Below are 72,089 nucleotides of genomic sequence, written 5' to 3' on the forward strand. Positions count from 1 at the left end.
TTATAGATTTTCTGTCCGACTTGATCATCCAAAACGGGGCCAGAGAGATGTTGGCATATAGTAGCTGTGTCGGCCCATGGAAGGCTGTATCCTGCTGTATCCTGGGACTGATCCGGCCCCCTTCTGGCCCGCTGGAAACCCCAGGAGCCTGAGTGGCAGCTGAGCTCGGTCAGGACATTGTTTCCTGAAGGAAATACGGCCGTGCCAAAATTCTTGAGATGCTCCAGTTGCATTTATATCATCCGCTATGGAATATGGAATGCGAGACTGTTATACAAGACAGCTTTATAATGTCGGTTGTAAACGCAGGGTGTGATATAAGTGTACATATATAGTGTATATACTGTACACATATATAATTTGTTGTCTTTTTCTTTTTTTTAATTATTATTATTATTTTTTATGAGGAAATGAGGCATGGTTGAGGCTCTAGGAATAGCTATCCTTCTCTGAGCTGAATAAACTGGCAATCAACCTAAATCAAAGGCTAGAATCATAAAAGCTTCACTTCTCACTTAATTTTATTTATTTTAATTTTTCCACTTGAACTGAAAGTTTATTTGGTCCCTAATGCACAGACAGTAGGCCGGAGCTTTGTAGCCCCAAGGTGGATGAAAACCCTTTGTAGTGTTTCAAAAAGTGTTTTTTGTAGTGTTTTTCAGTTTAATTGCTGCCTTCTTGTAGAAAAAAAAAAAAAAGGTTTTCAACAACATGTGAGTGAATATACTGAAGCACAGACCTATTAGGATTTATTGTCTTTCAGCCGTTTACCTTGCTTTTTTGGGTTCACATCCACACCGCTGGGCTTCATCCAATACGATTTCATAGGTTGTTATCCTGTTTAGTTCACACTTGCAGATGAAGGACGGAAACTTCTCATTTTTTTCTTTTACGAGCCCCTAAAATGACTCAGTAAAACCTGTTATTATTTTTCGCATTCTTTGCCTGTACATAAACTCCTCTCACTCCAGCTGCCTGTTTCCAGAGGTGAATTGGCTTTGGCTTTGTGGAGTGTGCACTTTTACTGAGATTTGTAAATAATAAAGTGTTCTTTTACAGGCTAAGTGGGTTCGGCGTGCCAAAAGCTCTCTCAGTGCGCTCCTGAATGGCCTCATTCCCCTCTCCCCTTTAGTTTCTTTGAAGATCAGAGTGTAGAGTGAGTCTGTTATTAGTATGTCTAAAAAAAGTACCTTACGCAGCTAACCTTCGTGGTGTGTGTGCGTGTGTTTGTGTGCGTGCGTGTGTGCGTGCGTGTATGCGCGCGCGCGTGTGTGTGCAAGTGTGCAAGTGTGCCATCGCTTCCAGAAATCAGAGAAATCCTTTCAAGTAGGAGGGGAAAATGCGATTTTACAAGGGGAGGAGAGAGAAACCCTCCTCCCCCGCCCACATTCTCATCCTCCCAAGGGGAAAAGATATAAAAGAAGACACTGTACTACAGGGAGTCTGGGGTAAAATTCCCCTGTGTTTTCTGTGACATTTACATACATGAACCACACATGCTCATACACAATCTCAGTTACTATCATATAGCTGAAAGCAAACGGACTACTGGATCAAGATTGGCCCAGTTTTGCAGCTCAGTCACCTCAGCAGTGGTCAAAGTAGCCAGTCAGCCAGGCACTAATGTGTATCTTAGAGCACAAAGGGGCCAAAGGAGGGCCTCGCTCCTGGATGAGCTTTAATTTACCAAAGATTTATTGGCCCAACACGGAAACCAAAACGAAGGAATCCAGCCTCCACCTACTCCCACTGTTTCCTTACGGCTGGCTCACGTCTAAAGACTTTCTGACTTTTGCTGTGAAAACCAGTGGCTCAGAACTAACTTGCGTCCGATCTTGGTGCTCCTGGTTAGCATGGGATGTCAGTGTCATGAGGGGCGGGGCAGGAAGAGCTTACATGTGGGAATATCTTGGGGATTCTGGGAGAGAGGTGTGGTGCGTTTGAGAGAAATGTGGAAAAAAATTGTAAATGTTGAAATTCCACTCAGGGCCTCCTTCAGACTCCACTGGGCTGGCCATTGTAAATGGGGACTTGATGATATATGTGCTCTGGCCAGGGCCATTGTGTGAGGCCTGCTGCATCAACGCCTGTTGGCCCCATGGCAGGGAAAATTGACTGTCACTTCTGATTCGAGTGATGAAGATGTTTCCCCCCTGTGTGAGCTCAGCAGGCCTTCGTGCTGCGCTTGCTGACCTCTTCCATCTTTCCATCAGGTTTCTTTCTCTCAAACAGCGAAATTCCCTCTCTTCATGAAAGAGTGCAGGCCGAGTACCGTGTGGCTAGAGTTATATTTCAACGTAATGGTAAAAATGAATGCTTTGTGGTCATGTCAGATGTATGTAGAGGTTCAGAGGTTGAATCAAGACTTGTGGCATATGCTTGCAGTTTTGGGAAATCTGAGTTCGACCTTAAGGGCGAACGTTTAATTTCATCAGGTTAACACGACTGTGGCTTTCTGACCCTGACCTGTTGTCGTGCAGTAACGTGCAACAACACACATGCACACTCAGAAGTGACTGACCCGTCTGACTTCCCACGCTTTCCGTTCAGCACGAGCTGTGGCACATGCAGGCATGCGTGCATTCTCACTAGCCTGCTCCAGTTTAACCCTTTGACTCTCCACCTGCCTCCCATCCCGCCGCACCCACTGAGGCTTCACGCACGCACCCTCGCAACAACCTGCTTCACATATTCAGCACTCCAGGCATACTTGACCCTCTGTGTAGCCATTATCCCAGGTCAGGCTGAGGAACCACACACACACACACACACACACACACACACACCAGACCTGGCCCCCGTAACGTGGCCTGGGACAACACTCTCTGTTTGTTATAAAGGCTAACCTCAAAGTAACCTGCTAAATAACAAATAACCTTGAAGGTTAAATGCTGTCAGGATGTGATAAATTTTAAAAAGCAGTTTTCCTTGACTCTGTCAGTCTGTTATCAGTTTTTGTTATCAGTTTTGTGAGTAGGACAACTTAACCTTTAGATGCCAAAGAACAGGTGAAATACGCCAAAATACTGTGGACTATTTTGTCTGTTTTGTTAATATTGTACATACTACACATTCCTACCTATTCATGTCAGTCTGGCCACATATTTAAGATTTTTTTTTTTATATTTATTTATTTTATACCAGCTAATATAGCCATCAAAGATGTTCCAACTCTCAGGAGATTTTTTTGGGCAACACTTTCTAATAACTATCATTAATGAATACTGAACTGACGTTAGTTAAATTAAATTACTCAATTAAATTACTAACATTCATTAAACTTTGTAATAGTTGATTTGTATTTATAAATGATTTGTAAAGTGTATGCAAACATTACATGAATAGATGGACCAGATATTTGTAACTCTTTGGTAATGAGTAATATTTGGTTCATAGACAGTCTGTAAACATTATTTTGATGACTATTATAAAGTTGCAACTGATTATAATACCTTGATAAATGGTTAATAAATAACCTTCTGCACTTTGTAAACCATCTATAAACATTATTTGGATGGCTGTTATAAAGTTGCAACTACTGCTTATAATAATTATTTAATAAATATAACTGCAAGACGTGATTCCAGGGTTTAGGTCGACACAGGCCATTAGAAGTTGAAAGCTTAATTACAAATATCCAACTTCATCAAGGCCATCCAAATAAGGTTTAAAGACACAGTACACAGCATTTATTAACTATTTATCAAGTATTATTAACAGCTGTAGCAACTTTATAATAGTCATCCAAATTGCACATATAGATGGTCTACAAACAAATTATTATCCAAAAACAAAGTGTTATAAAATCTGGTCTATTTATCCATGTAATGTTTGTAGATGTTGTCTTAAAGGTTTACAAATAATTCAGCATTCATTAACTAACACTTAATATGGTATATAAAGTGGTATATACAATCTGTTGAGAAGTAGTTTACAATGTAATAAGTAAACATTATAAATTATTATTTAATTGTTTGTTAACTGTAAAAAGCTATAATCTGAAGTTTATATATCAATCAGTTATGGTTATTATAAAGATTTAGGCACTTTTGTTATGATTTTCTTGAAGGGCTTTGTTGAAACAGGCTGATTGGGTGCGATGGCATTAGAGCTTAATTTGGGTGCAGAGATGTCCTCATGTGTTCATGCTCAGGATGTAAACAAGTAAACTTTGGGTGGCGTTCTTCTATTTACAAGTGGCCATGTGGCTACAATCATACGAGGGATGCCAGTTAGTTCTCATGGTGGTGTATCACACATGTTGTTTAGAATGGTGTGCTCTGCGGTTTGTCTGACCAAACCACATGTTATGTCTCAACAAACCTTCCTGAGACCAGCCGAAGAGAAAAAAAAAACACAAGTTCAAAGGATAAATGAGGGTCTTTGCTCTTTTTTTTCCTCTTGAAACAAAACAGATCTGACTCCGCTTGTTTGCTTTTGAATACGGGAAAAGCCAAAAGTCCAATGTTGTGCAACGTTTCATTGACAAGAAATGATGCCTCTCTGAAAAGAAGCTTTCAAAATGCACCGCTCCACTGACATATTGTGAAGCGCCTTTTTACAGACGCTGCGTCCTTTGATATAAAACATTCATGTAAAAGGTTTTGCGGTTCAATCTGGGTCAGAATCAGCACTGTAGCCCTGATCAACACTTTTAGTAAGGTCAAACATGTGAAAGCCCTTAGTGGGCTACCTGGAGGTCCCCACATGGAGAATTTAGTCATGATTTTTTTTTTTTTTTTTTTTTTATGTTTGTCTGTCTGAAACTGCTAAATCGTCCTGCAGTTCTCATGGTAACAACATCCCATTTATGTTAAAAGTAGATGTGGCAATTTCCCACCTCTTGAAAAGCTATTGGGTATAGAATGTTTTAAGCCCTATTTAAGGGAAATTACTAAGCATTACTATTTTTGCAGGCGCAACAATAATTAACACGAAGAGAGGGATATTTTAGAGGGCATTTTCTTAGAACTTGCTACACTAAGTTGTTGCTCTCATTGGTTTTATTGCAAGCCTGAGCATTGAAACCATTGGCTACATATGAATGGACAGTTTAAGCAATTTTAGGGACACCTGCTTCAGCTCACCTTTCACACTCATTAGAATAAGAAAGAAAAATAGCAATTGTAGTCTAATTTAGGATTATAGTCATTCTAGTGCTGTGGATAATCTCAAAAGCCAACCAGTTAGAGTAGGTAACCCAGGATGAATGTAACCCTTGACAAATCAGCGCCACGTAATCAAATCTGTGACTAAGGGTAGAATTGGCATGGAGAGTGGTGGGTGGTGACCGGGGGGAGAGGATGAGTGTGAGGGTATATGCAGCTCCTCTTAAAAAAAAAAAAAAAACTGGCATACAAGGAGCTGTGCTCACAGTTCATACGCCGTAGATGACGTACGCATTCAATGATCAAACTTGTCTTCAGTGTTTTTTTTGTTTTTTTGTTTTTTTTTTTATTGTTAATTCATGCAGTGCATGTGCAGTGCTGTAAATTTGCTAAGCAGGGGAGTCACTCCCAGTAATGTGAACAACTTACTTGCTTTGAAATACCGTGCCAAGTGAGCCTCGGGTCTTTTGTTGTACTGCCAATAAAATAAATAAGATTAGGTGTGTAGTAAATGTTTGGGATACACAGAAAGGGAGAGCCTTAGCACAGTCAAAAATAATGCTTCATAAATCCACGTTGCAAGAGAGGCTATGTAGAAAGCAACGATGGAGAATAGACCTAAAAAGCTAATCATCAAAGTGGAAGAGTAGAGAGGTCTTTATGTTTCTGAAGACCAACTTTATGACACTGTTTCTGTAAAGATAACATAAAGATAAGGCTTTAGATGTTATTACTTCATTTTTTGGAGCACAGTATAGGTATAAGCCTATTTTAACGGGTCGTCTATCCCCCATGTAGTGTATTTTTTCTCAAGGAGGGCTATTGGACTGTGTAGAGATATTCCTCTGATCTGAACGGCCCAGCTGCAACTCGCACGGAAATCCAGCTACGCATCCACTCCACTTCTGTTTTGAATATATTTTCTGCAATGAATTGCTGTCACCGTGTCATGGGCAAATGTCAGAGCAAATCATCTTTATTTATATGGGTAAAATAGTTTATGTTTAATCGAGGATGGTGGAATGTCACTGCAAATTGTTTCGGGCCAATGTAACCCCTTTCCGTGACATTTCCTCTGTGTAGTGGCAGGAGTAGATTTGTAGGCTAGCAACATTTTAGTCAAGAGTTCTTGTTGAGTCTTATTTAGATGAGTCTCTGGAGACCACAAAACTAACGTAAATAAAAAGAATAATCTATAATAACAATCTAATCCTATGTCAGGAAATCTTTACGGTATACCAAAATCAGTGAACAGTTACCATTGCAGTGGCTCTCAACCTGTGGGTCGGGACCCATCAGTGGGCTTGAGGTCAGTTTTGAGGGGCCTTGAGATAGTTGATGGGATAAGAGAACATTTATTCCCACTGCTTAAATTTACTATCATGTTTTGTGAAATACTGAGGGCAGAACTGCTGCATGATGCAGGCTAAAGGTTACAATGCTTCAGCACCTGCAGCTGAGTGTCAATATTCAAAGATACATAAAGTTGCCAAAGTCTGATCCTGGTGTCTTCATTGCTCAGAATTCATCGTTGCAGTTAGAAGTGAATCTCTCAGCTGGATTAGCAGGCCTGCAGAACACGAGGTGTGGGCGTTCTCCCTCTGCCTTGGCACATTCTCAAATATAGTGATACCCTGTCTTCTCAAGGGTGAAAGACGCCAATAAATAGGAGCTTAGATAAAAGAATGCTGAAGCTGAAGAACAGAGACGTCGATCACTCACTCACTGCATTCGGGCTATTTTCCCCACATTTAACGGGGTCTTACAGAGTGTATAGGATGCATTGGAATGCAAAAAGGAGTGAAAGGAAGCCTCTTCCTCGCGGCAGGGGTCCCCAAAAGGATACGGGTATAAACTAAAGTGGAGGGTAAACCCCCAAGTCCATCTCCATCACATATGCACAGACATGCACACACACACACACACACACACACATGCAAAACACATTGAGAAACACACTTACTTTTTTCTCTCTTGCTCTCTCTCACACATATAAACACATACATTGACCTCTCGCTCTTTCTTTCTCTATCTTGTCCCCCCCTCCTCTTCCACACACACACACACACACACACACACATACACACACACACACAATCTCTCTTACACGCAAACACACACAAACACCCCCACACCAATTGAAACAGCTCCCCTACACCAAGGTTGAGGAGAGAATGGGGGGTGGAATTAAAAATGCTGACTGAAAGAGAGAGGAGGAATGGGGGGAAGAAACAACAACAATACAAACTGGGAAAGGAAGTGAAGCTGAAAGAAAGCCATGCGTTTAAAAGGAGAGAGAACAAGGTTAGGGGATGGGAAGAGCATGGAGGATAAGAAAAGGCGGCACAAAGAGGGAAGCTGGAAATAGAATTTTTTAATATTCTTTTTTAATGAAAACAATTTGACTCTCTTGTGTGCATGCGTCAGAAGGGCAATTGTGTGCACGAACACAGTGGAAGATGCCATTGACTGCAGGAGATATTTTTTTGTATCTTTGCTCTTGTTCTATTGCATAATTTTCACTATGACTGTAATGAATGATTTGTCTTTTTCCCATCTCCTCCTACTACATTGTGTCATATTTGCAACTACATGCTGCCCGTGTTGTCCACACATACAAGCTCAAAAAGACGTCTTTTCCTGAAATGATGTATAGTCCAGGATCCAGTCAGCCAATGTGTTATTTTGTAAACCAAAGACCGTTACCGATTGTCATCGACTCCATCTGTTTTTCCTATGATTTATTTAATTTCTGCCATCAGTCATTGTGTAATGGATATTGCATTATGGACAAAGTTTTTTTTTTTTTTTTTCTTCACTTAAGTGCAACTTGCTTATGTCCGCACCATTCTATTTGTCTTGTGTGAATGATGTGCTAGTGAGGGAGGCTTGCCCATGGGCCAGGGCGCTTTGTGAGGCCTTGTGAAAGGCTCCCTGAAAGGAGCCGCCAGTTCGTGCCCGGCGGATTGAGGGGAGTGAGTTTAGGGGGTCAGCACGGTCACCCAGGGGATAAATACCCCCCATTGTCTGTTGTAAGGAGATGCTCTCAGTAGGGAGTCTATAAAGCCCCAGTGGCAACACTAACACCCAGAGCTCTGGGGCTCCCCAGGGGAACACCCCAAGACCCCCAGCCGGGGACAGGCTCACAGTCTGGGACGGAGAGAAACAGCTGAGGGGCCCCCACATGGTGCCGTGGTCTGGTTGGGTTCATCATCAGAGTTTGTGACAGGAAGTGGACTGGGTTTACCATATCGTATACTGCTTGACCGATTCTTTCGGTATCACCCGCACACAGCAGATTTGCTCTCCTCCCAGAAACATGCAACAACAGAGACGGGTCAACACATAGGCCCCTGAGATTGTAACAGTTTGGGAGCCCCATAGAAAACCCCCTGAACACCCCCAAAACACAAGACGGGACAGAATAAGCCCTTTGTTCACGGCGAATTGGCACAAGCTTCTTTTTCCTTTACCATGCTGATGGGTGGGAGTGGAAACAAGACGTGCATGTGTGCAGATTTGTGCACATGTGCTGTAGTGCGTGTTCATGTGTATACACACCGACACATGCATGTATATATAATATGTATGTGTGTGTGTGCAGGAAGGGGGGTGGTTGTCTCTAGGGGTCTTTGAGCTTTGTGGAATGTCTCTGCTCTCCCCTTCTCAGAGGCATGAGATGGGCAAACATGAAATCAAAGTGGAAAAGCCCCACAAAGGGGTGGCAGGAGGACGACTAGGGTCCAGGGGAGGGTAGGAGGGGGTGGCTTGTCCCCGTACCCCAGCCCCCAGAAAGCACCAGGCCCCACATTCTCATGAAAAGAGCCCTTATGAGGACCTGGCTGTTCCGCCTGCCTCGGATTAAGACCCCAAACCCACAGGCTACCAGCACGGTATATCTATCTTCTATTTTATCACTTACTCACACAGCACGAGGGGGCCACAGCCCCATGGTTAGACAGGTATTTTCCCTGTGGTTATTGTTTTTCTCATGCACACATGATGTATTCATCATAGTTTGGTACATGCACCTATTAGCTTATTCATACAGAAACAGCAGCAGCCATAACAGCATCAAATCAAATCAGCTGCAAATCAGGCATGCAAAAAGTTAAACTTATTTGCAATAGCCATATTTGCACAAGCTTTTACTCTACAAGTGAGCATTTTTTCACACCAAAGGCAATTCCTACGTAATTGACATGTCTGCTCCGCTAACGAAATCATTGCAAATCCGACGTGCGGGGAGAGAGCATCTGAAAGGGACCATGTGCTGGGTATCATAGCAATTACACTGTAAAATGTGTTATCACCTCACTGAAAAGGCTTTCGTGGTTTCGGCCTGCGGGGCATTGTTCTTTAGTCTGCTGTACTGTACTGAATTATAAGTGTTTCAATGTCATCTTCATTTACCATGGCACTGAATAATAAACACTACAGTATCCATTCATTTACCTCGTTGTCAGCTTCTTAAGGACCCTTCTGCCTCATCACTTGCACAATACACCAGACTCCCCATTACCCGAACCTCTCTGTCTCTCTCTCTCTCTCTCTGTCACACACACACACACACACACACACACACGGTCCCAATCCCCAAACGTCTCAGAATAAAGGGATGTCATGCTCCAAATAGGATCTCCCGTTCTTCCAGAGGTAATGATGTATAGCTCATAATGGGAGCAGCTAGCTGAGTGGCTGTATTTGGGGAGATTGATGCCATAGGTAATAGGACAGTTATGAGCTAGGGAGAGAGAGAGTTAGAGAGAGAGAGAGAGAGAGAGAGAGAGAGAGAGAGAGAGAGAGAGAAATGCTAATTTTGAGAAAAGAAAGTTAACAAGGAGCCAAAAAAAATCACCCCAGGTCGGGCATTTTTCCATATTTTTTTCGGAGAAAACAGTGTGTGAGGCTGTGGGTGTGTACTCACCCTCGTGCTCATTTGCATCCACATGTATGTGCATCTGTGTTCCCGTGTGCGTACATGGTGTGTGTGTGTGTGCACTCGTGTTTATGTTTATGTGTGTTGGGGCATGGGGGAGGATGTAAAGAAAAAGGCGCTGTAGCTTTGTGCCTCTCTGTGTCAGCGGCGCTGGCACCCTCATCTCAAAGGGCATCCACTGGGGATTGGGAGGTGCAAGGCGAGGTGCATGTCTGCTCCCTAAATCTTTCGTCCCGTAACTGCTATGAAATAATCCCCCCGGCAGGTCGGCGGCGGCAGGGAGGGGGGGTGCAACCAAAGCTCCCTTTGTTCAACACAGCCTTTACCACATCAACCTTCTGACACCCTCTGTGTTAACATCTGTGTATATGTGTGTGTGTGTGTCAGCGTGTCTCTGTCTGTGTCTCTAATGTGTGTGTGTGAGAGAGAGAGAGCGACAGAGAGAAAGAGGGAGAAAGGGAGAGACAGAAGGTATGAGAGTGACGAAGTTCCTGTAAGCTTTTCTACCTGTTCTGAAAGTGTAAGCCCACAGTCTAATCCATGTTTATGTTGCAGGGAGTGTAAATGGAGCTGCTACATTTTGATCACTGAATGATTCAACGTGAAGGGAAAAGGTATGGAACATATCATTTGCTCTTCTGCTGACATGTCCCATTCAGAAATCTGGCACATGAACATACTGCACATGCCCCATAAGAGAGAAATGCTGTCATGTGTTATGCAATATAGTCATTAATGACCCAAACATATACCCCGTCTAGATATAATCATGTATGTGTGGCCCATATATGTTTACTAATAGTAAACATATATGGGCCACATATATATATACATTATCACTGCTATTTGCTTTAGCAATATAAGCCCTGCCTTGTCATGCCAATAAAGCTATTTAAATTGAAATTGAAATTGTTTAACATATGTGTAACTTATATATGTGCATATATGAAAGCAATATATTGCACTTATTCAATGTTTATGTACCAACACCTGCTCGACATACATACATGACAACCTGAAAACAGTCCTGGATTGGTTCTGCAGGATTTTCCAATCACTGTCTTGTGGAGGTCAAACAGAAGAACAGCAGCTGCACAGGCAGCATGTAAAAACACACTGTTCAGTCGTGTTGTGTGCAGGTTCATGAAGCCCACAAGAAACCAGAGCACAGCTGGCAGTGCCAACAGCACCCTGCTACCTCTGGCTCTGGCTGCGTTTCCCTTATGTGCAGTCTATTAGGTCACCAACATGAGGTCACCTCTGTTTACTGTTCCCCTCTAACCAGCCAGCTCAGCTCACACAAGGTGTGTGTGTGCGTGCGTGCGTGTACATCTAAGTGCATGTGTTTATGTGGACGCGTGCATGTCTGTGTGCCAATTAGTGTCCCGCTCCAGACTGATTACCTGTTTATCCTGCTGCAGGCAAAAGAGTTGGTGCTGCCCTTAGAAGAAATTACCTGGGTGTGTATGTGTCAGTATGTGTGTGTGCGTAAGTGTTTGTGCAGTGTGTGTGTGTGTGTGTGTGTTTATCCTTCTAGGCCTGTGATGTCACTGCTGTCTGGAGACAGCCTGATTAATGTCTGAATGTTTTCCAGCTCTTTATTTACCCGTGTGCCTCCACTCTGAGCACACACACTCACTGGGGACAGAGAGAGAGAAAGAAAGAGAGAGACAGACAGAGAGAGAGAGAGAGAGGGTGAAAGATGATGAGTTACACTGACAAAATAAACAAAGGGAAGAGAGGGATGTATGAAGAAATACAACAAGTGAGAGAAAAGCCAAAAAGTGAGACGGATTAAAGGACAAATACAGAGAAAAAGAATCTCAAAAGAAAGTAGGAGGCCATGGAAAAACTCTTTGCTTTTATTAAGACAGACACTGCAATCATCCTGACTTCCTCGGACTTGATGACCAATCTTGTGTCCAAAGTATCATTAATGCTCGGCCTGTCCGGTGCTGTTAGCCAGAGAATAGAAAGACGCCGGGAGGGCCGTGGCTTGTAATGGGACCGTCTGACTCATGTGTAATAAGGGGAGCCTTGTGTTGACGGGACTGGCGAGCAATTATTAATGGACTCCTCAGACCGCACTCAACATCTCTGGCACCAAAAAGCCCTGGTACGCCTCTCCATCTATTCCCGCTCTCTCATTCACACCCTCACAATCCTTTTCCTCCACATCCCTCTGTTTCTCCCCGCTCTTATCCTCGCTCTCTCTCCGTCTTGCTGCCTTCCCTCTCCTCTCTTTTCCCCTCCTTCCCCTCTGCTCCAAAGATTAATTCCTAGCCTGCTCCAGAGAGCGGTTCATTATGGAGATTGCTTAACCCTCCTATTCTGTTCATTTTGGGCTAACACTCATGGGGTTCCCGGTCACATGTGACCGGTAACATTGTATTTGATTATAAATCCACTATGATACATATTATCACCTAATGTTGTGTTAGATCTTTTTATCAACTTCTGCTCTTGTGAAAATGACAAGTTTTGAACTTCTATTTGCTATGTATGTGCTGTAGGCCTAATTTACCTGAGATCATACCATTCGTTTTTTAGGGAAAAAAACATTATATAGATATTATTTTGACTATAACAAATACTCAGATGAAACATATTGTAGTATTTATCACAGAGTACTTCATTTCAATGTTTTCCAAGGACACTGTTTTGAAACCATTTCAATTTTCTAAATAGTGGCAAAAAAATAGCATCTTTTGTGTTCCCGTCAGCATTGACCACTATGATTTAGTTAGTCATCCTCATGACATTTTCACATGGAAGGTGACCTGTAAAGCCTCTGCCTCCTGTAAAGCCTCTGCCTCCTGTAAAGCCTGTACTGGCTCCTCCCCTGCTGGTCACTGTTAGGTCAAAGATGTCATCCAGAGCCTCACAGTATTTATCCTATAGCGCCACCTGACAGGTGTTGGCAGTTCCCGTGGTAGGTTCCCGTGAGGGTTGCCATGGAAGCCAAAAAGGGGCAAAGTTGTGAGTATCTGTGTGTGGCTGTGTCCATGTGTGTGTGTGTGTCTGTGTGTGTGTGTGTGTGTGTGTGTGTGCCTGCGCAAAGACACCTACATGTTGGGGTGTGGGAAAGAAGTGTGAGAGATACTTTCCCCTGGGTGTTGCCATGGAAGCCAGAAAGGGGTATAAGGTGTGTGTGTGTGTGTGTGTGTGTGTGTGTGTGTGTGTATGTGTGTGTGTGCCTGCTCAAAGACACCTACATGTTGGGGTGTGGGAAAGAAGTGTGAGAGATACTTTCCCCTGGGTGTTGCCATGGAAGCCAGAAAGGGGTATAAGGTGTGTGTGTGTGTGTGTGTGTGTGTGTGTGTGTGTGTGTGTGTGTGTGTGTGTGTGTGTGTGTGTGTGTGTGTGTGCCTGCTCAAAGACACCTACATGTTGGGGTGTGGGAAAGAAGTGTGAGAGATACTTTCCCCTGGGGGTTGCCATGGAAGCCAGAAAGGGGTATAAGGTGTGTGTGCGTGTGTGTGTGTGTGTGTGTGTGTGTTCACACACATCTGTGTCTGCTCAAAGACACCTGCATGTTGGGGTGTGGGAAAGGAGTGTGGGAATGTGTTAAACTCTATTTTATACACTAATTGTAGTCTTACCCATTCATTTCTAATGACCGGTCATTTGTGACCGGGAACACGGTGGGTGTTTCCAAGTTAAATAAAACATTCAAAAATTAATAAAAATTCTCCAAATTTATTTATGTGTTCAGATGGCATGTGTGAACAAAGTCATGGAACCTCAAGACAAACAGATGAAATTAACTGCATTTTTCAGAGAGAAAACTTGTCCTCCGGTCAGATTTGACCGCGAACACGACAGGAGGGTTAAGGATCTTAGGGCTCTCGACGGTGGAGCGGATGAGATAGTCGTGCTTAAGGTCTCGTTGTGGTGGCTCGGGAGGAACAAGGGATTGGAGGAGGTGCGACTGCGGGAGGGGAGGAATGGGGGGGCGCCGAGGAGTTTTGTTCAACAACAGAGACTTCTATGACTAAGTGAACATGCTGTCAAGGCAGCAGGGAGGGTGCGGGGGGTTTGTATTTGTTCTGTGATTAGCTAGGAGCCGGCTCTCCACTCCTCTAGTGTAGTCTGTAGTTAATTAGCAGAGCTATTATCAAGCCTTGCTCGTCCTCGCACATCCTCATACATGAACAGACAGAATCGCTAATCTAACCGCACTCTGACACAGTCTGGGGATCAAATATGTTAGATTTGCTAGATATCTCTGTGAAATGATTGCTCCCACCCAACACACCAAATAAGCATACTGCAGATGACAGCATTGATGGTGGAGTGCTGCTGCCTAGTGAGAGCTGTGGCTTGTATCCCATCGAGACATTTGATCTCTCTCCACACACGTATGTGCTTGAATGGATCTAAAGCAGGGTTAGGAATAGAAACATTATTATTATTATTATTATAACAAAAGCTATTCTCTCACTCTCTCCTCTCTGTCTCCGTCACTGTCTTTCTCTGCCTCTCTCTTTGCCGGTGTCTCGCTCTATCCCTCTCTCCCTCTCCTTCTTTCTTTTTCGCCTGCCATATTAGCAACTGTCCTGATTGTGTCTCCTTGGACTTAGACATCACAGCCACACCAAATCTCCTGGAAGCAAGAGCGAGGGGGGAAGAATTCGGCTTAGTTGAGAAACGGCATGGATAGCGGGCCCCTGCAGAATGCCCCCCCTCCTTCTGTCTCTTGCTCTCTCTCTCTCTCTCCCTCTCTCTCTCTCTCCCTCAGTAACTTTTCATTCCGTGCCGTGGAAGATTTACTGTAATCTGGCAGATCAAAGGCAAACAGCGCAATCCTATTCCCCTAATCCAGTTTGATGGCGACTTTTGCACATGTAATAACATTGGCAAAAAGAGAGATCGCTTTTAAGCCAGATTTTTTTCTCCCCCTCTGTTGTCACAGTAATAATCATATTTATGGGTTAAAGCCAGAGATATTTTACTCTCTGATTATATGTTATAATAATAATCATATCAACATTGCTATTTTTTCGTAGTTACTTATTTGCTCGTCCTCACAGTGAGGATGCTGGTGATGGTATCTTGTCTCTGTTTTCATTTGATTCCAAGTCATTAACAACATTTCTGTTCACACTGCATTTCTCTTTGAGTAATCTCTAACTGATAATGTGTTCTTCAAGCTGTGCATCTTTGGAGATTGTTATCAATTGCTCTCCATTGCCAGTTACTGAATGGATTAGCCACCCTTTACCGTCAAAACATCTGAATAGGCTCCAAATAGGGCCCGGGGACCCTCAGGGTTCCTCAACAGGGTTTGAGGGGGCCCACAGAAAACATGAGGGATAGTTGAATTTAACACATTTGATTCACTGGAGGTTACCGCCGCGACAACCTGCATGACTGACTATTATGATCATGATATTCATTCAGTTGTAGGGGAGAGTGGGGTAAGTAGTGCCAATTTTTACTTAAAGTGCCTTTAAAGCGAGGGGATTACAGTAATGCCTCCAACTAAAATATGCACATATAGTTTAGGATGTTGTGCATCCCTGGGAACAATCACTTTGGATCTTATATAAACTGTTTGAGAAATACAGCTTTCGAAAAAAAAAAAAGTGGTTTTGTGGCACAACTTGCCCCTGGTGCGGGGTAAATTGTGCCATTAGAGAGAATACACTAGGGTAAATTGTGCCATTGATAATTTAAGTAAAACAGATCATTTTAATCTCACAAATGATAATGCTATATAAAAGCAAAGCAAATTCAATACAAAATTATTTATTTAACATTTATTTATTATTTTAACAAGATCACAGGCCACTTTTCTATAACGAGGCTTAGCGCCACATGAACACATAACCAGAAAAAAATAAAAATTCCAAAATGAGCACCTGCAAATCATCTTCATCTGAATCTGAATAGTTTTAGTGATCAAAGGTAAAAGACAATGTACAGTAACAATAAAATACAATAAAGTAATATATAGTATATAATCACAAGTTGTGCCACTGGCACAACTTACCCCAGGCCCACCATTTTGAAAAAAAAAAAAAAAATGCATCCCCCAGCTGTTTTGAGCTAACATCATGCTAACTGTATAGACTCAGGTTGCAGCTTACTAAAGTACTAAAACCTGTGTGAACTGTTTTCAAAGTTTTCTATAATTGTTCAAACACAGCAATCAAAAAACCTTGATCATAGAAATTTCACTTTGGAGGGCAAAAAAATGTTTTTTGAACTGAAATGTGCTTACCTCTCAAGCCATGTGTCTCCCTTCTTTGCAGGATGAGTGAAATGGATGGCTCTTCAAAAATATGTGGTCACATGATCAACTTCTTCTATGGTTTTGTAGATAACAGGGGTGGCACTACTTGCCCCTTGGCACAAATTACCCCACTCTCCCCTATCCCACTACAGGAGAGAGCATTTCTAAATTAATGTTTAACAACAAATATTTGCACAATCATACACACTCTGGATGTGGATCAGTCTGGAAAACCTTGATGACAATGATTAAGCCTAAATTCAACCACAGCAGTTCACTGAAGAGGGACAGTTCTCATACAGTATCTGACAGCTCAGTCAGATATTAACTGCCCTCACAGAAATGAGTGTTTTTATTCTGCTAAATGGGAAACAATTAGCATCTGCATCCCTCCAAGGCATTTCTGAGTCCCCTCCCCCAAATACTTGGTCCTTTGCTCTCCAAAATCTCTAGCAGGGGCAGATGGCAGGAGGAATCAGGGAAAGAGTTGCCTCATTAATCCTTACCTACAGTTTCTGCCACACTAAGGTCAACAGTGAGGAAATGATTACCTAGAATATCTCTTATTGCACTACCCCTCTCTCTGTTTATTTCATTTGGTGATGTTTTTTACTCTCTTTTATTCTAAAAATATCTTAAACATGTAGGGCTTGGTGATAAAGTGTATGGCGGTATTACGGTAAAAGGAAATAATTTCCTGAACTTATTAGACTTTGTTACTTGGCTACATTGCTAATGACTGTTTTTCAAAAATCTCATGTGTGTAAAAACCACAACAAAGCCCCATAGTTATCCATATAATATCCCATGTTCATCATATCATATTTATCGTATTGATACTGAGGTATTCAGTGAAAATATTATATTTAATCAATATCATTCAGTGCTGTAAACATGTCATCTCCCCAGCTTTGTTTAATAATCTAAACATGCTCTTGCTTTCAGAAATTGTTTACTTCTGTATCCTTCACACACACATTAATATATGCATAGTGCAGCTTAGATCTGTTCTGCCTATCCCTCTCACACTCTCACTTACCTCAAGCTTGTATCTGCTTATCCGCACACGCACACACACACACACACACACACACAGCTCTTCTCCTTTAACCAGGCTACGGCAGCCCTGCAGCAGTGATCTCCTCTGGGATGAAGCACATCACTATGTATGTATGTGGTGATCTACTATTCACAGTATGACAAACAAAGCTACAAATCTTCAAAACTTCAATTCTTGACATCTGTTTCTTGTGCCCACGATGCTCCGTTGTTTACATTCAGCGCTACAACTGGGGCATATCTCAACAGCAAACACCACATTGGTGCTTTGCCAAACCCTCCGCGGGAGCTCTCCCCCTCCATACTTCTTGAAAAGGGTTAAATCTACCAGCATATTTATTTGTCTCAAAAATTTGCAAGCACTTGCAGAAAACTTCAAGGGTATAATTTGTTCATTGTGCCTTCTCATCTCGGTGGATAATTTTGCAGAGTAATCATCGTCTCTGAAAAAGAAAAAAAAAATCCTTATTCTCACACAGAAATGAAAAGCAGGCCAATTGCACATGCCGGATTAATGTGGAAAACTGTGGTTGCTCTGCCACAAATTCAAAACGTTTTCTCATCTCTATTTCTCCATCTTCTCTGTTTTTTTTTTTTTTTCATCCAATCAAAATGTGGAAGGATCTGTCACTAAACTCCATACCGCTGGAATAATACACTGTCTGTATGTTCAGTCTTTAATCCTTTGTCATGTGCTGCTGGAGTTGGTCACTGACTGAAGCTTGGGGACTTTCTGCTGTCAAGTGAAGAAACCTGTGGAGTAGATAGCCCCTAGTGGTGACTTGGGTAATTACATTCTTCAAAAGTTTACCCAACCCCATTACTTTCCTTTTATCTTGTCTCTGAGTATCCTTTTTTTCCCCCATAAAATAGCATTTAGATAAGATATTGAAAGTGCAGTGCAAGTAAAATTTTAATATTTAAGAAAAGAAAATCTCTGTCAAAATGGCCCAGAATCAATATATGATATCAATGAATAAGGAAATTAACTGCAGCCCCTCTGCTGTTTGATGTCAGAGAAATATGGATGGAGAGTGACAATGCAGTTTTTGATTTAAAAAAGTGAGGTAAGAAGAATGAAAGAATGAATCTTTCACAGACTTAAAATCAACACCTTGTGTGATTCTGCTCCCACAGATTTAGGTTAAATGCCAGATGTATTCAAATGATGTCTCATTAAAGTGAAATGAAAGTCTTGAGTCATTTTATATGTAGATTTCTGGAAAAAAAAGAATTGACACACGTTTGTGTTCAATTGTTTGAATGCCACATGTTTGATATGTAAAAAGAATGCGGTTTGCACATATGTCACACATACAGATATTCAAATTGCACTTGTACCTGTCCATCTGAAGGATTGCTGCATATAAAGTTATCATCTGTTAGAAATAAGAGGTGTGCTTGTGCTGAGCCAATACAAACCAGAGCAAAGCCTGTTACAGTACCAACATAACAGCTTTCGGCCCTCTGGCACAAACCTCCATAAAACAGCAGTCTTCTCGGTCAGTCTCTCACTCTGTAATCAGGGTTATCACATCAACCCAACAGCGCTCAGCGAAAAGTACATGCTTGCTAACATATCCAATTTATTGTTTTATATTTCCGTTTTGTTTTGATGCCATTTCACAGTTTAATTAGCTTTTCCTCCTTCGGTTTATTTTCTTTGGCGTGATGTGGGGATTTGGTCTCTTTAAATGGCTGCCAAGTGGAAAAAAATATGAAAGCAGATTTGACGGCCTGTGAGCAGTTGCCAGCTCTTATCACAGTTTGGGTGGAGAGATGGAGAGATGGATTAACTGATATATAGATGGGTGGACTGATGGTTGGCTGGTGTAAGACGTGTGTGTGTGTGTGGGTGGAGATGATTATTGGGCATGTTTGGGTAAAATCGGGGCGTGTATGTGGCAATGGGGCGGAAGCAGGGACATGTGGGCGCTGGTGCACGTTTTTGTGTGCGCCTGGGCGTAAGTGTGCGTGTCTGTATGTTGCAGAGGTCCTGTCAGTGGACAGGAAAGATTAATGGGCTGCTGCTGCATGAGGGGGCCACCGACTGAGCCCCACTGCCTCAACTGGAGCATAGCAAGCCTCACCTCTTCCTTTTCCTTTCTTCCTCTTTTCCTCCTCTCTTCCTTACGCCTCCCTCCCCACTGAAGGCTTGTTTTCACACCTGCTCACAGCTCTCAAAACCAAAGAAGTGACGCTCCTCTTTTTTTTTTTTTTTTTTGCAAGCCGTGCATCTGCGGCGTGGTAAAAACGGGGCGGCACCACGGAGAATCAGACCTTAATGGGGGTGGAAGAAAGGGAGCTTGGAGGCGCAGTGGAGCAAAATGTTCAAATGTTTATGTTTGACATGACAAATAAAGATGTGAGGTAATCGATGATTGATGAGTCGCCTTGTACACCCAACACGCTGACCATCACGGTGTCACTATTGAATATTTTCGGGTGGGAGAGCCCCAGGGAGTTCGTCCAAAAAGGCTCGAAGGGAGGCGCGGCAGTGTTGATGAAGGGTTTTAATGCCTTCCTCTCAAGAGCGAGCCAGCACGGAGCTCCAGGTGTCCAGCAGCCAGAAGGCCAATGGAGTCGATGTTTTGGGTGAGTGTGGATGCTCTGGTGGTGCCGGGCCATTGTGTTTTCAGTATCTTTTACTCATCTAATGGCAATGTGTGGCAGGTGCCGCATGTGCCAGAGGAGGGGACAGTGGCCATGGGTGGCCTGAGCGGCTGTCAGCTCTGGGCAGACGCACTGGCACGGCACCAGAGGTGACAACGTGCGCGTCTGGGCGTCTGTGCGCCCACCAAACTCATGTGATTAATGACCGTTTGATTGCACGTAGACAGGCATGGCAGGGTGTGACGAATGAACACTGTAGACCTGCATCCTTTCTCTCAGCACCGCGCACACATATACAGGGTTCTGGAAAAGCGGTCGCGGCAGAGAGACACCTGTCCTTTCTCTTCTCAACGTGGCGGCTCTGACGATTTATCAGCTGTTTGGAATCATTTATATACAGTCTAATCAGGAAGCGATTGAAGCAGCAGTTGACACTCAAGGCTTCAGCCTAATGAGGGCCAGCACACTGAGTCACCTTATGGACCCTGTGAACCAGGATTCATTAGGCAGATGTTAACAAATAGTGAGAGGAAAGAAAATGGATCTCATCTCTTACAGTACATGAAGGCTGTTGTCCCTATTGCTTTCCTTACAGGCTACTTGTGTGTGTATGAGTGTGTGTGTGTGTGTGTAACTTCATACATTTCCCACTCCATTTCTTTGCATTCATCCATACGACTGGATGTGTCCTCTCTCTAGTCCAAAGTGTTGAGGCCTGGCTTTGTGAGCTGCGCTGATAAGAACACACAGCACAGTCCTGCACTCACACATACAGCTCCCCTCCTTTCTGTCCACTTTGTAAAGTCCCCCCTCTTGAATCAGCTTCTACATGACTGCTATTATTGGTAGTGTAAAACTCAGCCTATGCAAATGGTTTCCGACAGGGCAAATGAAAGTCATCAAAAGCAGATCCCCTCTCTCCCTCTCTCTCGCGCTCTCTTTCTCTCTCCGTCTCTCTCTTCAGCCTATAAAAGGAGAGGGATTTAAAATTCTGAGAAGATGTTGAATGGAAAACTCAAAGGAAAAACAGCAGCAGATGATAGCGAAAGAGGATTGGTGGAAGTGTCATTCATTTTAATTTGCACTCTGCAATTCGAGACAATTTTTGGAGTCTCATAAAAGACTCAAATTCACATTCAGTGAACTTTAAAGAGTTTCTATGAGCCAAACCAGGTTACGTGTTTTGTATGCTGTATTATTAACTCCCAATATGCAGAAGTAACTTCTTTTTTTTAGGACATTTTGTTTTCAGTGCTCCACTGGCAAAAGATACAACCTTGTGCTAATGATTATGTACATGATGTCACCGTGAAATTTCACACATAATGTAACTTGAGGCGGCCCAAAGGTCACTAACACAACACATGCTCTCCTCCTCTTTGGATACGGTGTCGATGTTGAGTACACATTCACACATATAGAAAATGAGCTCATGGATTTGAGCTCCGCTGGCACACTGTACATGCCATTCCTATCCTCTGATAGCGGGAGTCTTATTTGAGGGAGGGCTACTCATAATCACCATGCTCCTCTGACCGCTTGTTATCCGCCCCAACTCCTTTCATTGACAAGCACAATCCCACCTGGGCCCTGCCAATCCTGAAGCATGAGACGGAGAGAGCGAGCCGTTTGGGCAGAAGTGCTGGACGGCTTTAAAAATGATAGACTGGAAGGGGAGGGAACAACGACGATGGACGTTTGAGTTAATGGCTGGCAAGAGGGAGGGAAGGAAATGAGGCTGAGGATTTAATTTGGAGATACATGCGTCATGTGGCTATTCCTGAGCAGTGTCAGAGCACCGCTGGCTGGACCTCTCTTATCTCCAGTGCCGTGTACTCACCAGTGATAATGGCTTCTCATTAAGACTGAGCCCTAGCTCTGGGGAGAGCTTGGATAACTTACCAGCTACAGTCGCCACATCACAGAGAACTATCCTTTGTCACACAGTGGGAGGGGGTGGAAGTGGAAATTAAAGGATAGGTTAGGTATGTTTCAGCCGAGGGTGTATTAAAATGTGGATACCCATCATTTATAACCATACATAGCAAAACCTCACCACTAGAGAAGCTTTCCACTCTGCTGTAGCTTCCGCTTAGCCGTCAACACAGTCACAAACATAACTAACTGCATTAGAAAATATTATAGGCCAAAACATCCAGCACAGTCAAAGACATCAGGATTTTGTCCACCTAAACAATGCTGCAAAGAGTGCTTTATAATACATTGTGTTGTAATACATTTCTGCTGCAGCTGATGCTGTGTTCACGGTGCCATGTTTAGGAAAACAGAATGCTCACAATAATGAGAACTGAATTTCCCTCCACATGGAATATCGCAGGCGATTTCTCCTGAGCTGACACCGTGAATGCCATGCTGTCAAAATTTAAAAGGCGGCAATTCTGAGGTCCACGTTCCCATGAATGCAGCATTAGCTGACTAACAGGATGGATACGAGGTAATGTATTATTGTACAAGCTCAAACGTGTTTAAACTACCACGTATTTGCAGTGGATTTCAAAATACATTTGATTGTGCTGTGAGTTTCCCATTTTCAAAAAGGACGTTCATAATGGTATTTTACACTTGCAAGAAGCTGCAGCAGAGTGGTGAGTCTGGAATCACTAAAATGAATGCTGAGGTTGAGTTATGTACAGTTGGAAATGATGGTTATCAACATTTTAACACAGCCTGGGTTAAAAAAAAAAAAAAGAATCCAAACCTATACTATAATGAAGGCGTGTTTACATAAACAGTATAGATAGATAGATAGACAGACAGATGCCTAAAAAAGCCGGCAAAAGTGCGTGAGCACACATGGGCAAACCAGCAAAACACACACAAACACTCACGCACACATGCACGTACAGTTTAAGCGGACGCCTGAGTGTCTAGTAGAGAGCAGCCAATAACAGCTGTGTGTCCAGTCAGGTCCCTGGCCAACACCAGTCCACTCCAAGTGCCAGCAGAGAGACAGACAGTGCCCCCTGCTTAGCCTCTTAATCTGGCCTAATGCCTGCACTGAAACCCAACCTCCCATGTACAGTGATGGACAGACAGCCAATTCCCATCCTATCCTGTCCCCTGTTCTTCCCCCAGCTGGCAAGACCTTCCCACCTTACTGACAGTTTACACATTTCATCCATGTCAAATACCATAATACCCACCATAGCCCATTGGCAGCTTTGTCAATATGCCCACTTGCTCGACTGCAGGGACCTGTTGCCATGCCCATAATACTGGCATGGACAGTGACACATACACACTGAAACACACACACACACACACACAAAGCAGCACAGAAGGACCTAGTGCTTTCCAACAAATCTCTATGCATGCATAGTTTTCTCTGGCTCTGATTACTGTGCGCCTGGTGATGACTGAAATATTCATTGATAGAAGATTTACTACACAGTGTTTTCAGCACCATGTAAATCACAACGCAGCTATAGTACAATGAAAGGAAATGTAAGTTCAATAGCAGTGTGTTATTAAATGCATAGGTTATTTATCATAATGCAGATGTGTTCAACAGATGGCGTCGGTGCTAAACAGATGCATGTGTGTATCGAGCTGATGTGTGTATGTGGACCTCAGTACATGTGCTGTGAAAGCTTGCACAGTCCTTCAGTGGGAAAGGTTATCTCCTGGTCAGCAGTTATCAATTTCAGAAATGTGAGCTCGGCGGATCAGAGTTCTGCGAGGCAGAAATGCACCTGTCCTGCACAGCGAGGAACATCAGGCTGAGTAAAGGGCATATTCAAGCGTGCACGCAAAAAAACAAACACACACACACACACTGACTCCCACTTTCCCACCGCACTCTCATGCATTTTCAAATATGCACACTCACAACGAAAACACCCTTATCTGTAACACTTATCACAATGCACACAATCATAAGCTCACACACAAACACAAACATGCATATATACACACACACTTACACAAACAGCAACACACACAGATACCATTATAGTGAGCCAGCAGAGATAAGCCCCCCCCCCCTCCTCCCCGTTATTTCAACACAGGTTGTTGTTGTCTTCCTGAGTGTCCAGGCCTTCCTCCCCACCGCCAAGCTGTCCCACTGAGATAAGCCAGCTGGCATTTTCATCATACCGGCCATACTGATTGGACCATTATCATAAGAAAGAGGCTGAGAATCCAAGAGGCCTTCCCCCTGGACGCTGATTCATGTTCAAAGTTGGGATTAACAATCTCACCCCTCAAATCCCCTCAAACAAGGCAGGGCTGAGCTCGCGGATGAAACAAGCATTCAACAGATAACCGAGGCTCCTGTATGGATGTATGGATTGATGTATGGACGGATGTATGGATGGAGAGAAAATGGAGGAGAGTGAATGAGGAGGGAAATGGTTGCCTGGGGCTGTGGAGATATGTAGACAAGTCATCACTTATTTTGTGTTTCCTCTCTCTCTCTCTCTCTCTCTCTCTCTCTCTCTCTTTCCCCCTCTCTCTCTATCCTCGACCTCATCACAAAGCTTCAGAGATGCTTAGCGCTGCTGCCTTCCCACCATGTGCCACTCCAGTAAAACTGCAGTGTTAACAGTTTTATGGTGAGACGAACCTTAACATTCTCTGCCGGTGTTTATTATAGACTCCCCTGTCTGTGCCTCTCTGTGAGATTACAGCCGCGAACAACCACCAGGCTGCAGGTCACACACTAACCAGGGAAGTGTTTGCACTGGTATTCCTACTTATCTTCAACAACAATGGCTCCAAAACAGAAAGAGATTGTAAGCATGTAAGAGTGAGAATAAAAACTTTATGACAAATTAATAAAAACATCCAAAATGACCCATGATCATGTTGCTCAGTTACCTGCTTAACATGATAATCCTGCTTGGTGTAATATCCCCCCTGAGAGCACTGTGTTATCTGAGCTATTTCCCTCTGATACACGTCGATACAGACACTCTTTGCAAGTCAAAATACTGTCTGCAGCCTATAGCTGTATGAGAGAAGTGATGAGAGAAGACCGTATCGCGACTCTTTGAAAAAGGAGGAGCCGGACTGATGAAAAACAAAAAAAAAAAAAAAAGAAAACTCTCATCTTTTTGTCTTGTCCCTTTGTTGTGTCTTCGCTTTGTGGCATCTAAAATGTCATCTGCCTCTACAAATGTCTGAGCATTTGAAAAACAAGAGCCCCCGCCACACACACGCGAAAAAAAAACTGCAAGTAAAAAAAGCTTACAGCAGACTTATCTCTGCAAGAAAGAATAGCTTGCCTGAAGAACATGTCCTTCTTGATCTGTTGTGAGGCTTATACATATATATATATACAGCTCCATTTATTATAGAAGAAGTGGTTTGGTCTGAAATGCAAATTGGAGGGATCCAAGCAAATGCCATCAACATTTTCTTGTCAGGAGAACAGGGAAATAGGCCTGAAGATGACTCGGTCTCTAACAGTCAGTACTTGCCTGCCTCTTCTGCACTGACATAAAAAGACCCTGTGATATCAAATGAGCGCAAATCTGGCCCCTCCCCAGGTAGCTAAGTGACAGATTATTCAAATCCCAGCTCATAACTCACACACGTGGAGGTAGAAATCTAAGAGCCTTGTAATTACATTCTCACCAGGGGAGCTTCACCTCATCAGCCCACGTTTTCTCCCCACCGACGTCAGCTTCGAGGTTCAAAGCGAGACGATTCTCAGACCGGGTTAATAAATGGACCAGGGACTGTGAATGGTACAGCCAAATGACATTTCACTTGCCTTGTAACACGCGGAGTCATTCTAATTAAGTTCGATTGGTTACAAAGTACAAAGAGATAACTCCTTGATTTCATCGAGCTGCACTTCATACACCCTCATTCTCAAGAAGCGGCATCTGTGCATCAATTTAGTCGTGTGTTGTTTTAATAGACAAGCTGATGTTCTTATCTAAGTTGCCTTACAATGAATACAGCCGTAGAATAGATCAAGTTCCAGTTATTAACAGTTATTAACAGGGAAAGCAAGGGTCAAAGCCACAATGGCCATTTCAATACGTACGAGTTAACAAGACCAGCCACCATTCCCATGTGGTTTGTTTTCTCCCTGAATCATCTACCTACCTGTCAAATGCACTAAGAGAAATCAGGCACAAATTCACATTATTGATTCCAGGATTATTAACACATAATCAACACTATAATCACCCTTTTAACAGCTTTTTGCTGCTCCAGCATTCTCCTGCGCTCCCAACCCTGTTTTACTAAATGAGAAAATCCTTATATTATTCAGAGAAAAATGCTAATTAATTACATCAACGAATGCAACCGGCTTGCAGCATGGCTGTAATTAAAGCAGGAGAAGGGAAATATGATTAACATTCAGTTGATGAAAATGGCTATGATTATTCCCACTGATGTTGAGTTCATTAAAAACCATGTAATCCAAAGGGGATATCAATATGGGGTGATATTGCAAATGCAAATGAAATTAGGGAATCTGCTCACTTGTAACTGAACACATAAAAAAAGTATTGTGAATAAGGCTTATACTTAGTAAACACGATGTAATTTACAGAATTAACATTTGCAGATTGCTTCATAGTGACAATTTATGAAGAATAATAATCGACTTCATAAATGTAAAGACATTAAATGTGAGGGAATTCTTCTTGTCCATGCATTCAAGGCTACATATATTTTACATATACAGTCAAGAACTACACGTAAATGCTCTCTTTCTCTCTCTCTCTCTCTCTCTCTCTCTCTCTCTCTCTCTCTCTGTTTATCTCCCTGGTTCTTGTTCTCTGCCTCTCCCTGTCTGTCTCTGTGCCTCTGACTTTGTCTTGTTCTGTCTCTCTCTGTCTCTGTTTGTTTTTCAGACACACAGAAAGTCCCACACACATGCACTAGCGGTGTTTTCCTTTAAATCAAGCCAGATGAGTGTAGTTGTGGCTATAGCGTACAGCAGCTGTTCTGAGTTGGAAATTTATCATTTGATTAACTAGAACAAGGCACCCCAACATATGGCAGCAGTGCTTTTTAGTACATCAGTGCACTTAAAAACACATTAAAGCAGAGGAGTAAATAAGAAACACCCGGGTTTATTGTTTCACTTTGTTCAACAATCAGCATGGAGGTTTAATCCTCTTGTGCTCTTTTTTTCATGGGATGCAGTTTTGTTGAATGAGAAGAAAAGGGATTTCACCTGATCCATATTAATGTGTAATGGTTTACGGGTGAAGCTTATCTTTTAATGTTTGCCTCCCCCCTCCTTTCGCTAAGTTAAATGCCACAATCACATTAAGCAGCTCTGCAAGCCTCTACATGACGTTTGCAGTGCAGTTGCTCATAAGAGAGTATCCAGCGTGCGGGGATTAGAGTTAACTGTAGGCTTAACCCATACCTGGATCACATTAGACATGGCAAAGCAGCTGCGGATCACATGGCCTGCAAAACAGAATCATTAATACATTGATGTGTTCAAAGAACAGGTGGAATGGTTTTTATTGTGAAAATGGAAATCGTTAAAGCAGCAGTGACATATTGCATGCAGGGAGGATATGATTGTGGTAGAAATGTTGTTGACATGTACAGTCTTCCAAGTTAGCTTGATAATGACAAATTTAAATATAAAACAAAAGGAAAGTGAGGAGACAGAAGGGGGAGGCTCTGTGTATCTAACAGCATTAAATGGGCCCTAAGGAAACAGGTACACTTGAGATTCAACTGAACAAAAAAGATCAAATAAGAAAGTAAATGTTAACATTCTTACTCAGTGATGGATCATCTTGCTGCTGTCCAACCAAAACCTTGTATCTCCATAATATCAACTTTTCGGAAACGGAGGAAAACAGTCTTGTCACCGGGTTGACGACTGCACATTTTTCACCTCATATAAATAGTTTTGTAAACGTTTCATAAGGGCTTGTAGAACATTCTGAACCCATAGAAGAGCATGCCAATACTCAAACTGAAACATGAAAATCGCCAGAATTGGAGATGCAAGGTTTTCACCGGACAACGTTGCTTATTCTACATTTTGTGTCAGTTCATTCAATCAGCCCTCTTCTTTGCATAAATCATCTTTAGGGTGAGTAACACAGGGGCAGCTTACTTAGCACATGAAATGGACATTATTGTGTCCAACATGAGTGAGGATGCACAAACAGGGCGACCTCAACGTGGCTCATACTTCAAAATCATGTATCAAGTATAATAAGAAAAATGCTGTGTGTGATAACTGTAGGCAAAGGTTAACACTATATATTGCCTCAAAATGTTATGAGGCACCATGGCCTTTGGAGCAATACCCATAACATCAGTCAGCAGTGTTGGTCCCGTCAAAGCTGTACACATGTCCACCCTCAGGGCTCTGAGATCCTAGCCACATCTACTGATCCTCCTCTGTCTTGGCTTATGCGTAATCAAAGCCTTGCTGCTGATGTGAGCAACAGTGTCCAATCATTTTTATGATCTTCTCCTTTAAACATCCATTGTGCATTCACTCCATTGCCGCTTGGTAAAATCAAAGTCCTCCCCCTCTCTTTTTAAATGGCGCCGTCACCACCTGGTCTCCATTCACTTATTGATTGCTGCAGGCTATGGTGATCAGCTGGGTCCGGCCTTGTATTTAGCATTTATAATGTCCCTGTGCTTCAAAAGGAGCCCTATGTAAAACACTATCAACCCCCTCCATCCACCCAAAATATCTGCATGATCTCATTCTGGGCCTGGTCAGTATTAACTAGCCATCGTCTATCAGCATTCACAGGAGATCAAGTTAACCCACCAGAGAGAAGGCCAAGAAGGACCTAAGCTTTCTCTATTGGGACTTCTTTCTTCATCATTATGATTATGAATCAGTGCTCAGCCCTTTGCCCTTTTTCCATTTGGGGTCCAGCCCGTTTAGGAGTACCCTTGTTATTCATGCCTTCTCTCTTGACAGTTTGTGGAGCTAAAGTTGCCAATCAGGCTCATGGAACTCTCTGTGGCCCTCATTTTCTTTCCCTCCTCCAGAATCCATCACTCAGGGGACAATGGGACAAAAGGGGGTTGGACCGCTCTGGGGAGTTGGTCTGTTGGGGAGGGTGGTGGAGGTGTATAGGGCAGGGAGTTACGGTGGAACTACCCCATTCTCCAAGCAGAGATGTTAATGGTGGGTTGAATGGCTCTCTGCCCCTTCCTCTGAGTCTGTGGTATAGGTGGAGAGAGGGCTCTCATTGTGGCCTTTGAGTCAAAGTGCACTGAGACAATGGGGATCTCAAAGCTCAGGGCTTACCTCTAAAGGCAAGAAAGGAACCATCAGTGTTTTCATGTGCAATGGAGTGTGTTGGCACTCCAGGTCTGCTCAATGCCCTCTTTGAGTTCTGCTCTGGGACAGAGGGACAAAGAAACACAGAAAGAGAAAGTGAATGTGTGGGAGGAGATGGGGGTTAGGGCACTTATCGATCACTAACCTGTGCACCCGGGATACCAAACACAGCTGAACTCTGACAGTGGATCACACAGCTCTGTCCGCCCCCATTATGGCTCAACAGAAGGGTTAACTCATTTCAGCGTGCTCACGCATTAACTTCATGCCATCATTATCTTTTTGCGAAGACAGCTTTCCTCCACATGGGCTGGCACAAAGGCCCCTTAAACAAGAAGCTTTTTTAGGTTTGACAACAATGAAACTAATGTTGAACAAGAATTGCTCTGAGGTACTTTTCCGTGATTAAAGAATCTCATGGTGCTAGCACCAAAACCGCTCCTCGGTGAACACACATCTGTTTCATTCTGTTTTGGACTAATTGGAACTGGCAATTTTCAGAATTTCCTCTCTATGTGAAGTCAGTTCTTAAACATCTCTGCAATGCTTTGAAACAGTGAATGGCATTAAGGCTTGCCCTCAGAAATAACAATCAGACTCCAGCCTTTGCCGTGCTTAATCAAATCCGCATGGTAATAAATTTTACATTGCAAGGCCCATTACTTCTAATTGGGCCCTAATTTAGCAACTACAAATCATGAGTGACATAGGGTGGTTGGCGTTGGATGGTGACTTTTTGGTAAAGGTGGGTAATTGAGGGTCCCCTAGTCGATGCATCATAGTTCCATCAAAAAAGTATGTGTTTTAGGCCTTTATCCTCTCTTTTGGGGCTACAACTAACATGCCAGCCAAACAACCTCAAATGAAGAACCCCCTTTGTATGGCATGTACCTGCTTGCAGGAGTTTTATTTCCAGTTAATGATGCTCATTTAGGTTTTTTCCTGCCCCGTTAACCGCAGTGCGCTGACGTTCCATGACATTTACTGCCGTGCCCTTTAATTTCTGATAAGTGCAAATTGTTTGTGCCGTTTTATGGCCATGCCAAGTTTCCAATGTTTTGACAGGCTTGTTTGTACAAGTCATGGCAAGGATTGATGGGCCTCTAAAACCATTCAAACAGGCTAAGATTCATAGTAAGGTTCCCTGATGGTAGTCTGTCTGTGGGTTTGAAATAAAGATGACAAGAATGCAGAATACATCATCCATCAACCATGCACCTTGTTTCTCTTTGAAGCATCTACAACTTTGCGTTTCAATTCATGTATTTTCCACTGGCAGTAGATGCATTAAGCTGATGATTATAAAGTCAAGAGTGGCTGCTGCTGCTGAATTGCCAACAATTTCAGGTACAAAGGTGTATTGTGGGCTGCTGAGCAAAGCAAGGAGGGGGCGTTAACAGTCAATGTGGCCCACAGTGTCTGATTTACCACATGTGAAAGCACTTTCCCTCTTAGTTTTAGGAGCAAGGAAGACAGGGAACAAGAGTGAAAAATTGTCAGCAAATGATATTAGCCAAAGAATTAGTCCATTAGTCCCAATCAATCTCCCATTATCCTCTTTCTACTGGCAATTTACTGGGCAAAGGGCTGTGTAGGCCTCAGTGACAGATTATAACTAATGCCATTGTCTTTTTGCTCCTTTTGCCCACCATCCTATCCTCAACCAAAAGAACCCATAGGCTTCACATCACTGGAATTACCAGCAGGTCCAATGGCATAATAGCCCTTTCATCTTTAAATAGGCAAACGGGACAATTGTTTCCCTCCTTACTCAATTGCCTGGCCTAATTGCAAGCCAGGCTTGGTTAGCAATGGAAGTATAGAGCCGAAGAGGAGGGAGGAATTCCTCATGAAGGCAATTCTTTACAGTGAAAATTTCTTTTGTTGTGAATTGAGCCCCCCCTACTTTCTCTTCCCCTCACCCCTGCTGCTCCTCATTCCCAGTGGCAAAGACAATGTGTTTTTACAACAGCTCATTAATGACATAATGACTGATTTGATGGCACTTTGAAAGGAAGTTGGGTCTCATTGTTGGGCCTCTGTCTTCAGTGGAAAGTTGGTTCATTTTGTGGCGTTTCTGAGGATTAGGCCACTCAGAGTTAACGGATCACCTCTTTCATTCTGCTTACTCACATTAGCATTCAAATGTCCCTCGTTGATTTACTGGATTTCTTTCAAGAAATAAACTGTCATTTGCATTTGACTTGAGTTTATACTTCACTATTAGACCAAGAGAGCCATAAGTGTGTGCTCAACACTTTAATATAATATATATTTGATTTTTGCTTTTGTTTAATGATTTACATCTGCTAATGATCGGAAAGTTTAATTTAAAACAATGCACTTTTTTTTCTTTACATTTCAACTGGCCCAACTGGCCTACTACAGTACTTTACTACAGTATTTTTTGACTCGACAGGGAAGACTCCAGATCTAAACAAGATAAGGCGACCTCTCCATGGTGGTTATCAAGGGGTCAGGACTTGTGCTAGTGGGGCACAGCTGGTGCCCACAGCCAGATGAAGGAAGTGAGTTGACAGGACAGGAACCAAACGACCCTGCTCTCCACCTGCCGCCTTTAGAACTCACCCTGGTACCGCGGAGCTCCTGCTGAGCTGCGCTATGGCAACCAAAAAGCTCCCCACTGATTGGCCAAGCTGTTACAAATTAGCACATCGGACAGCTTCATAAATAGAGTCATTAGCATATAAAGAGGTGAGTGGAGGGCACCAACGGGAGATCATCTGGGGTGTCCCCTGTAGTGCCCCTGGTCTTCTGTAATGACCGTCGAGGGCCCCACCGGGGTCCCTGAGCACTGACAACAAGGTGCCCAGACTCTGTCAGTCATTTGTCACTTCTATCTGCAGGCTATGGTGGGTCGCTGGGGAAGATAGACCAGGGTCTAGGAAGGTGTAAATGGCATCTGTGGAGAGGAGAATGGGTTCTGCGGGATCAGCTGGGAGACAGTGCCCCAGGCTAGAGAGAAGGCAAAGAGTGCAACATCAACAACATGAAGACGAGTCAAGTGGTTCAGAGTTGACTTTCGCCCTCACGACCCACCTAAAAGGCAACTCCTTTGCCTTTATCTACCTCTTTCTCTATCCTCCACATGATCATCATCATCATTTCTGTCCTCCTCCTTATCTTCCTCCTCCAGTATCCCTCCTCATCACTGAGCTGCTGCTGTATGTGTGGTCCTATGGTGACAGATGTAAGGCAGCTGACCTCATATGGGACTGCAAAGGTTGGCTTACAGTTTAACCACTGTAACTCAGGGTCCAAAGGTCAACCAGTAGGCAGTCAATGGACGGCAGTGAGATCAATTCTTATCATCAGTCTTAATGAGAGGGAACATCATTAAAAGCTAGTTTCTGTTAATGAGAGGCGCTTCCCAGGGTTCCATTACATTTACAATCTGCTCAGTGGAGAACAAACCAAGGGCTCTTATTGATTCCACTGAGTTGACGAAAATCAGTGCAATCACCAACACCCAATCCTGTCAGTATTGATTCTCTCTCAAGAGAGCAAACATGATAAACGGTGCCTTAACAGGAGAATCACTGTATCAAGCTGATTGAACAGTGGTTTAGTGCATGCTGTCCAAATTACCTCTATTGTGTGCAGTGATATGTGCAGGCAGGTGTTTTCCCAGATCAGCTGTTCCTGAACTGCTTCTGATGTGTTTTACCTTAAAGGAGAGTAGGCATTCCCTGTACTATTTTTGATTTGTTTTGGGGTAACACTTCATTTTAGTGGGCTGCAAATTTCATGGTAAGTAGGTGATAATTAAATTGAAAACCAAAACTTTTAGTTTTACTGAGTCTCCAAACTCATTCTGGATAAATATTTCAAATCCATTAGATCCTAAAAATGAAACCAGGGTTGCCGCTGGTCATGGAATTTCTTGAATATCATGAAATCTTTATATTGTCTCTACAACTTGAATGCAACTTCAGTTCTGTGCAGTTTCGCTGTATTGGACTTCTGCAGGAAAACCATTTAATAAAAAGCTTAAATTTGGTTTGAAATATCATTTGGGATGTTCCAGAGGAATTTGGTAATGCAGTAAAAGTAAAACTTTCATTTTTCAATATATATTTTTTAAAATTTGTAATAAATGTTGGTGTAATTTCAAGGAAATTTCAAATATGTCACTTGCTGATTATCACCTACCTACCGTGAAATTTTCGGCCTACTAAAATGAAGTTTTACCGAGTAAGGCAGATACAGGAGAGTGAATGTTCTGTCAGGATCCAATCTTACGCAAGCCGGGACACATGTAGGGCCACAGGCAGTGTCTCACTCTACACAAATCAGTCCAGCATGCATGGCACTACTTGTATCTCCTGACTGTCTGCTTTCCTGAAGAGGAATGACCACTCCATATTGATTTGATTTCCTCCCTTGTTAGCAGTGATTTGCTGAATGCCCAGACAGGTATACAGCCGATGATATAGTGGCGCCATCATGGACTGCTCTCTGCTGCCGACCCTCTGTGTGTGTGTGTGTGTGTGTGTGTGTGTGTGCATTCTTCCTCCTATATTAATGACATAAGAAAACCACACTTGAATTCTAATTAGGGCAATTTAATTTCATAATATATCATAACCAATATATAAGAAGCCTAATGTGTTTTGAATACTCTTTTTTATCAAACCATCTCACTATTTCTATTCTATATTTCATTTTCACTTTAAAAAAAAAAATGACACAGTGCTTGCTGTCTGATGCAATCTTTCTGTCTCTTTGGATACTAATGACTTCTTTAATTACAAGGCTGCCTGGTGATGCAGCAGCTATTGAACAATAGCCCTCAGTCTCTGCACCACCCATAGTGCAATTAGCTCTGCGTACAACATCCTGGTGTGTCCCGCGGCTTGCACCTGAGACTAACGACTCTGTAATCTGTTATCAATTATCACTTCTTCAGCTATCACTCCTCCACATCCCTGTCTTGTCCTTCATTTCCTCCCCTGCTCCTCACATCGTTGCCAAATTTCCTCATCACTTGATTAACGCCAACTTTTCCTCAGTAACCTCCGCTTTTATCCCTCAAACCATCCTCTCATACTTAAACACTTCCCTCTGTTTTCGCAGGGCCTTGTTTACTTCCTGGACCAGGATCCTTCATCCTGAGTACTGAGTCCATACCCCAGGGCTCCACACAGAAAGCCTTTCAAGTGTCTGAAGTAGTTTGGGGGCACTGAGCCCTCTGTCCGCCTCATCAATGCTCTCCCTCTTGTGTCCCTGGGATGTTATCCCCTTGTTTTCTTTTTGCCGGGCACCACATTCACTACCAAACACTGTATCCATGCTCTTTCAAGGACACTTGTTTTTTATTTGGCCTGGAATGTTTCTCTTGACTCTTTAACCCTTCACCAGAAGCTGTTTGCATATCTAAATACAGAGAGGCTTTTTCAGCTCCTCTGTGTCAGCTGAGGAGAGCAAAAGAAGAAAGGGAGAGTAATGTCAGGAGGAAGAGGAGGATGTTTTTGGAACGGGTGGCTTCAGCGAAGAGTGCGAAATTGTATCTGATCGTTCCCACCTTCGCAGCCACATTGTCTTTGAAATATTCATACTCCCATTTTAAGTTGTATAATAAGCTACAATAGCTAAAGTGACCTCTCCAAATCATGCACACTCGCTTTTCTCTCACCTCTCCTCTAAAATCTGTACACTTTGCCAGTCTTTCCTCCAGTTTCATTTCTTTCTCAAATTGCTCTCTTCCTTCATTCCTCCATTGTAGTAGCCCCCATTATCACCCCTCCTTGCAGTGACCCGTCCAAGTGGAGAAGGAAATTTCCAGATGGTTTAGCACTTGTCAGGGTGACTTCGGTGACCCCAGATGCTGTCCAGATGCAGGTCAACGGCAGGGTGCAGGATGCTGTCCAAGTGACTTACAGCATGCTGTAAAAAGCCACTACGGAAAGAAAGGCGAGAGGGTAAACTCAAAACTCCACTTTGCAAAATAAGCCAAACAGGCATGAAATGGCTCAAAGATTGAATTCCTTATTATTATGTTTAATTTTCTCTTTCCCTCTTGCTTGTGGAAGCCCGTTTTTGATGTCAGTAGTGGGAAAGTTGACACGTTAGTCTGAGGAGTACTGTGTCACCAAAGGTTCTGGTTTTTCTCAGTGGAAAGCATTAAGTGGCAAGTTAAGGTTTCCAAAAGAACCTGTTGAATTATTGCGCCCTGCCAGTATGGGGGAACACTGCAGTGAATATGTATATGTACGTGAATTTATTTCCTTAACACTCCAGTGTGATTTAGGTTTGGTGGTCCTTTACTGTGTGGACTACTCTTGCCAAAGACCATGGACCATTGGCTTTTGAAGTAGAGAGAAATGCCTTTATGCAGGCACTCTGGAGGAGCCCAGTGTCACTTTAATCTATGAGTAAGACACTTGAAGCACAATGTAATCGCTTTTTGTTTGGCCATCCATTTGATATGGCTGCTGAATCTCACACTGAAGCACTCTCAACTGCAGTGAAGTGATCAAATGAAGAACTGAGGGACGGATGCCAAGGGAACAAGTGCAGAAAATAGAAGAAATGAGCAGCGGTGCACCATCTACTTTTTTTTTTTTAAGATGCATTATGTGCTTGTGTTTTTTTCCTAATTAACCAGGGTTGTTTCAATGGTCCCAGAGTGCCTGGTGACTGGACTAATAGAAATAAGGGCTCTTTAATGGACCGAGGGCAGTCTATATTATTTTGCCCTTCAAGCTGGCCCCCGGAACACCCCTCGACCAAGCCACGGCCCATTCTTTAAACAACAGCCATAAAAGCCAATGAACCGTAGGAATATGTTTGCCATATGGCCTTTGATTGTTTGGCGGGGAAATAGAAGGAGAAAGCGAGAAAGCATAAAGGGGCTGAGGTGGTGTGTGTGTGTGTGTGTTGGTGGGAGAGGAGGTGGGGGGGGGTGGAACGTTGTCCTCAAAATTCCCCTGATTCTGCAAGGGGCTACGGCAAGGTCTGTGAGTGGTGGCAGTGTGAACATTATCCAGACGTGTGTGTGTGTGTGTGTGTGTGTATGTGAGTGATTTACAGCGCTGACCTGCAACTGCAACAGTGTTCCTAGTGACGAAGGGGGGTGGTTTTATGTAAGCTGTGAGGGCCAGGCCAGCAGGGGACTAGGCAAACCAGCAGCCCTGTACAATACCATTCAGACTGTTAACTTATAGACACACACTTACAGACACATGCGTACGCTATGTCTATGTCTGGCCAAGGCCCATCAACATGTCTTTTTGATAAATGATCCAATATAAGCACTTAACAGCAAAATTAAATGTGTGAAAATGATAGCTTTAAGACTTGAACTGAGTTCTGTGTGTGAATGTGTTGTTTATGTGTGAGTGTGTTGTTTGAGGAATGGGGGTGTGGATGGCTCAAAGTAATAATCCATGACACTTCAGTTCATGAAATCTTTTACATCTGGTGTTTTCAATACAGTGTCCTGAAGGTTTTTCATGGGAAAAATCCTTTGGCACACAGAAAACGATAGATTTAAAAAAAAAAAAAAAAAAAAAAACAGTGATTGGTTGGATTGAATGTGATTGGGTAATAATAGCAAAATAAATAAAAAAAGGAGAAGTCACCAACGTTACCAAAATAAAAAATGAACAGTGCATGAAGGTGCAGATGAGCTCTTAAATTTTACAAGCTTGTAGCTACATGTGATTTGCAGTGTTTATCTACTGTCTGCATTTTCTCTTTGTTATGTGTGTCCATGTGTCCACAGACAATGCAGTGCAGTTTTTGCTGTGGATAATTGTGGAGTCCAAATTTTCATGCCTGCATGTCCTGTCTTATCTCCCCCCTACTCTCTGTCTCTCCCCGCTCCTTTGTCATGGGACTCCACAGCTTTCGCAGCTATGTGGGCACTTAAGACCATACAGCAAAACACACAGAGGCTCGATGATTACCACAGACATATTATCCATTAGCACCCATGCTATCAGCCCTGGCCCACTATCTCCTGATGGGCCATGGCAGAGGCTCCATTGAGAGCAGATTACAGCATTCGTCTTTGTTCCACTAATCACCCTGTCTCTATGCCATGTAGATGAATGGCGATTGACTTTTTTTTTTTCCTTTTTTCCTTTTTTTTTTTAGGATGCGCAAAAGCTGGGGAAAGTAGCCGACTAATTAGGTTTACTAATCATGGCTTCATTAGCCTTTAGGCCTGCGTCTCAGTTCTTTTCTGTGTTTCTGAGGACAGAAAGACTGTCATTTTCTCTTATCGAGCCCCGTTTTTCCTCTCAGTTGTTGAAAAGGAGAGTGATCTCATAATTACAAGTTGTGTATTTGCCTTTCACCACTCTAAATAAATCAAATGGGTATTCAAATGAGGGCGTCCGTCCTTTTAGAGTTCTAGGACATGCTTTGTTTTGAGCTGCTTAGTGGATTCAATTTTGTCACAACAAAAGGCAAAGAGGATATTTGGGGATGTTACACACTCTGTCCAAATAGTAGCAACAAAGCACATGACTAGTTGGCAGTGAAATAGTTCTCTCAAAATTTGGATACATTATGTTATGATGGAAACTATTGCATTTATTTTCATTTTATATTTTAAGCTTTTTTCCAGGCTTATCATATTTAATAATGCTTGTGGTACCTGTAAAAGTACCTCTTTTTGCAGAATGCATTGCTTAGAACAGTAAACTGGGACTTACTCAGCAATTTATGATTTTATTCTCTTTTCCATTTTTTCTCTGAATGGAAACACGATGGTTGAAATGCATAAGTGGTGTATTGCAGTATCTCCATTCAGTTTTATTTTGCACCATTCAAGCGAAAACAGACTCGAGAAGCTGCTGCAGCACTAGGAGTACTAGGCTAACTGCATGATGGGGTGCTTACACATTGCCAACTGCTGTCTGTAGACTCTCCCTGCTTACTGGGTTTGAAGGCGCCGTGCGTTTTGCTGAACTTTGCAGAGTCAGAGTCAGGGCATTGTGCTGCTTCATGCAGAACACCGCACACAGAGAGGAATTTGATCTTCTTATGCTTTGTTATCCCAGAACTGTCCTAGCAGTTTTATCTCTGGCTCATATAGCTGTCTCCTCCTGCTCCGTCTGGCTGATTTAAGGCCTGTTGCCCTCGGTGACAGACAGACAACTCACTGCGCTCAGATGCTAAGTCCAATGTTGTGGTTGCTTAACATCATTGCCCATATCTTTCCATCTATGCTGTGTGCAAGTGTATGTGCGTGTGTGCAGACACAGCCTATTTTGATGTCGGTCTCAGGATGTGTGTATATGTGTGTGTGCTCATGCCACAGGAGAGTGGAACGGGACAGATCATAAAAAAAAGTATCTTCATAACCCCCAATGAATGGGGCTCTCAAATCAGCCTGTTTAAAATGCAGCACAGGCCCAAATAACTTGGCTGCTGAGTATCCCATTCCCATAGGAGGCCCTGTTATTGCCTGGGGAATTTATGAGTCTTCATAGACAGCCATTCAGTGACTTTTTACTGCCGTCCATCCGTCCAAGATCAAGCTTTACTGGGCCCCATGAGAGCTGTCTGTGTGCTTGTCTGCCTGTCTGTCTGTCTGTCTGTCTCTCTTTCTGCCTGTCTGTGTATCTGCAGAGATGAAAAGCAGTCTTGTTCGCCACGCATAATGCCAGACCTGACTCAGAGCTGAAACTTTCTTCTAAGTATTTCTTTGTCTCTCTTTCCAGTTTGCAATTTTGCAACTTCTATGTGTGTGTGTGTGTGTGAGTATGTGAGTGACCACTATGCATGCACAGCATTTGAGTGCTCTCCTGGCTATAATTACAATGGCACATTGCCCATGTTATTTGCTCCATATAGAGCCGAGAGATTCCTATCACGCCCCTTTGAGAGCGGGCTGCATTGAAATCAAAACCGAGTGCCGTTGCATGCTTTGACCATCCTGTGTGGCATGTGTCCGCCATGCTGCCCATGTTTGACTCTCCGTCGTTTACACTATGACACATACAGTCCATTCAGGGTCTGCTGCAGATGTTCTGCTGTCAAAGGCAGGATTTTCAGCTTAAAATTCATTGATCTTTTTAATGTCCTCCGGTGATCGAAGTATAAGTATGTGTGTGGCTATGCTTGCTCGTCCATATTAATGTTGCAAGCGCCACTTGAGTTTCATGAGGCAGACAGTGAGCCGTTACGTTACATATCAAATGTACACTGATGTTCCCCAGCTGCTAAAGGTGCATTCCGTAATGTTTAAGTCATTGGGTGACCTTATTTATGCGCTGAGTGGCCTATTTCCACACCACCGCCTGCTCCAAATCAGCCACAAAAGCTGCTGTCCATCCAATTGTGCCATGGCCAGAGCAGCTCCTGGCTCTTTCACTGCCAATAAAATGATTAGGCCCTCAGTGTGAGTGCGTGTTGGCGTAAGTGATTTTGATGTATGGCAGAGGCTGAAGTTGATTTAGTCCGGAACTACATCAGCTGCCAGTCTTTCCTTTATTTCCTGAACATGATGGACGCCCACAGGGTCAGGGGTCAGGTATGTGTGGTGATGACCTTGGGCCCGGTCTTGACCTTGAGAATAGGCTGATGCAGTGAGGCCTAGAAGGTACTGTGTCTGCGAGTTCAATAAGGTCCTTCTTTTCCACATGACAAATGAATGGCTCTGTCATTGGGGAAATAGAAAAAAAAACACACCCTGTCCACTCTGACCCCTTCAAACAGCGCTCCAGGGAAGGCGAGGGCCCGAGTCTGTTCCTGGGTTATGGCGAGGCCCTCAGTGGCCAGGGATCATGTTCCTAAATAACCCACAGATATCCACAGGGATTTATGGACCCGCCGGGCTGGAGGTACACCTTGAATCAGGGTCACCTTTGATGGGGTATAGGCAAGTATTGTGAATGAGTGGGAGCCTGTGTTTGTGTGTGAGTGTGTGTATGTGTTTGCCTGCACATGTGTTGCTCGAGTGCTTGGGTGCATGCGTGTGTATGCATGCTTGCATGCGCACATGCAAGTGTGTTTATGCCCATGCTAAAGCGTGAGAGGTCAGATCACCGTGTGACCGTTCTAATCTTGGCCAGCTGCAAGTTCTCGGCCCCTACAGCTCTATCTCCTCCTTTCTTTTTCAACTGAGGGATAGAAATTATTAAAGCTACAAATTACCCAGGCCCAGAGGTTCTTCTACTGGTGGTGATAGCAAGCAGATGGTAGCAAGACTAGGAGAGACCTAGCCCCCCTCCGCCAACCCCTGACATAAAGAACCATTTGCATTTCATGAGCCTTAATTGCGTCTGCTGCCCTCCTCCCCACCGGCTCTGCGATGTTGTGCCTGTCACTGTGCACCCATGCACCCTTGAAGGAGCCATGATAGATTAAGGTGAACCTTCTGTTTGCATCCCCCTCATTGTATTCCAGAAATTAGAAAATATTATCTCCCCGTAGACTCCAATTGGGGAAAAAAAGAAAAAGAAAAAAATGGGACAGGGGGTGATAATGACATTGGGTGGGACAGGATGTGATAGAGGGGAGTTTTTAGGACATTAATGGGAAAAGTGATTATTTCGCAGGCTCGTCCTTGACCCCGTGACGAAAGAACAATGTCACTCCCTGAATGAGAATGTATGTCACCCCGAGCCACCTTTTAGAAGTCTAAGGAAATATTATGTATTAGTCAGTCTTTGATAGACACAATACACTGATTTTGAGCTTTCTTCTTTACAAGTCTGGCTTTGGCTGTGAGTGGATAATAAAAGCATTTTTAAAAATCTGGTGATCAAATGTGCATGATGCTTGCTGAAATGTCCCAAAAAATCATAAGTAATGCAACAGGCACTGGGCAGTTCTTTTACAGACAAATACAGTGTTGGTTTAGGACAGCATGATAAATCTGTCTAGTGTCTGCTTTGTCCCCCCACATATTTACAGCCTTTGTTTGTGTGTGTATGTGTGTGTGTGTGCATATGAGTATGAATGCACGTGGTTGTGAACTTTGGCGGGGGGTTAATCTATTAAATGAACTCTTTGCATTTGGAGAAGGGGTTAGGGGTGACAGGGGCTGAAGGGTTGGGGCACTGCATATCAGATTTGAGTGACAGGGGTGAATTTTAGGGGTCGACCCTGGTCAGTTACTCCCATAAAAGAAGGAGAATACGAGGGCTGCTGGTATTTTATTCTCCCCTATTTCCCTTGCATTGGACTTGTTTTTCTTTATACAGAGGTGCATTCAAGTAAGGTTAATTGAATGGGTGCCAGAATGTTTCAGCAGTGACAAAGAGTTACACATATGAAAATTATTTGAATAAACTTTTCTGTGACTGACACTGAAACTTGAGCTGCTCAGTGATGGGAGCTCCCAGATCTGAAAGCCTTTAACTCCCATCAGTGGCTTTGTCCTTATAAATACAAGCTGCTTTGTTCAAACCCACACATATTTATTTAAAACTCTGGTGAAGATCCCACATTTTTTCCAAAGATATTAAATATGTCACGCTGAAATACAGGGAAATGTGTCTAAAATGATGAATAAGACATCTACATGTTTTCTGTTTGCTGCAGTGGTGCAGCCATGAAACTATGACATCTTGGGTTTGACTTTTTCACTCAAGTGTGATGTAACGTCATTGAATTGTTGCAACAAATATACATAATATGTTTGTGACATTGTCATGCAAAATTTTGAAAAAATGTTTTTTTTTTTTTTTTTTTTCAGTTTTTAAGCTACTCAGGGAGAAATGTAAGAGAAAATCTAGGGGTTTTAAGGGTTAACTGTACAAAGGTGAATCAGAGAACTGCGAAAACAGAGCTTGCATGCTCACGTAGCCCTATCTATACAACCCAATGTTCATTTTTTTTCCAGACATGCAAATTTTGTTTTGTGAGAGAGCAATCATGTCATGTCATTTGTTCATGTTTGTCAAAATTTGAAGTCATTTGTCAGCTGTCATTAGCTCTAATGTTGTGTTGTGCCATAAAAAGTGCAGCAGAGGAGGAGCATTCATTAGACTGACTGAAGGGTAATAGAGAGCAGACTAATCACTCCTCAGTCTTCCATACATGCATACTAATGATGAGGATGACCCGCCCTCTCAAACAAGCTGAGCTCTATAGACGAGGCTTAATGGTCACATATTGAATTAAGGAACTTTAACATACTTCACTGAGAAAAAAAATGATCTGTTAAGCCCAAGGGGGACATTTAGAAACTCATCGCTCCTCCCTTCATATCATGGCGCATGTGTTAGTGCAGTGGATTTGAGTGTAATGCTTATTTTGAACCACACAGAGGCAGTGTTTGCTACTTCAGTGTGGAATAGAAACTCTGCTGCTGTTGCTGCATGTATCCATCAGATGGCAGCATCACACAGCGCTTGATAAACCCTGTCAAACCAGAAAGTAAATAAAGATTGAACTGCACCTGTACTTAAATGTATTGGTAGCAGCAGTAGCAGTAGTAGTTGTAGGAGTAGTGGCAGTAGTAGTAAAGAAAGAACATCATAACATGTATGCAAACAGACAAACCTAATCTCTCTCTCTCTCGGGTGCGCGCGCACACACACACACACATACAAAGCGCAGTGTCCCCATTTTACCCAGAGCTATTCCAAGTATGTTAGAGGGAGAGGCACTGGGTGACTGTGACCTCTCAAGCCTGCAAGAAGAATCCCCCGTCTCCAGGAGTACTCTTTCATAGTTGGAGATGTAGATGTATCTCATCAGTTCAATGCACGAGTGCCAGTTATGAAAAAATTCTAACTTTTTAAATGCAGCAGATGAACCATGAGTCACTATCTATTGTCTATAAGGTTTGTTTTGTCATTGTTAAAGAGGCAGATACTGTGTCCACCGTTCTAATAGCTTGCATGATATACTGCCACTCCTGACAAGTGGTGTGGAAATACTATTTATGTGCGTGGTGTTTTATACCTGTATATGAGCATCAACACTCAACAAAACACAGAGCACAGAGCTATGAAGCTGAAAGACACAAAAAAGCTCTCTAGTGGTGGTAAGAAACATCCTTTAATGATTAAACTCAAACTAGCTTTGGTAATATCAAGAGCATGTGGACATTTAGGCGTAAAAAGGTCATAAACAGTTGAACTTTGAAGCTTTTACAGAAAACAGGACAAAGGGCAGTTGTCATTTGAGACTGAACATCTCTTCTAACTGAACCCTGACATGACATGACAGTGGTGAGCCTCATGCTGAAAACACTGTAGCCTGGGTAGTTGGTATAGTAAACTGTAGGTTGAATCACCTCATTCAGAGAAACATATGTCTTATTCTGGTTGTGGGCTACACAGTCTCACAGGACGTTTTAAATGGAGAGGGCAAACCCTTGCTTACAGTGTGCAGATCACATCACAAGTGCTGTTATTTCTGATGATAAGGTTGGAGAAACTGACATTGAAACACGAGCTGAGTGCTTTGAATGATTGGCATCGGATGCCAGCCTCCTTGCCACAGCCCAAGTGAATGCAACACAAGTCAAGCAGCACAGTATGCAACTGCAACATGCCAATTTATTTAGTCTATGAACACAGCCAGTGTTCATACTTAACATTCAAGTGTTAAACAGGTAGACTTACTGTTGCACACTGTACTCATGAACTCGCTGCATGCTGAATTGCAGCTGTGTTGTACGGGTCCATCTCACCGAAGATGGATATGCTATGCAACCGTGATTATTAATCATAACAGATTCATCACCACAAAAAGTTTAGAATTTGCATTAATTTTAATGACACATCTATTCCCAGTTATTGGCAGGGATTTCACATGATGCTTTTTGCAGCCCACAGCTTGAAATTAGAGATGTGTGTAGCAAAGTTTAAAGGTAGACATTCAACAAACAGCATATTAGCCTAGAAAATTACATCAGTAACTGCATTATGTAATTTCTAGCTCCTCATGCATCAAGTGTTAGCATCAATCCAGTCCCTTGTAAAAGTGGAATAATACACAATATTAGATGATGTAAGAATAGTGAAGTAGTGTCTTTTTCTGGTTGTTTTATTGAATGAGTGAGCGTTCAGGCTAGATTGTCAACATCTGTTATGCACAAGATATAAACAATGTTTTATACAGTAGAAGAGAGAAAAAAAACTAGACTTCAGTGGGCAGACACTGCAGCATGTCAAACTTCAAGTATGTGAAACAGACATTTGTATCATCACTGCAAAGCTCACTGTCCATACACTCACACACAGTTAATACTAAATGCGTTTTGTCCTATCCTCTGGTCTATTCTGATATGGCTTCATCTGAGTGGCATTGTTTCTATAAGGTTAAAATAATGCGGTTTGAACTGAGGCTGTAATGCCCTACAGTGAGCGTTTTCATTTTTCTGATATTCTGCCCAAGTGGCAGGTTGGCATCTAGAGAGTTTACCAGTCATACACGAGGTGAGCAAACACATTAACAGGAAAGAAGAGGTGAGGCAAATAGCTGAAATAACGCTGACATACAGTAATTTTACTGTGATCCATCTCTTAACAAACTGTCAAATGCATAATACTGACATTCCAAATGACTCTGCTTTCATCAATGCACTACCCCAAACTCAGTTATTCATTTTTACAGTAGCTAATCAAAAAAAATATTCAGATAAAAGGCTGTGTTCCCTAAAGAAGCAATTAGGCACATCACCTATGTAGAAGTGTACCCCTCTCTAACTCTCAACATACTTAATGGCAAGCTGTTTGACTCTAAACAATGACAAAGTAACTCAATTGTAAATGATTGCTATCAGTAATAGGAATGGTAAATACATAGCACCATCTTTGTTGAAAATAAGAAATAGAAAAAAAAAAATAACGAGAATAAAAACACTGAAACTTGCAAATTCACAAATAGAAAAGGACCAAATCTACATTTTATGGCTACTCTAGATCCATGGGTGTTACACCACTCTTTTTGGAAAGCAAGCTCATCCAAAAAAAAAAAAAAAAAAAAAATCTCTACCCTTTCTATTTTTATACATGCACTTTGGTTAAAATACTTCAAGAAACTTTACTTTTACTAATTCTTTGGCAATTACCAAAACAAAAAAAAAAGAAAAAAAAGGAAAAGAAAACACAACAAAATAGCGTCTAATTATTTCATCATTACAAACAAACACTGAGGCACTTAATCAGCTAAAACAAAGCTCAGATGAATATCTTTGTCGACAGAGCAACACAAAAACTATGTACATATATGTAAAAAGTGTTATAAATAGGTTTTAAACCATAGATACTATATACATCTTTAAACTGAGACAATATTGGTTGTTTTTGTGTCGTTTTGCGGGTTGTTTTCGTGGTGTTACCCCCTCGCGGTGATCTGGGTGTAATAGCCTGATGGCTCCGTGGGCCATTCGTACTCAGGCATCAGAACTTGTATTTTTGGGGAGGGCTGATGTCGCCGGGTTGGGCAGGGGTTACTGGGAACTCTGGGCTGGAGGAGGGTCTCATTCTCGCTTCCTCAAGATGACATAGATGAGTCCGCTGATCAGCGCCAAGGGGAAGGCCACCCACGCCAGGATGTAGGAGAAGCCGAAGGAGTCTGTCTTCTGTATCCACCCTGAACTCATCACCGTGTAGATGATAGCTCCGCTCATCACAAACAGGCCTGGTGAGAGAGGGCAGGGAGCATTATAAAACACTGGCATGCATCTTGTTCAATTCTCAGATCATGTTTCCCCTGCAGCACTGTGCCCTCTGTCTCGTGTCCTGGACTGAACCCTGCCTGGCAGAGGGGGTGAACAGGGTCAGTGTTTCCCAGGAGGTGTCCCTCCACATTACATCACAGTGTGTCATGCTCGCTGAACCCTAAACAAGCCTGCGCTAGATTCCTCTCCTTTTCATCTAAAGCTGTGGCACTGTGCCAAGCGGCCGCTCCACCCACCTCCCTGGTGTGACATGGCATGATCTGTTTGTTATTCAGGCCCCCGCACTGCCAGCCTTTTTGACATTTCAACTTGTGTGGCTGGCACTTTGCCCCGCACCATTCCCATCTGTGCGAGTGGGCACCTGTGCACCAGGCATTGTGCTGCTCCCCACCCTCAGGTTTCCACTGAACTGTATACAGTGCAGACCTGGGATGTTGGAAAGGGCTGCCAAGAAAAGGCACAATAGGCTGGCAACGCAGATTATTCCTGGCCAAAGGACATGAAGCACAATAGACAAGTGGAATATTAAACTGCTGATGCAGACTCTCTCCCCTATGCAAAGAAAATATATTTTCCTACATATGAAGCTGGTTGTCCTGGGTTAGCTCCACAGCACAATATATTATTTAGTGTTTTGGTTTACTTTTTAGTTGTTTAAAAATACTTACAAAAGTGAACTTTCCACTACGCTGCACTAACTAACATCAATTACGTTTCATATGCAAAGACTGAATTGAATGCAAGGTGTTGCCACTTGTCATATACTGAAAAATGCAGTGATCCACATTGAGTGAAAGCAAGAGGAATTTTGTTCACTCATGAAAAAGAAGTGAATGAAAGGAGCATTTCATTAAAATTAGTACTATAGTTGGAGACTTTATCGTAAACACTGTAAAGTATATAGCAATAAACAGCCCATGCATATATTGTAATGTACTGAAACCTGTAAGTACTGCTGGCTTCTTATATTTTATTTAATATATTACTATGTATTTCTAGTTCATACGGCAGCTGATACTCTGCCCCAGGCGATACAGTGAAAGTGTTTCATATTGTTTGCCTCTGTGTGTGTGCATATGGGTGTGGACGAGTGTGCGCTAACAAAGCATTTTCATTTTGCTCAGGTGCTGTTGCAATATTGTGTACCGTGAGCAGATGGCAGTTCATCCAAATCCAACAAACCGCCACTTAGACATCTGATGTTTAAACAAGCCAAAAAATCTCATGCTGTGTCAGTTTGATCTCAGTTATGTTTGAATAATGTACTCACTGGCAAGGATCTGGAAGGTTCCAGTGAGGAAGAAGCGTCCTCCCTTCTGCAGAGTGAAGAGCTGACAGAAGAAGAGGAAGAGCGACAGGAAGCTGAAGATGATGGACAGGATCATGAGAGCCTGGACCGCCTGAATCCACACTGCAGGGAAGGAGGGAAAGCTCTGTTAATAAACTGACCTATAGTCATTATCATTTGCAGAGTCATACTGTATTATATTGACTTAATGACAAAAGAGAATCTGTATTATAGTTTATATTATGGTTTAAACAGCCAACAACATTAATAGTGCCACATTTTCATAAGCATCCTATACAAGAGTGACATTTAAGGACCTTTTTTTTTTAAAGAAGTCAGATAATCTCTATAACACCCAAAGGCCATGATGGGAGTGGAGCTCAATGGGTGTGACTGGCATTTTCTCCACTGAACTCACACATCCTCTCAAACAGAAGGTAATGACCTGCCCCCGGCTGTTTTCTTCCCGGAATGTATAATGGATCCATAATAATGAAGCTGCCTTGGTATCTAGTTCCTAAAAGCTCTCTGCTCCGCACACAACAGGAGCTATGACTAAATGTGAAATATTGATTGTGACTGCTAGCTTTCCAAGGTCTGGCTACTAAAGGCCATTAACCCATTAGCCACCCATATTCACAGGGTAGACCAAATACTATTTACCTAAGCGATCTATGTGTGTACGTGTGTGCATATGTGAGTGTGTCCTCCAGTGTTCGGCACCCTGCCAGGAATCCCAGGATTTCCAAGCAGGTTCTATTTCTTGTCTGAGGGTTATCCATGCAAGCCTTCCTGGCCTCTCAGGTTTCCCAGTCTCTCTCTCTCTCTCTCTCTCTTTTTTTTTTTTTCTTCTTCTCATGTTTAGCTGTGTCTGCTGCTGCGCCCTTTCAGTGCCCAGCTTGTTCAGTTTCTATGTAACAGGGATTGATAGTGAAGGTGTTGACCCCTGCAGGATGAGGACATCTTCTGGCAGCAGCATGTACAGTTGCAGCCATAATAGAAGCCCCCCTCCATGGTTTATCTCTTCAACATTAGTATCAGATGACTATTAGGGGGGCAACAACATTACAGCAGCAGAGCAGCAAATGTATATAAAAAAAGTAGGACTTTGTCATGGCTGCATCTGTATGCAAGCTGCATGTAAACAAGAGCATTTGAGTGTCTGTCCGGTTGCCTCCAACATGTTCAGGCACCTGCAGCTTATTGATCCTATTGCATTATGTAAATCAAAGACATGTTGCGGTTTAATGGGCTACCACTTAAACCATGTATAAAGCCAAGATGCATAATTTATTAGCGGCTATATTGATGAGCTTAAGGATGGCTAAGTAATGAGACAGCTTACTTTGTGTTGTCTTTGACAAGCCACATCGTAACCCTGCAGACTAAAGTAATATCACTTCACAGTCCCATTTCTTATTCATGAGCTGTCTATCCACAGCCAATGTTTTCCTATTGTTTTCCTGGAGATACAAAGACAGAAATCTCTCTGTCAAAGATTTGGGGGAAAACAACACGTTGATTGATTGCACTAGGTCATCAGTACAGAGTCAGGTTACCCAGACTAACAATGTTGTCCTGGGCTCACTTTTGCAGATTGAGATATGCAAGGAAACCTGAAACGCTCGGCCATCCCATTTGCTGCAAAATCGCATTATCACTGTCCACAAAATAGGCTCAGCACAACATCAAATTGGAAAAGTCATTACATTCCACTGTAACAATTCTGTTTTCATAATACTGCATAATAATGGACTGAGCAATGGGCGAAATGTTCCAGCCACGTTCTATGAATAGTGTCCACCTATAAATACTGACGGCATATCACTGTTTTCAGATAAACAGACATTTTGTCTTCCTTCCTTGACCGTGTGGTACTAGGAAACAGTGACATCGGGCATTTCCTCACGTGAAGTGTGGTTCAAGGCTCAAAATATCACAGATAAGCAAGCACAGCTTCATATTAAAGAGGTTAAATGAATGGCATGATTTATCACTACACTATTACAGTACAAAAGCTCACTGTTTCCACTCATGCTTTCCACTGCAGCTCCAAACAGGAAAGGAATTGTTGATGACTTGATGCTGTCTTTCTCTCTTTCTATGCTGAGGCCCAGCACCCCGCTGCACCGAGAATCCAAGCCAACACAGTAACACTGAACAAAACTTTTAAGCTACTACAGTGTTTGTTCCACTATGTTTATGTCCTATGGGCCTAAGTGTTTGTGGCAGGGACAGAGGGCACTATTCTTGAATGGCTAATTTTAGAGCAAGTGAATTCCTTGATGTTTTTTTTTCCCATAAACAAGAGGGGTATGATGTTTAACTCGAGCTTAACATGTGATAACAGTGAGATGAGTATCCCTCTTCTGGGCGTCATCAAAGTGTAATGACTAAAACTGAAGCAACATTTCTGTGCCCAAGGCAACATCAAGGGAAAAGCAGAAGTGTCAAAACTGTCCTAAAAATAACCAAAGAGGATGACGATGATGCCCTCACTTCACCTCCGTCCACGCGACAGAAGGAATTTCCCCTCACTCCCAATAGTTTGATTGCTCAGCACAGCCTCAGAAGTTCCTCTTAACACATGTTTGATCTTGGCCCCCATGTGAGAACAGACCACCGTCTTCCATCTCCTAGAACCAAAGCAAAGGCCGAGGCACATGCGCCTTCTTAAACAAACAGTGTGCGTCAGTGCGTTAATGAAAGCAAGTCAAACAAACCGGCTGTGCCATGAAACCACCTGGCAGAGCACGTCGGGCCCTGTTGCCCTGACAAAATACACATTGGCTGAGAAGCACTCATTCTAGACACATGACATCACCAGCTGCAGCCAGGAGCTACCGCGCCACCCCAACGGCACATTTAGCAGCAAAACACAGACCTCATCAACAAGGATCTAATATAAGCCGGGGGCCTCTCCAAATCATTAATGCCATGTTTTGGAAATTTAATAAGAAGGAGTCCTCATAGTCCAAAATAATTCCATCCATTTCTACTTCATGCCAAGAGAAGGCAAAACAAAAGTAAACCAAACACATGGAGGAGGCTGCCGTGATCTAAATATGTCACTAAGACTGCAGCTGCTGTCTTAAATTTTCTTAATGATCCTCACAAACTAACACCGCATTTTATTATTTGACACTTGGGCGTCACCCACTGTCAGCCTGTTATGTCTGCATGGGGTGGTCCAAGGCCTCCCTGCTGTCAAACACCCTCTGCCTCACACATACACACACACACACACACACACACACACACAGAGTCCTGCCTAGATCTAACACTTTAAATACTCTCCACAGCCCCACCCTGGTCCACACCTCCCTAAATCTCCATCCCCTCTCACTATGGACTCCCAAACATGGGGTCTGAATAAGGACATCACACCATGACTATTTATACAGCAGCAGCCTATCAACAGTTCCACATTTCAGGCCGTAGTTACACATTTTCTGCCCTAGATGGCACCAGAGTCCCAGAGGAGCCCTGACACACCCACCTCAGGATGGTAAATGGAGGATTTAGCCCAAGTCACTGTACAAAGTTAAAGCTCCCCTCTATACTAAATGTTGATGGAGTAAATCAGCTTTAACACCATAAAGCTTTTCAAAAGACCCATGAGTCAAACCTAAAACCTGACTGATCATCAGCAAAATTCCTGTGAGAAATAATTCAACTTTACAGCAGATCACTGAAGGGAAATGCTCGATTTTAACATCCAAGGTCACTGTGTTATAAAACTACAAGTTACACATGTGGATGTACAAATCAGGGAGCTGTATATCTGACCTCCGGTCGAAGCAGGCTCACACTGGTACCCTCCATTGGTCAATGTGCAGTTTATCCAGAGGTCTGAGGTGGTGGTTTCACTTGTTGTCCATACCTGTTGTCAGCATACATACAAGAAGTCAGGAACAGAATCAAATGGGTGGGAAAAGACTCCAAAACTGACTGTAAATCTTTAGTAAATCATAACTCAGAATGCATGCATGGAAGGAACCCTAATTTTAAAAAGTCACCTTAGTATTTCAATAGGCCTATTATTTCTACTGGGACTTTTAGTGTGTATGGTTCTCACAGTGAGCTTATAGTGACATCATCAACTTTTTAAATCTCCCATAAGATTCCTAAAACATATTAAACACTGTTGGTATGCTGTGATAATTACTCTTTGTCTCTTTGGAATTTCACATTAGACAGCTGAGGTTATTTTTTGGAGGGAAATGTACTGTTGTTGAATATTAAATGGCATTTAAAAAAATAGTAATTTTACTCACGCTGACAATTGTTGACACAAACAAGAGAACCAGAGCAGCGACGTGCAGGCTGATGATTCCCAGTAGTAGGAGCAGCATCTTTGCAGAAGGGCTGGGCAAGAATGACAATAGCAGAAGACAGTCTATCAGTTTGTGTGCGTGTGTGTGTGTGTGTGTGTGTGTGTGTGTGTGTGTGTGTGTGTGTGTGTGTGTGTTTGAGTATCAGATCAGGGGGATATGGGTGTGTCGCTGCAGCATACACAGCATTTAAAAAAAAAAAAATCATCTAGATATACTCTGTCAGATGGCAGCGTCCCTATTTATATACATTGCGCAAACCAGGCTTAAATAAATAATGTACAGTTCAATCTAACCGTTCCGTTTTTATAATAAAACTTGTTTAAACTCGTTCATATGGAGGAAAAATAAACCAATAAACATTGCTCAGCAAATTTGACATAAAGCTTAAATTTATGGACTTATCTCCGTCCTGTTTTCCCATATACTCGAAATCGAAGCTGACACTCCGTTCAACTTATGTTTTCGGTCCTTGCAAGATGGTCACGGTTCTTATTTAGTGCTCAAGAGTGCAAATACGTCTGATATCTACAGCATAATTTCAGCACCAGAATGAAACAACAGGATTCAACAGAATGGAAGTTGGAAGTCGGTAGCAAAAGGTGATTTAGCTTGATATTTAATTCTCAGCTATCAAATAAGCTGCACCATAGAGTATTTGGAATGACAGTGAACTCCTACTCGGTGCGCGCATGTGAGCGGCGTATCCCCAAGGAAAAGCGCGTTTCGTTTGGATAATCCCTTAGAAAGGATTTTGAGCGAAGTTGAAAGCAGCAAAGTTTGCCACAAAAGTCCACTTACTCAAAAGGAGAGCTTGTATTTCCACAAAAAAGGTTGAAATCTGAAAGACGCAAAAGCAACTTTTCCCAAAAGAGTCCAACAGCGGTAGTCCCTCAGTCCTAAGTCCTTCTCAGACTAGATTGATGTCAGGGCTGACGCTGCTGTTATAAAGTGTCTCATTATGGAAGAACAACGCCCTGCGTGCGTCGCTGCGTCATGGAGTGGCCCCTCTCTGGTCCACAGCCAGGATTCCCAATATATCCAAGAGGCGCGCCGTGCGTAATAGCGCAGTGTAGCTTGAGGTTACTCACTGTATGTTTTGCAGTACCCTGACTGATCATTGTTTGGCTCTCATGGCAACGACAGACACACAACTACATCTGCTTTCGAGGAATTTCGTCTATTCTCTGACAGTTTCCCCTTTCCGTGACACTGTCTCTCCTGCCAAATCACAGGGCGCGCATACTATCTTTAGAATTTAATATTTTATGCCGATGTTGCTTGCTCAGCTACCTAACACTATCTATGTCTCAATCTATTTTTTAGATCTATTATCAGGTTTTTAACATAAGTTTAGGTCTCACATTAAATTATAATATATTTCATATTTCAGGGTGCAGCAGTTAAAACATATTAAACCTTTGTTTATTTGACTGTCTTTGATAATTTGGCTTTATTTTGCTGATTAGTGCCTTAACCATATACCACCAGCAAGTCTTTGAAGTATTTCATTGCTTTTTATGGTTACAGTAAGTACAGTAGAGTGAGGCATTTTGGGCTTTCTCCCAAATGGAATATCATATTGTAAAGTCAACCCTTCGTTGTCTGGGTAATAAGCAACACAAACATTGTCGTAGGGCTGTGTGGGTCCTCTCCCTCCTCATGTAGTTTGCCTCGTGACTCACAGCATGTGTGAAAGTGTGGATGGGTATGCCCAGCGAGAGATAGTATCTGGGGCTCTCCTCTGTTTGACATGACTCATTTCCAGTGGGAGTGAGAGGGCGTTGCAGCCTCAACAGGGACCTCAGCCCCTACCTCGTCTTTAAACGCAGAATTTACAAGTATGTACTGAGATAACAGTCCAGTAAATATGGGTGTACCAGTTACTGGAATTCAAGAAAATACATTTCAGTGCCAGTTTAGGGAGTAGATAAAGGTTAAAACTATAAATTTTAAAAGCATTTTGAAGTGCAGGTTGATTATCTCTTCCTTCAGTTCCACTGGAAGTTAATTTGTGCAGCACTCAAGCCTACAATCTTAATCCAAGCCAGTATCAGTGTTGAATTCACTCAAGAACTGAATCTTTCTTCATTTGTGCATGTTATAGGCTCACATTTTAAAGATGAAATTTGCCACTTATGGGTTTTTTATTGGCTCCATTGGTTCATATGATGTCACTGTTTTATTCATCAAATGCTTACTGCATCACCTCTGAAAGAAGACAGCAGAATTGACAACAGGCCTTTTACAGAAAACACTATGCTTGCTAAACAGACCGCATAGTGTATGGCACGCACTTGGCAACCGGCTACTAGAGTGGCTTAAGAGCCGACCAGCCTCAGATAACCCCTGTCAGCATCTGTTCTCTATTCCCTGTCACTTTGCTCACACTTCCTAGTGGCCTCTCCACCAGTTTGCACACCCACGCGAAAGCAGAGGCCCTTTTACTGCGCTCACGTCTGCACAGACATGAAGGAGACAGTGACAAGGCCAGAGTGATACCATGAAGTGTCTCAGAGTCTAGTGGCCTCTTAATGATCAGAGAAGGTGCCCTTGTTGGTTGCAGCTGAATAGAAGTATCTCACTGGCTGACTTCTGATATGAACTTTCATTGATCTATTGTTTGTATTTCACCGAGTAAAACTTTGATGCCTAATCAGTTTTATCTAGTAAGAGGGAGGAGGGTAGGATGATACAGGGGTTTTTACCCTTCGGCCAACACCAAAGGTTCTGTACATATTGACATGTGGGGAAATCTCTTGTTAAAACTAAGGAGCAGCAGCACAGGCGCTCCCCACTCCCATCCCTTATATGTCAGTGTTTGTAAAAGGTCAACAATCGGTGGGCTGAGTGGACATGGGAGTGTTAAGTGTTCTCTATTCGTGAACCTGGCGCTTAGAGCCAAACTTTACAGGGAGTGCTGCCCCACCACACATTCTGATCGAGATGCTGTATAATGTTGCATCTGGAACAAGGGCTCGCATTTCAGCTTCATCGTTAGGATGTCGTGATTTATCTCTTGCATTAGTGAGACACTCAGTGAGAGTGCATACCGAGGCCATAGATAGGACCAAGGCCAGGAGGTACGAAGCTGGAGCAGAGGTGAATGAGCTACAGTAACTCCATCCACATGCTCTCACAGAACAGAGTGTTAAAACAGATGTGAGTATCAGCTAAGGTGATGGTTATTTTTTCAACTTAGGGGGGGAAAAAAATCAGTGAAACAAGGAAGTCTAGGAAATAAAACTATAACTTCACAAGAGATGGGACTTCTTTTCTGAATACAATGTCCTTGTCGCAATTAGATTATAGTCTTGTTGATTTTAACACAACATGACACACTGCCAAAGCAGCACCCTTTTTCTTTCCCTACATTGCATTATGTGCCATTATACTTACCCAAGCTCAAACCACAATCCATTAGCTGGAGGCTGTCTTGGGTAAATGACTTATACTCACACAATGGATATTTTTTCGGATGGACTTTGAGACGCTCGGTCCTGCTGATGCTCTGTGCAGGTCTGTCTGCGTCCCTGATCGACCACAAGGGTGTTTGGCCTTCTGTTTGTGTTTCAGGTTGTTGGTCAAAGGTGGGCTGGTCCTTGTGTGTTGTCATCAGCATGTGAGGGGCTGTTCTCTGTTGGTCCACAGAGTCAGTTCACCAGCTCCCCTCCTACTTCAGACCCCTCTGAGTTGGACCGCCCCTCTCCCCACTCACTGCCTAACCGCCTGGATGTGGCTGGTGATGGACTCCTCTGGCCTGTCTGTCTCACTGTTTACAGGCTCAGATGGTTTGATTCAAACAAGCTCACAGGCACATGCAAGCAGGCGAACAGACACATACAAGCAAAGAGGCACATAACACACACACACACACACACACACACACACACAGAAATGCACTATAGAAGGGTTGGCAGTTCAGAAGCACGAGACAGGAAGCACATGATGCCAATAACTGCAGTACTGCTCATAGGAAACAGTAGCACTGGCATGGCATGAGTCTGCAAATTGTGTATGAGGGAAGGCTGGGCATTCAGAGGCAGACAGCACGGCTAGAGAGGGGGATGGTGATGGCATGGCAGGAATGAAAAAAGAGGGCGAGCAAACGAGAGAGAGACAGATGGGGGAAAAGAGAGATGAGAGGAAAATACAGTCTGTTTGTTTGTGCAGCGACAGGTTTGAAGATTCTCCCAGCTCTTGTCATGTCATCAGATTTTAATCAGGCTAAACATAGAGGTATAACAACAAAGAGGTGTCCATCAATGCTCTGTTCTTATAAATGGACAGAAATGCTGAACAGATTGTCTGTGATAGGGCTACAGAGAGCCTCAGCAGTGACTCACACTCAACTAAAAGCTCTATTGTGAGAACAGTAATGAAACTGAGCCGGTGAAAAGTTGAATGGTTTCATTCTAAGACATTGCATTCTCAATTTGAAAAAAAAAAAAAATTGTTATTGGATGTTCATTACTAAATGTTGCTGGGTCACCCTGTCCTACTCCTATGTGAGCATAATCCTCGTGTCAATCCTCAAATGTTGTTTTGATTTTTTTTTTTTTTTTTTTTCATTTGCTATCTCACTTTGAACTGAAACTCCTCATCAAACTCTGAAAATATGTTCAGTATTCAAAAAGCAGCCTCAAAGAATCCAAGCCAGATGTCTTATGGTAATTTTCAAAGCACAAATACCATGCTTCCTACATACATTATCTTATTATTCAGTCTGTAAAGGGGAAACATTTGGCAAGAGTCTGAGGTCACTATGGGAACAGTAGACAAAAAAAAGTATGCACCATCTATTAATTGTGTTTAGTGTTGTAAGGAACTGAGTTTCTACCCCTTTATTTCTCAAGAACTCCACTTCCTGCCGTTTCCCTGGTGACAGGCATATAAATAAACAAGATGGCTTCCGGATAGAATAAAGCGCATAATTCTCAATCGTCATCATCTCCCTGTGATTCACCGGGAAAGACCGCAGTGCCATATCTTGACTGATTCCCTCTATATCTGACCTGCTCTCCTCTATCAAGATCGAGCGCAAGCACAATGAGACACACTGATCAATGTTATGGATTTTTCCGGAATTCCACTCAATCAGCCATCTGATCCTCAGACTTCTGACTCCATGAGTTAAACCATCTTTGCCCTGCGTGTATGGCTGATCTTTGATCTTCAGTTAGCAGTTAGACCACTCTGCCTGATCATGGCACCTCGGTCGGTGAATCATTCATGTGCAGAATGCTGCGGGTAGCACGGGATGAAGATAATGCTGATTGGATGACAGTTGGGGGAGCCTGGGATTCTTGGTATGAGCAAGAATCAGTAGACAGTCACACATAACCACTGCCACCACAGTTGTGCTGTACATAAACCATGGCAGTTGGAAAGATAAACCACGTGGGGCATAGTCTACTTATCTGGCCGGCTCCAGCTTCCTCTCAGCAGTCAGTCATTTTTCAACTGATGCCCACTCGGTTTCTTTTGTTTTGTCACTGAAAGGAAACCTCTCTTTTTTCCGAGGTTCAATGATTGATCACATTGTATTACTTTCAGAGAACGTGCTGAAGTTGAGCGGCTGGTTATTTTTGTATGTTATCCGAACTTATGGTGACAGTCCAACAGAGGAGTAGCCATCAGTCTCCTGAGAAAACAGAGTCGGGCACAGAGCCAAAAGCCGCAGGAAGAGCTGGTTCCCATGGATGTTTGGTGTTCACTTCAAATGGAGCAGCCCAGCTGTTTAAGTGGATTGGAGATGGTCTTTATTATAGACCAACAGATTCAAACTAATACGGCTGATAAAAGTCATCATTCACTTAGAGTTTTAATTTGAGTAGGCAGTTTTGCCAACACTCATGCCTCGCCAACCTTTTTCATGATTAATTTGCTCTTCGCATATCACTGTTGTCCACATTGATTTTCTCCCTGTTATCAATCCAAATCCCTAATGCGACAATACAAAGTAGCTCATTTAAATTCCTGCATTCCACAATCAACTACAAATGCTGATGATGTGGCAGCACTGAGAACAGAGAAATCCATAGTGGAGACAATATGTTTGAAACTACTCACTTAATTTGATAACTCTTATTTATCATGAACATAATAAATAAGCAAGGGGCAGCCTTTACTCTACTAATAATAACTCAGTAATCAAAAATGTTCAAATTGCTGGTTGAGATTTTTGTATATGGGCACAAAGTGAGTTATGGTGTTTTAAGTCAATAGTACATATTTTAAAGTGTCACATTAATTACACTGCTTCAGTCATGAAAAAAAACTGGCCTCTGGATTACTAGCCACGCCTAAGAGTTTTATAATGTGCAATAATAAAAATAGTTATAATAATTAAACAGTTTTAATTATAAAGTATTATTGTTCGATTGATTCAGATTGATTTGGACACAGACATGCATGTTGGATCATTTATTTATTTTTTGTTCTTTTCATTTTCATAGCAAACTAAATAGTGCAATCAAGCAACTGAGATAGTAGCATGTGTATGTAATTTGCACATGACAAAGAGAATAACTCTTGGCGTGATGAGCCGTGTGAGCAAACAGTGGGTCAAATCAACAGATTTGTTGTTAAGCAGGGAAACTGTCAGCACAACAATGAGTCTCTCGTGACTTTTACTCCTTTTTTCTTGAGGGGAAGTTCCATATTTACTACTCAGTACTTAATGAAAATTAAATTGAATTTTGTACAACTCATGTGCACCCACCAGTGCGGACACTGACTGACTGACTGACTGACACTGGTCTCAAGTGACCTGCAATCAGCTCTTTAGTATGGTATGACGGTATGTAAGAAACATAAAAAAACATGGGGCACAGGGCATCTATAACAAGAGCTGGCGATAAAAATAAACTGCCAATATGTTTGGACTGCAGGGAGAATTCCAGAGTACATTCCCCACACACGGGGGTGGGAGAGGAGGTCGAGGAGGAGGGCTCATTTGTGTCCCATCCAGAAAGGGAGCCAGAACCTCAAATCAAGCACATGGGAAGGGGAGGGAGGGAGAAACACAGGGAAAGAGAAGGAGTAATATAATCCACTTTTCTTTAATGGGCACCTACAAACGTGTTTTTTTTTTTTTTTTTTTTTAACAGAAAAAGTGCAGCAAGAGAGTGAAAGAGAATTAAAGCGAAAGGGGGAGGAGGGGCCAGATGAGAGGAAGGAAAGCCTCAGCTCTGTGCTACCTGTCAGTATGTCTAATAATGGAGCGTTGAGAGCAGGGAGTCTTGTGGTAGGGTAGACAACAGGGGGCCTGTCTGTGCAATGCTAGGGTCCAGGAATGTGCCTGGGCACAGAACTGAGGCTGCGAAGGGCCACACATACACACACACACATTTTTGTGCTTCTATCTTTGTGAGGACTTTATATTGACTTTCCTTCTACAGCCTTTCTCTAATTTTAACCATAACCAGCACATGCCTAACCCAAAACCTTACCATAACCTCAATTTAAACCTAACTCTAACCATAACCAGTCAGAATTTTCCTTTGTAGCTGTAAGGAAAATGTCCTCACCTCCCAGAAACGGCCCCAACCTGTTGGATAAAAATGCGTTCTGGTCCTCACTTTGTAGCATTTACAAGTGCACACAATACACTCACACCCACCCACACACCCACACATGCACAACACACACACACACACACACACACACAGAGCAGACCCTCCTCCCATGTATTTGCTCCTGAAGGCTGCAGTCAAACACAATGCTGTTTGCGCAGCAGAGAACACATTACAACTTTGTGTGAGCGAGACAGTGTGTGTCAGTGCTTAACATACAGTTGTAAAACATTACACCTAAATCAAAGTGCAAGTTTCATACACACACACACACACACCCTCCCACACACCCACACCTGCCCACACACACAAACAGGAGCAGGAATTTGAGCAATAAGTGATTTATCTTTATAGTCACTCCCACCCTCCTGTAAGGAATCTGAGCAATAAAACGATTCTTTATTTGCATTATGACGTTGCCATGCCTTACAGCTCTGCATCCAATGGAAGAATTTAGGCAAAGTCATGAACGGGCTTTCTTAATAGAGTTAGGGTTAATCTCACAGCCTAGAGTCCAGCTTGGGGCTCAGATCTTTCATTACGACAGCACTTCAACTAGAACCTCAATATCTCTGAGGAGACTCATGAGTGACATTACAGTCTATTTTGAGGCCCCTTCCAACTGGACCTAATCCCAGGCATTGGTATCTGTGCTTTTAAAAACAGCTATTATATTATATTATATTATATTAAATACAGCTGGGTATGAAACATAGGAGCAGAAGAGAAGGAAGCTCAGGTAACCCTAACAGGTAAATTGTTCCAAATCTCTGCTTTTACAAAGGAACCCCGGCATGTTTGGCATGTTCATACTAAAGATTACAATTCCTCAGCGATTACAAATCTATGTGATCTTCCTTCAGATGTGATAGTGGTGATCAATTTAATGATTTTATGTAGGTGACTATACAGACAAAAGTTAAACTGAAACAGTGTTATTGACTGAGCAAAGTTGACATTCCTCATTTAAGTCAAAGGTTATAGGCTACAGTAGGAGAAGCAGTGGAAGGGCTTTGTTAAGGAGTGTGTGTGTGTGTGTGTGCATACTGAGTTGATGGTTGAAAAGGTGTTGAATGAAATTAAATGAAATGAAGTGAAATGAGTATTCTCCAAACCCTGGAGAGCACGTATACATGCCATCACCCTCCCTATACTGGCAGTATGAGGACTTCAGGGGAAAAAGGAAAGTAGAGAAGAAGAGGGAAAGAAAGAGGGTGATGAAACCTGATTGGTGTGGGACTTGTGGAATCAGTGTGGGGTTTTACATGTAATTGAGAAGCTATTTGCACAGTCCCTCGTTTGGGTGAGAAGATGAATAATGTGTCACACCAATTGTGAAAGATGCTGATGATAAAGGCAGTAAAGTCCTCCACATGTGTTATGAAAAGTCATTCAAGTAGAACTGGCAAAATATAAAATCTGTGCATTGTTTAGCCTGAAAATTCACAGGATAAATCTTAATCCTTGGCTTCCCTCTGAAAGCTATAAACTGCGACGGCACAGTCACTTACATGTCAGTGCTCACCAAAGGTGACGGTCAGGTCAGTTTACGCTGACAGATCTGAGCGAGCTTTCAAAGACATGTGTATTTGTCTTCCTCTCTGGCCACGCTGTATGAGCTAATCCAGGCTGTTTGTTTGGAGATTACTGTCACATCTGCTACCAGGACCGCTGTTTGTGCTCCACTGGCCTGCAGCCCGTCGCCTGTCGCCCATGTAGTGCAGAGTAAACACAGAGCCCTGGCCCAGATGGATGGCCTGCACAGCTCCAGCAGGGACAACACTGCTCTACATGGTGTTAGAAATGAGCGTTACATTGTAGATCAACAGTTTATAGCTGCTGGTGGAAATAGACGGTAATGTTGCAACAGTGGTAAGACAGACCAGGGCGACGTGTGTCATTTTTGTGGATGCTGTCACAACTGGTGGACGGCAAGCAGTGATCCTAACATTGCACAAAAAATTAAACAGTTATTTAGTCATACTTCAGTCAAGGCAAACATTGCAAATATTGTTGCCCCCCCTTTGGCTCCTGAGGTGCCTCTTGCAACTGAAAAAACTTATAAATTGTTGTGAAAGGTCTATGTACATCAAATATCAGCTATGAATTTCTTATTGTATGAGCTTTTTTAATGTTATACAGTACTTTCAGTTTGAACACGTCAAATTTCCAACATCGTTTTTTAGAGGTAACAGTTAGTACTATGCAGCAGAATATCCATAATTCGAAGACAAAATGCTCCTGTTTTAATTTGAGTTGATTATTGCCTCTGCTTTTGTTGTTATGCATAATCATCAAACCATCTGACCAGTTATATAAGTTGTATTTCTTTCATACATAATGTTGGACATAGGTGAGTGAGTATGATACAGTACTTATAAGTCATACATTGTTGATCATGAGGTCACTTTTGACATCAGTGGCTGTAAATTCACTTTGCTTTCATTCAAACTACCCACTTGCCCCTCTAAAACACTAGGAAAACAATAAAACCATTCATAGTTAATCATCTTCATCCTCCCCAGGTTTGGTTCATGGCGGTGCTTCAGGTGTAGCCCACCAGACGTGGCGTGCTGGGAAAGCTCTTGCGAATGCTCATGCACTTCTCTTTGTCCAGGAAGAGCGAGTTGGCCTTGATCGACAGGTCGTGCTCCAGGTTCACCTTGGTCTTCACCAGATTCTGCAGGGTGCTCTCAGCCTCCATCAGCCTCTCCTGAAGCTTCTGTATGGTGTCCTCGATCTCCCTCACCTCACTCACAAGTCTGGCCAGCGAAGGGGAAAGACAAATAGATTACTGTCAGATTTTCAAGGGCATCAAAGGGTCAACTATGACAATTCCCTCAATTTCCAAAACAAAATTTGGCTAATCTACATTAACTGTAACATACTCTGCCTTTTTAGTGTGACACATTTCTAATGAGAATGTCTATTTCTTGTACTCAACTCTAACTTTCAGTACTCCTAATAGGTGTGATTGATTTGAGGGAAAATGTCTGTAGAAACCATATATTTACATGCCATATACCTTGTGAAACTTGCACAAATTGTCCACTGGTGAACCAGCACTAATTACAAAGCTACCTGTGGTAAGGGTTGTCCCGGCAGAGCTCCACATTGGGCCTTCGGGTCCTTTCCTCCAGCCTCGTTTGAGCCACTTTCAGTGGGCACTCCTTGTCCCTCAGGGCCTTCTTTAAAGAATCAATCAGCATCTCTGTCTGAAAGATCTCCTGTAGGGTCTTGGAGATGAGACAAGGGGGACAGTAAAATAGTCCAAACGTAATAAAGTGACAAGCTAAAATTATTCTGCTGAGTACTGATCCATCAAAATAATATTTTTTTTTAATGTAGAACTGCAGGTCGGCTGCAGGTCATCTGATGCAGAGGGTGGTGAATTGGGTGATTAGTCTGTTTACCATCTAGACTTTAAATTACTCTCATAAATATCACCTGAAGATTGCAAAAAGGTATGGTGTAATGCAGATTGACTTGTGAGAATTTCTGGGCCACTGTGAGGGAAATAATTTGGGATTACAAATTTGGTTTCGCTTTTTTACTCAATGGATGTGACAGAAACAAGTAGAAAGCTGTGCACTCCCAGCACTGATTCAGATGAACATAGTGCACCACAGTGGCCTGCTCTATCCCAACCCATTTTATGTAATTTAATTCCGGTAAATCACTACTCCTTAGAACTCCACAGTGTCTGAGGTTTATTAAAGACTGTGTGCCTCATATCACAGCTGCTGTCAGTGGATAACCCCATCCAACAGCTGATGTGGATTCAGACTGTAACCCTAGCAATTAACCCCAGAACAATGAGTTCCAGTGTACACTCTGATGGCAGATAGCAGTGCAGAAGATGGTACAAGCAATGAAAGAGGCATCTATCACAGAACCTTTCTTTTGACAGGACTGTGTTGTAGTACGCTTTGGTGAGGCTGCATGCCACAATCTATACACAATTATGGCATCTGGTGCTGAATATAGCGATGTTATGCTGTGCAGCTAGGAAAGAAGCGTGGAACTGTTCCAAACGCTCACATGGCCTTCTTGTACATGTCTCTTCCTATTAAATGGCAAATTTAGTTACCCACTGGTAAAAGAGAGTCAATGGGTTTTTCTCTCCCTCTTCAACAAAGAGGAAAACCATGTGATGGCTTCCCTAAAACCACTGTTCTCTTTTATAATGCCAACTGTTTTTACGCCTCCCTCTACAGAATGAAACAATATAACTGAAGAAGACAAGAGTAAAATATGAAACAGACATAAAGTTAAACAAATATACCGGTCCAACAACCAGGAACAGAGCTTAACTTATCTCATCACAGTTTAGGTCAAGATATAATCGAGAAGTATAACCTTATTGCATGAATTTCCAACAAAAAAAAAAAAAAATATATATATTTTCTTCGTGTCCAAATAGAAACTGGCTCAAAACTCAATGATTACCTTCGCCAGGTGTGTCTGCAGGCTGTTCTTAGCGTCAGCAGTTTCTGATATGCGGTTGGTGAACGCTATATTGACATTGTTGAACTGGTTCCACATCTCATTGGACGTGGTGTTGAGCAGGATCTCTATCTCATCCCTGAGCTTGTGGGAGGCAGCCCGTTCACTCTGGGAGTGCAGGATGTTGTCATCTGTGAACTTGGACCACGAGTCAGGCAAAGAGAGTCTGAAAGGGGAGAAAGAACAAATAAATTTACAGGTGCTGATACTCCCTCTGTCTCAGACTTGAGCCGAACATTGTCAGAGACTTTTTATAGTCTGTGTCAACCTGAGCCCAACTGTATCCATGTGTGATGATATTAATCCCCATGGTAGACATTTCATTGTAGTGAGAGCATTTTTTTGAAATTCCACATCACTGTAAAAAATGCTCTACTGTGACCTCCAAGATAATCATAACCTCATGAAACTTTACAACCACAAACTACAGACCTAAGGCATTCAGTGGAGGTATGGCTTCAGTAAGGGGGAGTTTCTGAGCAGTTTCCAGACAGAAGAGCTCGCCATCCACAAATGTCAAACAATTTTGAGACCAAATCAAATCGATTTTTTTTTCTTTGTTCCTCAAAGTCTCGTTGTCCTAATGTGGTCTTTTGAAGGGATTTTTGACCATTTTTCATCAACTCTGGAGTGGTCAAAAAACCTGACACACATTTCTGAGCTTCATCTCAGATTAATCTTCAGGTTCCCAGCTTTCAGATGATGAATGCTACTTCTATGTGGCATCTACGGCTGACCTTTCATCTAACCCTGAAGATCCCCTGTGCCCCACTAAAATGGGTCTTAAAAAGGGGGGTGGAGTGGAAGAAATTTGGCCTGAAATGGCAAACCATCCATCCAGCACTCCATGTTGATTTAAACCAAAATCAGAAATTGTTTGCAACTATGATGAGTTAAGATTAAATAATACAACATGAAACCAGACTTACGAGGGGTCTTGTCGTTCGATCCCTCTGTAGTAGCCGATCCCATCTGATGTGTTCCTCAGATGGTGACACCTGTCATCTATCCTCTGGGCTGTCACTTTGTCACTCATGTCTCTCTCCAGCTCATGCTGAGCAGCTCGGTTTGACCTGAGACACCCCACCCAACAGTCAGAAGTGAATGACAAAAATACCTTGGACAGGCCTGAGTGACAAGTACAACAGTTCTTAACAGCTTCACTGCACTTGAAGAACTGTATCATAACTGTACAGCAAAATATTGTTGCTTTGTTACATATGAATGGGTATCATTTGCAAATGGCTCATATACTCAAATTTGCATTATGCTGCTTTTCCTGTAACATATCTTGAACTTTAAAACTCACAAGTAGCCTCTACTATTATCCAAAGTTATGTAAATATTTATTTCTTTATTGTGTATTTGGCAATGCACTGTCTAGGATTGTGTACAATTTTATCATTTCATTTTTCAAAGATCCAGTGACTTAAAGACACGACTCACGCAAGTTGAGCGATGGCTCTGTCCAAATGCCGCCTCATCCTTTCCTGGCAAGACTTGATGACCTCCACTTCCTTTTCACAAAAGAGGAGATAGTTTTTATTTATGTATTTATGTATTTATGTATGTATGTATTTATTTATTTATTTATTTATTTATTTTCCTTTCTTTTAAGATTGGTACTATATGCCATGCTTACACCACATTACCTTTATGAGGTCTTTCTCCACATCGTCATGTACCAGGTCAATGGACATACGTTTCTCTCTGTGATAGAGACACTCTTGAGACACCTGTTGACAAAGTAATCATGGCAAAAACAACAACAGGAATTTCTGCAAATGGAATTTCAGCAGGTGTTTCAGAGCATAATTGCAAATCACCCGATATCCAGTATTGTCCTAATTAGTCAGCCTCTCATTGAAATAGTAACGGTATGATTGCATATATGTGTGGTTGCCTGTGCGTGTGCATATACATGAATGTGCTGATGTAATGCATCAGTGGTATTCTCCTGTTTCAGTAACTCGTATAAGTCCCTCCTGCCACACGATCTTAACTTAGGGATTCGTCCGTGTCATCAGATCTCCAGCCAGATCAAGTAGACTGTATCCTTTTGCCCTTGAGCAGTCAGGGTTACACGAATGACCAGTGGGGCTTTCTGTGCAAGGTTACTTAACAGAGCATTAATATGATCTAATTAAGACTCTGCGTCAAAGAGCACACTGTTCCGCTTTTACGTGCAGAGAAGAACCAACAACAGACTGTTGCTACAACCAATCCAGACCCCCTGGACAAAACTGTGTCACATAGTGTGTGACAGCGTCCTGAGACGCGATATGCATGAATGAGAAATTGAGTACGCTGGACTGGAAAGCTACCATGGTGTTACAAGTCTGCAAACACTGAACATGCTATGTGGCCTTGTTGCAAATAAATTCTTGCAAACTACTTAGATATAACAAACAGCAGAGGACAAGCTAAAATAAAAATAATATACGGTATACTCATCCTTACCTGTAGTGGCCCCTCAGTCTCTGCCAGGGCTCTCTCCAGCCTCCTCTTGACCTCAGTGAGGGCTGCTATCTCTGTCACCATGTTGTCAATCTCATGGCTCAGCTCGGACCTCCAGAAGACAATGTCATTGAGACGCTCTCCGAGGTTTTTGCTGGTGGTTTCCTGAGTTCTTCTGGTCAGCTGCTCCTTGTCCTGTATCAGCCTGATGGTGTCTCTTCTCAGCCTCTCTGCACTGTTCCGGGACGACTCAGACTCCCTGTAGTTGCTCTGGTTGGACTTGTACCAGTCACCAGGGGTGTAGCGGGTGGTCAGGGCCGTCCTGTTGGATGGGTAGAACATGGTCTTGGCTCGAACCAGGTCGAGGTTCTCTCTCTGTATGGAGGACAGGGATGGTATAGCGTTGCTGCTGTTGTAGTAGCTGTTGGTCCTCCACTGGTTGGCACTAGGATTCATGGCCAAGGCTGGCTGGGTGTTGCGGTAGCTCGATGCCATGGTGGAGATGGCAGGAAGGAAGTGGCTGGTTTTAGGACGGGCATAGGTGGCTGTTAGGGTGGACCCCATCAACTCCATTCTCAACTCCCCTCAGGATTCTCCTGGTTTGCAGTGGGCAGTGTATAAAAAATATTCTGTACATATATTTCAGTGTAGGCTTAGTATACAACTCTAATAAATACATTACTTAAGTCTAAAACATACAAATTAAAAGACCATATCACAGATTTTATACAATATAAGAAATGACCGTGTTTTTTGTTTTGTTTTGTTTAATAAGAACATAACTATAGGCTAAATAAAGGTTATTTGATAACATTAACAACAATTATTCTTTTCATAATTCAGTCTCAGTAACAGAAAAACCTGTCACTCAATCAAACACCAAATAAAATAGCCTTCACTTACCAAAATGAACAGAACTTCTCCTCAGCATCCAGTGCCTGACTGTGGGCAGCCTCACCTGTCAGCCCTGCTTACCAGGAAATGAGCTCAAGAACACACTAAAGGTAAAATGGCATGCATAATAGATAGACAAGTTTGCAAGCCATTCATTCAGCGAGTTGGAGCTGGCCAATGGTGGTGCATCACACCAGGCTGCAGTGGCTGGGCTGTCCAAGATTTCTGTTGACACAGAGGCAGTTGCCATGGGTTACTGTAGCGCTCCGGATGAGATTTCCAGATTAACTGTGAGCAGGTGCATTGACTTTGCTAAAGTAAATACCATGAAATTCGTGCAAGTGCAAGAGAGTTAAAATGATTGTCAAATGTCTTATTTCTTTCATTTCTCCTTATTTAATTAATTTTACACTCACTTTGGCTGGAAATGAGCTTGACGGCTGACTTCAGCTCTATGCAGCTAATTATTCTAATTTGTTCCACCAGACCATCTCACACAGAACTTTTTTTCTGTGTGTCTCATTGGATGCAGCTGATTTGGCACATGTTCCTGGGCACTAAGTTAAACAAAGCGAGGACAAAGTAAGCAGCTTGCTCTGTGCCACAAATCCAGGGCGTTGTCACCCCCTTAATGCCTTTGAATTTGTTGATACAACCACACAGGTGGACATGCTTCTCCGCACATGGCTCTTAGCCTCAACATTTTCCTGGGCAATAACTCCTGTCTATTCATTAAACTGTAAAGGTCAGGGAGATTTAAAGCACAAACGCTAACCAAGAGGGATTCCTTTTCCAGGACTGTAAAATAAACCATTTCTTTTTTGTTAATTTAATTCACCTTTCAGACAGATCTGCAGCTATATTTCTTGACGCTGAACAATCTGAACTTTTGAAGCGGGGGAGTTCAGTTGGTCCACCCTCACCCTGAGAAAGCAAGCTGTCTGTATGGGTTACAGTCACCTATTTAATGATTCATGCCAGAGGAAGAGACCACACAAGCCACTGTAGCACAGAATAATAATCTGTGTTGTGTTACCTACCATAGGAAATGAGGATCATTTACACTAATCTGTTCAGAAGGGGTAGGGCTAGACAGATGATAGCCTGGTTTCCACGACAGCATCAAGCAAGGTTACAGCTAGGACTTGCTCAATAGGCCTGCCTTTTTCACATAATTTTGACCAGAGCAAATGTTCGGATATGGTTGCCAGCCAACCTTGAAATTTAAGTATCAGCTGGTAGTGCTTAAATTAAATAGTGCTTTGATCTTGTGTTAATATGTTCAAGCCCTACTTAGCCAGAGGTGGAAGTAACTACTTACATTTACTCACACTACAGTAACTGAGTAGATTTAGTGTGTACTTTTTTGACTATTTTATAAAGTCAGTAATTTTACTTTTACTGAGGTATCTATCTATCGATCTATCTATCTATCTATCTATAGATCTCTCTCTCTCTCTCTCTCTCTCTATATATATATATATATATATATATATATTTTTTTTTTTTTTTTTTTTTTTTTCAGATTGTGGAACTTTTGACAATAAACTGTCAGTCAGCAAAGGTGAGAAGGGGAATCAGCTTCTACTTTGTTGTTTCTACTTTTTGCCATTTCCAAATTTCAGAATAAAAGCTGCACCATGAAAAACTGCAGAAGGTTGATGGAAACAAGGACCATTGAGACTCAACTGGCAAAAATGTGGAATGTGTGGATGAAAGGGGGAAAATATCAGTACTCTCAGTACATTTTAAATGAGCTATTTTTTTTTTTTTACTTTTACTTCTATTCATTTAAAACATCAGCAAAGTAACAGTACTATGTGAGTCGCAATTTGTAGTACTCTTTCCACCACTGCAGGTGAGGTGGTGATAATCAGCTTCATAAATACCTGCAGAGGTAAATCATTTCCTCCTTGGCCATTCATCAGACTATACATGTCCTCAGGATGAAAATGTATCCTTGTGCACTTTGCAGTCACTACCTGGATTTTGAATGTGTTCAGTGACGTGAGCCTTATACTATTTAGAGAGACCAGCTGTCTGTGCCCCTACCTCTGTGTTCTGAACAGTTAATATATCTGCACTCTGCATGATATAGATCCCTCCTTGAGCACAGGTCCCTTACTCTCCCTCCTACTGACAGGCTCTGCTAGACATGTCTATTCAGCTCCATATACAGTACATTTCTAGCTCAGCGAAGTAGTGGAGGTTTGCATTCCAATTATACAAGTTTGGACGGTGTAAGCTGTTTGTTCTGCCTTGCCTGACACATTTTATTGCTTTGCTGATATAAGAACATAAAGCTTACCCTTCAGTAAATCTGTTCTGCACAGGGGCTTTTCTCATATGTATTTTTGTTTTGTGCACATTGTAGCAAATTTGAAAATGTAGGTTTTAGTTTGTTTTAATAATGTATACGATCACATATAATTTCATATTAAGACATAAATGAACATGGACATCAGTTAACATATTAAGAGTTTCATTCCAAAGGCTATTTTTAAAGCATGACACCTACTGCGATAAAAATGATTGTTGGCATTTCACGGCTACAGTGTTGTTTTTAATTAACCAAAAATTTAGCTATGCATGTTAATGATGTTGAAATGTTAACATCAGGTTACATTTTGCACTTCATTCCAAATTGAGATTTCGGTATTTGCAAAATGTGAGGCCAACATAATGCAGGCATTAAATAAAACAGTCTTATTTAACATTAAGAAAGGTATTAGTGTTTTCCCAGCTGGCTATATGGCACATCATTTTAGAATGAAACTCATAGAGGGTACTTCAGGCGGTTCTGTTGTCTCAGGCGATATGACTCCCTCATTATTTTGTCATCCATGGCGTGAGCCTCTCGATGTTATTCTGCTGTGATTGGCTCCACGGGGTCCAGTGCTTTCACTAGAATAACAGTGCATTACCTCTTTTCCACAAGCTTTAGCCTTAGCCCTGCCAACAGGATGACGGAGGCCCTTCAATCCAAAGTCAAGAGGTATACTCACAGCGCTCGGCTCACTCTCATTCTGCTTCACCCTGGTTCCCGAAGAGTTATTTTGATTTGTGCACTTGCAATATGCCATAATACTGTTTGATGTCATTTATTGCTGTTGGATCAGAGTTGGATTTGATATGCACTGGACCATGTTGCTCTTTTCTGGCCCTTCTAAATGAATACATATCTGTTTGATCCACTTGTCATGACATGCCACACAATCCCTAGCTTACTAAGCCTGGCTATCTGATTGGCTTGCAGGTTTATGTTTCTCGCCACAAAGCCAATATTTAAAATGGCAGACCTCGGTGATAGCTTCAAAGAGGCCGCACTATTCTGCCGCTTGTGGCCAGGCTACTATTGTCATAAACGTGGAGGTTTAGATTTAGAATGGAATGACATGTTATTGCTCCACCCCCTGTGGCCTCAGCATCACTTAACATGGCTAGGTTGAAGAAGGCCACCCCGCATGCCTCTGCCGCCCTGACCTCAGCCGCTATAAATACGCGGCAGAAAAGCATGAAAAGCCAGCCGTCGTATGAAATTCCTCCCTTGGATCGAGTTCTGAGCGTCCTCTGGAGAAGCGCTCGCCAGTCAATCTCCCCGTAGGCCTCTATAGAACGTGAGGGAAATGTTATAGGGCCCTATATATATACTCCTGCCTTGTGGCCCATAAGAATATGTTGTGAACTACTGCATAGCAAGAATGTCTGAGGGACCAAACACGCTGTCCCATCACTTAGGGCGCACTCACGCTGAAGGCATCAGTACTCACACAGATGACGGCTTTTATTAATGAAGTGCAAAACTTGATTTTCCTAGCATTGTTCACTCATATATTAAAGGTACACTATGCAAAATTGCTGAGGGTCGATTGTTGAGCATGTTTGATAGTTGAGCCTACGTGATTCTCAGCGTTGGACTGACTGATAGATTGTGAAATTGTCCTCTTTTTAGTCCACTCGATAATTAGTCCACACAAATTGGGTACCACTGAATACGAGGAGCTTTCTCACTGGACGTTGGCCTGAAATGTATGTTTGAGATATTTTCCTTCTCTTATGTCGCATAACGGCCAGTTAGCGAAAGAGCACTGCATAGTTTCCCCCTGAAAAGTGACCCGGGCAGGCCAGGGCAGGGCCGGTATCATAGTTTTTGTAAGCTGTGTCATGTGGTGTAGTTATGCCAAGACCTGGTGGTATTTGACACCTTACTGGATATTTCTCACTGAGGGTTGGATGACAGACTCAATACAGGCTCACATTTGGACAGAAGAGACAGAATGAATGATGCAGGGAACTTTAAACCAGTGCTCTCAGGTGACGGCACAGAGAGGCTTGGATTTCATGGTTTGGCCAATGTATGTGATAGTAACCTGGGGGGACTGTGGAGCACTGTCCCTCTGGGAAGTAAGGACTTTGGACTCTGACTACATCCACACACACCCACAACCAAACACACACACACACACACCCTGAAGCCTTGACACATCCTTCACCCTTCACCGTTGACCTCCAACATGTCAAAAGCTTATCAGGTATGAATAGACAGGGGAAGGATGTCCGATTTGCTTTCTAAACATCCACACCCAGTAAAAACATGTGCCGGTCTGTTGCTTTCTCTGGCCTCTGTGTTTTCATCCCCTCCTCCTCTGGAAACGCCAACACAGTAAGCTTCCTGCATGACCACATGTTTTGGTCTATCCCAGTCTCCTCCATCTGCCATTTTTGTATCAGCAGCCACAACATTCTTGCTTGCCTGCTCTTCCGATTCTTCTGCGACAGGAATTGTTCAAACATTTGCCAAAGTCACATGCAGCATGTCATGCAGCTCAGTCATGATGAAGAACAGAAAACCTGCATGAGTTATGTAATCAATATTGTAACAAGTGTCAGAGTTGCTATGCTGGCACCTAAAAGAAGTTAAACAAAGGGTGAGACTGTCTCATCTCGGCATCTTGGATATCATGAAATATTCAACCTTTCTATTTGTATTATTGTTCAAGTACAATATTCCCAAGAGCTTTTGAAGGCAACATCTGTGTGCTGTTGTCATGACAGCTGGCTCAGTGAGCAACAAGTGAGGAACAGCTAAGAGATAAGAATGTAATTATTATTGGACTTTTGGACCCACAGAACAAATGCTCAGTATCAACCTCAGCAATGTTCAAATTTACATTAAAGTGAGTTGATGAT

General features: G+C 42.6%; 2 protein-coding genes across 2 annotated transcripts; both read right to left on the reverse strand.

Annotated features, from left to right (window-relative positions):
* Nucleotides 1–43,910: 43,910 nt before the first annotated feature.
* On the reverse strand, nt 43,911–52,372 carry pmp22b (peripheral myelin protein 22b). The gene is made up of 5 exons (XM_030078709.1): nt 52,267–52,372; nt 51,409–51,499; nt 50,921–51,014; nt 47,114–47,254; nt 43,911–45,803 (listed from the first exon to the last, which is right to left on the reverse strand). The coding sequence occupies exons 2-5, from the start codon at nt 51,484–51,486 to the stop codon at nt 45,643–45,645; spliced, it is 474 nt and encodes a 157-aa protein (XP_029934569.1). The 5' UTR covers nt 51,487–51,499; nt 52,267–52,372; the 3' UTR covers nt 43,911–45,642.
* A 9,215-nt stretch (nt 52,373–61,587) lies between these two features.
* tekt3 (tektin 3) lies at nt 61,588–66,578 on the reverse strand. The gene is made up of 7 exons (XM_030078252.1): nt 66,009–66,578; nt 65,201–65,284; nt 64,995–65,065; nt 64,478–64,621; nt 63,492–63,714; nt 62,124–62,278; nt 61,588–61,804 (listed from the first exon to the last, which is right to left on the reverse strand). The coding sequence occupies exons 1-7, from the start codon at nt 66,576–66,578 to the stop codon at nt 61,588–61,590; spliced, it is 1,464 nt and encodes a 487-aa protein (XP_029934112.1).
* Between the last annotated feature and the right edge of the window lie 5,511 nt (nt 66,579–72,089).

Source organism: Myripristis murdjan, chromosome 19 (genome assembly GCF_902150065.1).
Source record: "Myripristis murdjan chromosome 19, fMyrMur1.1, whole genome shotgun sequence".
In the NCBI taxonomy this organism is placed as follows: Eukaryota; Metazoa; Chordata; class Actinopteri; order Holocentriformes; family Holocentridae; genus Myripristis; species Myripristis murdjan.

What these genes read in the sequence shown, in the direction of transcription:
- tekt3 (XM_030078252.1), bottom strand. Translation starts at nt 66,578, where the DNA reads ATGGAGTTGATGGGGTCCACCCTAACAGCCACCTATGCCCGTCCTAAA. An exon ending in AGAGCCATCGCTCAACTTGC is followed by an intron (nt 64,622 to 64,994) that starts GTGAGTCGTGTC and finishes GGGGTGTCTCAG; the next exon opens with GTCAAACCGAGCTGCTCAGC. An exon ending in CGGGACAACCCTTACCACAG is followed by an intron (nt 61,805 to 62,123) that starts GTAGCTTTGTAA and finishes TTCGCTGGCCAG; the next exon opens with ACTTGTGAGTGAGGTGAGGG.
- pmp22b (XM_030078709.1), bottom strand. Translation starts at nt 51,486, where the DNA reads ATGCTGCTCCTACTACTGGGAATCATCAGCCTGCACGTCGCTGCTCTG. An exon ending in TTGTGTCAACAATTGTCAGC is followed by an intron (nt 51,015 to 51,408) that starts GTGAGTAAAATT and finishes TGCTGACAACAG; the next exon opens with GTATGGACAACAAGTGAAAC. An exon ending in TGAGCCTGCTTCGACCGGAG is followed by an intron (nt 47,255 to 50,920) that starts GTCAGATATACA and finishes CCTTCCCTGCAG; the next exon opens with TGTGGATTCAGGCGGTCCAG.